Source organism: Amblyomma maculatum, chromosome 4 (assembly GCF_055883805.1).
Source record: "Amblyomma maculatum isolate TAMU_Amacu chromosome 4, ASM5588380v1, whole genome shotgun sequence".
Taxonomy (NCBI): domain Eukaryota; kingdom Metazoa; phylum Arthropoda; class Arachnida; order Ixodida; family Ixodidae; genus Amblyomma; species Amblyomma maculatum.
Window position 1 is genome coordinate 127,073,584 of NC_139347.1, and position 72,089 is coordinate 127,145,672.

The following is a 72,089-nucleotide window of genomic DNA, read 5'->3' on the forward strand; positions in this document are numbered from 1 at the left end:
GATGCACGGGCTAATACCCCGGCTTTGGTGGCTGTAACCTACGTTGGAGAATGGGTACAAAAACGCCCGTGTGCCATACTGGTACTCGTAAAGCAAACATATCTGTGGCACTCCACTACGGAAAAGAAAATGCCATCGAAGTGAGCGCAGCGGCTATGGCGTTACGCGGCTGCGCTAGGCGGAAGCACGGGCTAATACCCCGGCTTCGGTGGCTGTAACCCAGGTTGAGAATGGGTACGAAAACGCCGGTTTACTATACGCGTATACGTATATTCGTATAGTAGTAGCCCTCCACTACGAAACCTCTGTGTGGGATATAATATGTGACCGCTTACTGCGGCCGCTAATGCAAAGGTGCAGATGGCAACATATGTACTTGTGCATTGGCGGCTAGCGGCCGCGGTAAGCTAGGGGGGGTTCGAGGGGTGTGGGAAACAATTTTTTTATCCATGCACGGGCATCATGTTTTGCTGCCTCTTGCCACTAGTCATAGTGACATGGTGCATTTATCTTCGCTCTGGGCTGATCTCGAACCTTTGTCTAATTCTTGAGAGGAAACAAGTGATCGAAGGGATACCGCTGGGTAGCTGACATTTCAGCTGTTCGCATCATCAAGCCGATCGCCACGCCGAGGTGTTGTTTTCTATGTGGTCTCTGCTGATAAATATTCATTACTGTACAGCTCCACCGAACACCACTTAACATATTAATTAATGTCCACAAGTCGGGGACATATATACACAAGTGCACGTAACAGTGAGTATCTAGATGTGATGTGAGTGTTATAGGAAAACTATAATAGACGACGTGCAACCTTCTTTTTACAAAACCGGTTTCCGCGCTAATAAACAATGTTCGGAAGTTAAGTATGGTGGAATCCTTTTCTGCTTGAGGGAAGCGGACAACACACTCCTCACCGTACTTTACTCTGACACAAAGCACACGTGGAACGCTAGCGGAGATGTTGCGAGCGGCTTAATTGGTTTCTTTTCAGGCTTGTGGTCACGCGCGGCTTGATAGGGCGAACTCCAAAACGAAATAAAATACTTGAAGACTGCTTCTCTGAAGAGCATATTAGTGTTTTGAGCAACTCTTCATGATTGATGGTGTGGGAGCGCTTTGCGGCTAGGCTTTCCGCCACCTCGTAGCCGATGACACCTGTGTGAGGGTATCCATTGAAAACGCATTGAAAGCCTTTTGCTATGCAGATTATGCACGAAGTGCAGATAGTATTGGACCACTCATGAATAGGTAACCCACACTGTAATCTTTGAAGGAAGGGCAGATTTAGAAACCGCCAGGATCACAACAGTTTGAGCCACATGTGTCCGTAGCTTCTTTAAAGCAGCCTTAATGGCAACGCTTTCGGTCGTTGTTTCGGTACGTTTCGGCATTTAGCAGTAGTCGCCCACAAGCTTCCTTTTGCTGCACTATCCTCAACTTGTGCATTTTTCCAACATCATTTTAACAGCCTCCAGGCTAGCCATCATCCAGAATCTTTCCGCGGCCGCGTCATTCCGGTAGCACATTTTTTTAACGCGATAGCGATATAGGCCCCGTTCACCAGAAATCCGGCGTCGACTCGGGCATTTGCGTTGTAAGCAAAACATTACGAGCATGGCGCTGGCAACTGAAATTGCCGCGCGCTTATACGGGGCAAAGGGTTAACTGATTTTACGTTGGGCAGGAGCTACCAATTCGGGCCTTTCCTTGCATATGGGAGGGTGATATATCCAAATATATACAGAAGGCCCCACAACTGCGTTTTAAGACACAAATAAACTAGTACAGACACACAATTCGGGCTAGTTTTGAGCGGAAGGCTGTACATTTGATGTTTTCTGAGCGGCCGCCGGGTCAGAAGCAGCGCTCCCCCGACTGTGAGCCGGCTGGTGTGACGTCACATTTACCCTCAGCAACGTAATGGTACCGCAGCCCCGCCGCCGCCGCCGCCCCCGCACATGAAGTTGATTGAACGGCTACGCTCAGTGTCGGCGCGCATGTCGGTTACCGCGCGTCGCACCGTGCACAATGATGCGGAGTGTGGAATGCTACAGACGAAGGAGGTCGACGGGGACGCGTACGGAGGGCTCGTATTGCGAACGATTGTTTGCGCGCTGGCAAAGAAGGATGAATTTTGTGCAGCGTGGTTTAAGGTTTCGGGCCGAGTCCGATGTTCCGTAGCAACACGAGCAGCAGGTCCAGGGCGCTTTGCACTTTATAAAAAAAAAAGAAAGAAAGAAAGAAGAGGCACGTCCGTCCGTGCGCTTCATGAGTGCCGCGGAGGAAGAGGCATCAGGGAGGAGAGTGAAAATAACGTGATATCCGGTTTTGTCAGAGCTTTCACAGGAGGCCGCTAGGTGCGGCGATTTCAGAAACATTCGTTGAAATACTTACTTTGTGCTTCTTTCTGTTCATAAAGTTTGTTATTTTGGCCAATCTCAGTGCGATTGCTACCACATGCATGCGCTAGAAATCTCGGCTGCAAATGTCCCCTATAAATTTGTTCACTCTAGCTACACATCCCAAGCTACTGTTCGACCTGTCCGCCAATACAAGGATGCCATAAAGACGAAACAAAGTAGAGGACATGAAGAACGGGAGACACGTGTATGGCATGGCAACGAAACTGCCCAATACTTAGCAGCATCTTTCGATCTCGACCACCATGCGGTCTCCTCACGTGCAGAGAGTACCTCGTCACGTCACCTGCCCACTATAGCTACCACCTTCCAGATCCATGCTCGTGATACACCTTTGGGCTGCGAGATTTCAAAGAGAAGGTCGGGGCGGGGGTGGGGAGGTGGGGGGGGGGGAGCAAGCTTCCCGCGGTGTGATAGATTTACATGTAATCCTTCCAAAAGGAGAAAAAGCATGCAAAATCTGATAATAATACAGCAGAAGAGCAAAAATATATCAGCAGCCTTCCACCTTGTGAATGACAACCACCGAGGTGGCGCAGTGGCTAAGGCGTGATGCTGCTGCGTTGGGAGGATTCACGGGCTAATTACCCGGCCTCGGTGGCTGCTATCCCGGTTGGAGGAGGGGTGGTACAAAAGCGCCCGTGTGCTATATTGGTGCACGTAAAGCGAATACATCCGTAGGACTCCACTACGGAAAATATGTCACCGAAGTGAGCGCAGCGGCTTTGGCGTTGCGCGGCTGCTCTAGGCGGATGCACGGGCTAATACCCTGGCTTTGGTGGCTGTAACCTACGTTGGAGAATGGGTACAAAAACGCCCGTGTGCCATACTGGTACTCGTAAAGCAAACATATCTGTGGCACTCCACTACGGAAAAGAAAATGCCATCGAAGTGAGCGCAGCGGCTATGGCGTTACGCGGCTGCGCTAGGCGGAAGCACGGGCTAATACCCCGGCTTCGGTGGCTGTAACCCAGGTTGGAGAATGGGTACGAAAACGCCTGTTTACTATACGCGTATACGTATATTCGTATAGTAGTAGCCCTCCACTACGAAACCTCTGTGTGGGATATAATATGTGACCGCTTACTGCGGCCGCTAATGCAAAGGTGCAGATGGCAACATATGTACTTGTGCATTGGCGGCTAGCGGCCGCGGTAAGCTAGGGGGGGTTCGAGGGGTGTGGGAAACAATTTTTTTATCCATGCACGGGCATCAAGTTTTGCTGCCTCTTGCCACTAGTCATAGTGACATGGTGCATTTATCTTCGCTCTGGGCTGATCTCGAACCTTTGCCTAATTCTTGAGAGGAAACAAGTGATCGAAGGGATACCGCTGGGTAGCTGACATTTCAGCTGTTCGCATCATCAAGCCGATCGCCACGCCGAGGTGTTGTTTTCTATGTGGTCTCTGCTGATAAATATTCATTACTGTACAGCTCCACCGAACACCACTTAACATATTAATTAATGTCCACAAGTCGGGCACATATATACACACAAGTGCACGTAACAGTGAGTATCTAGATGTGATGTGAGTGTTGTAGGAAAACTATAATAGACGACGTGCAACCTCCTTTTTACAAAACCGGTTTCCGCGCTAATAAACAATGTTCGAAAGTTAAGTATGGTGGAATCCTTTTTTGCTTGAGGGAAGCGGACAACACACTCCTCACCGTAACACAAAGCACACGTGGAACGCTAGCGGAGAGGTTGCGAGCGGCTTAATTGGTTTCTTTTCACGCTTGTGGTCACGCGCGGCTTGATAGGGCGAACTCCAAAACGAAATAAAATACTTGAAGACTGCTTCTCTGAAGAGCATATTAGTGTTTTGAGCAACTCTTCATGATTGATGGTGTGGGAGCGCTTTGCGGCTAGGCTTTCCGCCACCTCGTAGCCGATGACACCTGTGTGAGGGTATCCATTGAAAACGCATTGAAAGCCTTTTGCTATGCAGATTATGCACGAAGTGCAGATAGTATTGGACCACTCATGAATAGGTAACCCACACTGTAATCTTTGAAGGAAGGGCAGATTTAGAAACCGCCAGGATCACAACAGTTTGAGCCACATGTGTCCGTAGCTTCTTTAAAGCAGCCTTAATGGCAACGCTTTCGGTCGTTGTTTCGGTACGTTTCGGCATTTAGCAGTAGTCGCCCACAAGCTTCCTTTTGCTGCACTATCCTCAACTTGTGCACTTTTCCAACATCATTATAACAGCCTCCATGCTAGCCATCATCCAGAATCTTTACGCGGCAGCGTCATTCCGGTAGCACATTTTTTTTAACGCGATAGCGATATAGGCCCCGTTCACCAGAAATCCGGCGTCGACTCGGGCATTTGCGTTGTAAGCAAAACATTACGAGCATGGCGCTGGCAACTGAAATTGCCGCGCGCTTATACTGGGCAAAGGGTTAACTGATTTTACGTTGGGCAGGAGCTACCAATTCGGGCCTTTCCTTGCATATGGGAGGGTGATATATCCAAATATATAGAGAAGGCCCCACAACTGCGTTTTAAGACACAATTACACTAGTACAGACACACAATTCGGGCTAGTTTTGAGCGGAAGGCTGTACATTTGATGTTTTCTGAGCGGCCGCCGGTTCAGAGGCAGCGCTCCCCCGACTGTGAGCCGGCTGGTGTGACGTCACATTTACCCTCAGCAACGTAATGGTACCGCAGCCCCGCCGCCGCCCCCGCACATGAAGTTGATTGAACGGCTACGCTCAGTGTCGGCGCGCATGTCGGTTACCGCGCGTCGCACCGTGCACAATGATGCGGAGTGTGGAATGCTACAGACGAAGGAGGTCGACGGGGACGCGTAAGGAGGGCTCGTATTGCGAACGATTGTTTGCGCGCTGGCAAAGAAGGATGAATTTTGTGCAGCGTGGTTTAAGGTTTCGGGCCGAGTCCGATGTTCCGTAGCAACACGAGCAGCAGGTCCAGGGCGCTTTGCACTTTATAAAAAAAAAAAGAAAGAAAGAAAGAAGAGGCACGTCCGTCCGTGCGCTTCATGAGTGCCGCGGAGGAAGAGGCATCAGGGAGGAGAGTGAAAATAACGTGATATCCGGTTTTGTCAGAGCTTTCACAGGAGGCCGCTAGGTGCGGCGATTTCAGAAACATTCGTTGAAATACTTACTTTGTGCTTCTTTCTGTTCATAAAGTTTGTTATTTTGGCCAATCTCAGTGCGATTGCTACCACATGCATGCGCTAGAAATCTCGGCTGCAAATGTCCCCTATAAATTTGTTCACTCTAGCTACACATCCCAAGCTACTGTTCGACCTGTCCGCCAATACAAGGATGCCATAAAGACGAAACAAAGTAGAGGACATGAAGAACGGGAGACACGTGTATGGCATGGCAACGAAACTGCCCAATATTTAGCACCATCTTTCGATCTCGACCACCATGCGGTCTCCTCACGTGCAGAGAGTACCTCGTCACGTCACCTGCCCACTATAGCTACCACCTTCCAGATCCATGCTCGTGATACACCTTTGGGCTGCGAGATTTCAAAGAGAAGGTCGGGGCGGGGGTGGGGAGGTGGGGGGGGGAGCAAGCTTCCCGCGGTGTGATAGATTTACATGTAATCCTTCCAAAAGGAGAAAAAGCATGCAAAATCTGATAATAATACAGCAGAAGAGCAAAAATATATCAGCAGCCTTCCACCTTGTGAATGACAACCACCGAGGTGGCGCAGTGGCTAAGGCGTGATGCTGCTGCGTTGGGAGGATTCACGGGCTAATTACCCGGCCTCGGTGGCTGCTATCCCGGTTGGAGGAGGGGTGGTACAAAAGCGCCCGTGTGCTATATTGGTGCACGTAAAGTGAATACATCCGTAGGACTCCACTACGGAAAATATGTCACCGAAGTGAGCGCAGCGGCTTTGGCGTTGCGCGGCTGCGCTAGGCGGATGCACGGGCTAATACCCCGGCTTTGGTGGCTGTAACCTACGTTGGAGAATGGGTACAAAAACGCCCGTGTGCCATACTGGTACTCGTAAAGCAAACATATCTGTGGCACTCCACTACGGAAAAGAAAATGCCATCGAAGTGAGCGCAGCGGCTATGGCGTTACGCGGCTGCGCTAGGCGGAAGCACGGGCTAATACCCCGGCTTCGGTGGCTGTAACCCAGGTTGGAGAATGGGCACGAAAACGCCTGTTTACTACACGCGTATACGTATATTCGTATAGTAGTAGCCCTTCACTACGAAACCTCTGTGTGGGATATAATATGTGACCGCTTACTGCGGCCGCTAATGCAAAGGTGCAGATGGCAACATATGTACTTGTGCATTGGCGGCTAGCGGCCGCGGTAAGCTAGGGGGGGTTCGAGGGGTGTGGGAAACAATTTTTTTATCCATGCACGGGCATCATGTTTTGCTGCCTCTTGCCACTAGTCATAGTGACATGGTGCATTTATCTTCGCTCTGGGCTGATCTCGAACCTTTGTCTAATTCTTGAGAGGAAACAAGTGATCGAAGGGATACCGCTGGGTAGCTGACATTTCAGCTGTTCGCATCATCAAGCCGATCGCCACGCCGAGGTGTTGTTTTCTATGTGGTCTCTGCTGATAAATATTCATTACTGTACAGCTCCACCGAACACCACTTAACATATTAATTAATGTCCACAAGTCGGGCACATATATACACACAAGTGCACGTAACAGTGAGTATCTAGATGTGATGTGAGTGTTGTAGGAAAACTATAATAGACGACGTGCAACCTCCTTTTTACAAAACCGGTTTCCGCGCTAATAAACAATGTTCAGAAGTTAAGTATGGTGGAATCCTTTTTTGCTTGAGGGAAGCGGACAACACACTCCTCACCGTACTTTACTCTGACACAAAGCACGCGTGGAACGCTAGCGGAGATGTTGCGAGCGGCTTAATTGGTTTCTTTTCAGGCTTGTGGTCACGCGCGGCTTGATAGGGCGAACTCCAAAAAGAAATAAGATACTTGAAGACTGCTTCTCTGAAGAGCATATTAGTGTTTTGAGCAACTCTTCATGATTGATGGTGTGGGAGCGCTTTGCGGCTAGGCTTTCCGCCACCTCGTAGCCGATGACACCTGTGTGAGGGTATCCATTGAAAACGCATTGAAAGCCTTTTGCTATGCAGATTATGCACGAAGTGCAGATAGTATTGGACCACTCATGAATAGGTAACCCACACTGTAATCTTTGAAGGAAGGGCAGATTTAGAAACCGCCAGGATCACAACAGTTTGAGCCACATGTGTCCGTAGCTTCTTTAAAGCAGCCTTAATGGCAACGCTTTCGGTCGTTGTTTCGGTACGTTTCGGCATTTAGCAGTAGTCGCCCACAAGCTTCCTTTTGCTGCACTATCCTCAACTTGTGCACTTTTCCAACATCATTATAACAGCCTCCATGCTAGCCATCATCCAGAATCTTTACGCGGCAGCGTCATTCCGGTAGCACATTTCTTTAACGCGATAGCGATATAGGCCCCGTTCACCAGAAATCCGGCGTCGACTCGGGCATTTGCGTTGTAAGCAAAACATTACGAGCATGGCGCTGGCAACTGAAATTGCCGCGCGCTTATGCTGGGCAAAGGGTTAACTGATTTTACTTTGGGCAGGAGCTACCAATTCGGGCTTTTCCTTGCATATGGGAGGGTGATATATCCAAATATATAGAGAAGGCCCCACAACTGCGTTTTAAGACACAATTACACTAGTACAGACACACAATTCGGGCTAGTTTTGAGCGGAAGGCTGTACATTTGATGTTTTCTGAGCGGCCGCCGGGTCAGAGGCAGCGCTCCCCCGACTGTGAGCCGGCTGGTGTGACGTCACATTTACCCTCAGCAACGTAATGGTACCGCAGCCCCGCCGCCGCCGCCGCCCCCGCACATGAAGTTGATTGAACGGCTACGCTCAGTGTCGGCGCGCATGTCGGTTACCGCGCGTCGCACCGTGCACAATGATGCGGAGTGTGGAATGCTACAGACGAAGGAGGTCGACGGGGACGCGTACGGAGGGCGCGTATTGCGAACAATTGTTTGCGCGCTGGCAAAGAAGGATGAATTTTGTGCAGCGTGGTTTAAGGTTTCGGGCCGAGTCCGATGTTCCGTATCAACACGAGCAGCAGGTCCAGGGCGCTTTGCACTTTATAAAAAAAAAGAAAGAAAGAAAGAAAGAAGAGGCACGTCCGTCCGTGCGCTTCATGAGTGCCGCGGAGGAAGAGGCATGAGGGAGGAGAGTGAAAATAACGTGATATCCGGTTTTGTCAGAGCTTTCACAGGAGGCCGCTAGGTGCGGCGATTTCAGAAACATTCGTTGAAATACTTACTTTGTGCTTCTTTCTGTTCATAATGTTTGTTATTTTGGCCAATCTCAGTGCGATTGCTACCACATGCATGCGCTAGAAATCTCGGCTGCAAATGTCCCCTATAAATTTGTTCACTCTAGCTACACATCCCAAGCTACTGTTCGACCTGTCCGCCAATACAAGGATGCCATAAAGACGAAACAAAGTAGAGGACATGAAGAACGGGAGACACGTGTATGGCATGGCAACGAAACTGCCCAATATTTAGCAGCATCTTTCGATCTCGACCACCATGTGGTCTCCTCACGTGCAGAGAGGACTTCGTCACGTCACCTGCCCACTACAGCTACCACCTTCCAGATCCATGCTCGTGATACACCTTTGGGCTGCGAGATTTCAAAGAGAAGGTCGGGGCGGGGGTGGGGAGGCGGGGTGGGGGGTGCAAGCTTCCCGCGGTGTGATAGATTTACATGTAATCCTTCCAAAAGGAGAAAAAGCAGGCAAAATCTGATAATAATACAGCAGAAGAGCAAAAATATATCAGCAGCCTTCCATCTTGTGAATGACAACCACCGAGGTGGCGCAGTGGCTAAGGCGTGATGCTGCTGCGTTGGGAGGATTCACGGGCTAATTACCCGCCCTCGGTGGCTGCTATCCCGGTTGGAGGAGGGGTGGTACAAAAGCGCCCGTGTGCTATATTGGTGCACGTAAAGTGAATACATCCGTAGGACTCACTACGGAAAATATGTCACCGAAGTGAGCGCAGCGGCTTTGGCGTTGCGCGGCTGCGCTAGGCGGATGCACGGGCTAATACCCCGGCTTTGGTGGCTGTAACCTACGTTGGAGAATGGGTACAAAAACGCCCGTGTGCCATACTGGTACTCGTAAAGCAAACATATCTGTGGCACTCCACTACGGAAAAGAAAATGCCATCGAAGTGAGCGCAGCGGCTATGGCGTTACGCGGCTGCGCTAGGCGGAAGCACGGGCTAATACCCCGGCTTCGGTGGCTGTAACCCAGGTTGGAGAATGGGTACGAAAACGCCTGTTTACTATACGCGTATACATATATTCGTATAGTAGAAGCCCTCCACTACGAAACCTCTGTGTGGGATATAATATGTGACCGCTTACTGCGGCCGCTAATGCTAAGGTGCAGATGGCAACATATGTACTTGTGCATTTGCGGCTAGCGGCCGCGGTAAGCTAGGGGGGGTTCGAGGGGTGTGGGAAACAATTTTTTTATCCATGCACGGGCATCATGTTTTGCTGCCTCTTGCCATTAGTCATAGTGACATGGTGCATTTATCTTCGCTCTGGGCTGATCTCGAACCTTTGTCTAATTCTTGAGAGGAAACAAGTGATCGAAGGAATACCGCTGGGTAGCTGACATTTCAGCTGTTCGCATCATCAAGCCGATCGCCACGCCGAGGTGTTGTTTTCTATGTGGTCTCTGCTGATAAATATTCATTACTGTACAGCTCCACCGAACACCACTTAATATATTAATTAATGTCCACAAGTCGGGCACATATATACACACAAGTGCGCGTAACAGTGAGTATCTAGATGTGATGTGAGTGTTGTAGGAAAACTATAATAGACGACGTGCAACCTCCTTTTTACAAAACCCGTTTCCGAGCTAATAAACAATGTTCGGGAGTTAAGTATGGTGGAATCCTTTTTTGCTTGAGGGAAGCGGACAACACACTCCTCACCGTACTTTACTCTGACACAAAGCACACGTGGAACGCTAGCGGAGATGTTGCGAGCGGCTTAATTGGTTTCTTTTCAGGCTTGTGGTCACGCGCGGCTTGATAGGGCGAACTCCAAAACGAAATAAAATTCTTGAAGACTGCATCTCTGAAGAGCATATTAGTGTTTTGAGCAACTCTTCATGATTGATGGTGTGGGAGCGCTTTGCGGCTAGGCTTTCCGCCACCTCGTAGCCGATGACACCTGTGTGAGGGTATCCATTGAAAACGCATTGAAAGCCTTTTGCTATGCAGATTATGCACGAAGTGCAGATAGTATTGGACCACTCATGAATAGGTAACCCATACTGTAATCTTTGAAGGAAGGGCAGATTTAGAAACCGCCAGGATCACAACAGTTTGAGCCACATGTGTCCGTAGCTTCTTTAAAGCAGCCTTAATGGCAACGCTTTCGGTCGTTGTTTCGGTACGTTTCGGCATTTAGCAGTAGTCGCCCACAAGCTTCCTTTTGCTGCACTATCCTCAACTTGTGCATTTTTCCAACATCATTATAACAGCCTCCATGCTAGCCATCATCCAGAATCTTTCCGCGGCCGCGTCATTCCGGTAGCACATTTTTTTTAACGCGATAGCGATATAGGCCCCGTTCACTAGAAATCCGGCGTCGACTCGGGCATTTGCGTTGTAAGCAAAACATTACGAGCATGGCGCTGGCAACTGAAATTGCCGCGCGCTTATACTGGGCAAAGGGTTAACTGATTTTACGTTGGGCAGGAGCTACCAATTCGGGCCTTTCCTTGCATATGGGAGGGTGATATATCCAAATATATAGAGAAGGCCCCACAACTGCGTTTTAAGACACAAATAAACTAGTACAGACACACAATTCGGGCTAGTTTTGAGCGGAAGGCTGTACATTTGATGTTTTCCGAGCGGCCGCCGGGTCAGAGGCAGCGCTCCCCCGACTGTGAGCCGGCTGGTGTGACGTCACATTTACCCTCAGCAACGTAATGGTACCGCAGCCCCGCCGCCGCCGCCGCCGCCCCCGCACATGAAGTTGATTGAACGGCTACGCTCAGTGTCGGCGCGCATGTCGGTTACCGCGCGTCGCACCGTGCACAATGATGCGGAGTGTGGAATGCTACAGACGAAGGAGGTCGACGGGGACGCGTACGGAGGGCGCGTATTGCGAACAATTGTTTGCGCGCTGGCAAAGAAGGATGAATTTTGTGCAGCGTGGTTTAAGGTTTCGGGCCGAGTCCGATGTTCCGTAGCAACACGAGCAGCAGGTCCAGGGCGCTTTGCAGTTTATAAAAAAAAAGAAAGAAAGAAGAGGCACGTCCGTCCGTGCGCTTCATGAGTGCCGCGGAGGAAGAGGCATGAGGGAGGAGAGTGAAAATAACGTGATATCCGGTTTTGTCAGAGCTTTCACAGGAGGCCGCTAGGTGCGGCGATTTCAGAAACATTCGTTGAAATACATACTTTGTGCTTCTTTCTGTTCATAAAGTTTGTTATTTTGGCCAATCTCAGTGCGATTGCTACCACATGCATGCGCTAGAAATCTCGGCTGCAAATGTCCCCTATAAATTTGTTCACTCTAGCTACACATCCCAAGCTACTGTTCGACCTGTCCGCCAATACAAGGATGCCATAAAGACGAAACAAAGTAGAGGACATGAAGAACGGGTGACACGTGTATGGCATGGCAACGAAACTGCCCAATATTTAGCAGCATCTTTCGATCTCGACCACCATGCGGTCTCCTCACGTGCAGAGAGTACTTCGTCACGTCACCTGCCCACTATAGCTACCACCTTCCAGATCCATGCTCGTGATACACCTTTGGGCTGCGAGATTTCAAAGAGAAGGTCGGGGCGGGGGTGGGGAGGTGGGGGGGGGGTGCAAGCTTCCCGCGGTGTGATAGATTTACATGTAATCCTTCCAAAAGGAGAAAAAGCAGGCAAAATCTGATAATAATACAGCAGAAGAGCAAAAATATATCAGCAGCCTTCCATCTTGTGAATGACAACCACCGAGGTGGCGCAGTGGCTAAGGCGTGATGCTGCTGCGTTGGGAGGATTCACGGGCTAATTACCCGGCCTCGGTGGCTGCTATCCCGGTTGGAGGAGGGGTGGTACAAAAGCGCCCGTGTGCTATATTGGTGCACGTAAAGTGAATACATCCGTAGGACTCCACTACGGAAAATATGTCACCGAAGTGAGCGAAGCGGCTTTGGCGTTGCGCGGCTGCGCTAGGCGGATGCACGGGCTAATACCCCGGCTTTGGTGGCTGTAACCTACGTTGGAGAATGGGTACAAAAACGCCCGTGTGCCATACTGGTACTCGTAAAGCAAACATATCTGTGGCACTCCACTACGGAAAAGAAAATGCCATCGAAGTGAGCGCAGCGGCTATGGCGTTACGCAGCTGCGCTAGGCGGAAGCACGGGCTAATACCCCGGCTTCGGTGGCTGTAACCCAGGTTGGAGAATGGGTACGAAAACGCCTGTTTACTATACGCGTATACGTATATTCGTATAGTAGTAGCCCTCCACTACGAAACCTCTGTGTGGGATATAATATGTGACCGCTTACTGCGGCCGCTAATGCAAAGGTGCAGATGGCAACATATGTACTTGTGCATTGGCGGCTAGCGGCCGCGGTAAGCTAGGGGGGGGTTCGAGGGGTGTGGGAAACAATTTTTTTATCCATGCACGGGCATCATGTTTTGCTGCCTCTTGCCATTAGTCATAGTGACATGGTGCATTTATCTTCGCTCTGGGCTGATCTCGAACCTTTGTCTGATTCTTGAGAGGAAGCAAGTGATCGAAGCGATACCGCTGGGTAGCTGACATTTCAGCTGTTCGCATCATCAGGCCGATCGCCAAGCCGAGGTGTTGTTTTCTATGTGGTCTCTGCTGATAAATATTCATTACTGTACAGCTCCACCGAACACCACTTAATATATTAATTAATGTCCACAAGTTGGGAAGCGGACAACACACTCCTCACCGTACTTTACTCTGACACAAAGCACACGTGGAACGCTAGCGGAGATGTTGCGAGCGGCTTAATTGGTTTCTTTTCAGGCTTGTGGTCACGCGCGGCTTGATAGGGCGAACTCCAAAACGAAATAAAATACTTGAAGACTGCTCCTCTGAAGAGCATATTAGTGTTTTGAGCAACACACAAGTGCACGTAACAGTGAGTATCTAGATGTGATGTGAGTGTTGTAGGAAAACTATAATAGACGACGTGCAACCTCCTTTTTACAAAACCGGTTTCCGCGCTAATAAACAATGTTCGGAAGTTAAGTATGGTGGAATCCTTTTTTGCTTGAGGGAAGCGGACAACACACTCCTCACCGTACTTTACTCTGACACAAAGCACACGTGGAACGCTAGCGGAGAGGTTGCGAGCGGCTTAATTGGTTTCTTTTCAGGCTTGTGGTCACGCGCGGCTTGATAGGGCGAACTCCAAAACGAAATAAAATACTTGAAGACTGCTTCTCTGAAGAGCATATTAGTGTTTTGAGCAACTCTTCATGATTGATGGTGTGGGAGCGCTTTGCGGCTAGGCTTTCCGCCACCTCGTAGCCGATGACACCTGTGTGAGGGTATCCATTGAAAACGCATTGAAAGCCCTTTGCTATGCAGATTATGCACGAAGTGCAGATAGTATTGGACCACTCATGAATAGGTAACCCACACTGTAATCTTTGAAGGAAGGGCAGATTTAGAAACCGCCAGGATCACAACAGTTTGAGTCACATGTGTCCGTAGCTTCTTTAAAGCAGCCTTAATGGCAACGCTTTCGGTCGTTGTTTCGGTACGTTTCGGCATTTAGCAGTAGTCGCCCACAAGCTTCCTTTTGCTGCAATATCCTCAACTTGTGCACTTTTCCAACATCATTATAACAGCCTCCATGCTAGCCATCATCCAGAATCTTTACGCGGCAGCGTCATTCCGGTAGCACATTTTTTTAACGCGATAGCGATATAGGCCCCGTTCACCAGAAATCCGGCGTCGACTCGGGCATTTGCGTTGTAAGCAAAACATTACGAGCATGGCGCTGGCAACTGAAATTGCCGCGCGCTTATACTGGGCAAAGGGTTAACTGATTTTACGTTGGGCAGGAGCTACCAATTCGGGCCTTTCCTTGCATATGGGAGGGTGATATATCCAAATATATAGAGAAGGCCCCACAACTCCTTTTTAAGACACAATTACACAAGTACAGACACACAATTCGGGCTAGTTTTGAGCGGAAGGCTGTACATTTGATGTTTTCTGAGCGGCCGCCGGGTCAGAGGCAGCGCTCCCCAGACTGTGAGCCGGCTGGTGTGACGTCACATTTACCCTCAGCAACGTAATGGTACCGCAGCCCCGCCGCCGCCGCCGCCGCCCCCGCACATGAAGTTGATTGAACGGCTACGCTCAGTGTCGGCGCGCATGTCGGTTACCGCGCGTCGCACCGTGCACAATGATGCGGAGTGTGGAATGCTACAGACGAAGGAGGTCGACGGGGACGCGTACGGAGGGCGCGTATTGCGAACAATCGTTTGCGCGCTGGCAAAGAAGGATGAATTTTGTGCAGCGTGGTTTAAGGTTTCGGGCCGAGTCCGATGTTCCGTAGCAACACGAGCAGCAGGTCCAATGCGCTTTGCACTTTATAAAAAAAAAGACAGAAAGAAAGAAGAGGCACGTCCGTCCGTGCGCTTCATGAGTGCCGCGGAGGAAGAGGCATAAGGGAGGAGAGTGAAAATAACGTGATATCCGGTTTTGTCAGAGCTTTCACAGGAGGCCGCTGGGTGCGGCGATTTCAGAAACATTCGTTGAAATACTTAGTTTGTGCTTCTTTCTGTTCATAAAGTTTGTTATTTTGGCCAATCTCAGTGCGATTGCTACCACATGCATGCGCTAGAAATCTCGGCTGCAAATGTCCCCTATAAATTTGTTCACTCTAGCTATACATCCCAAGCTACTGTTCGACCTGTCCGCCAATACAAGGATGCCATAAAGACGAAACAAAGTAGAGGACATGAAGAACGGGAGACACGTGTATGGCATGGACAGGAACTGCCCAATATTTAGCAGCATCTTTCGATCTCGACCACCATGCGGTCTCCTCACGTGCAGAGAGTACCTCGTCACGTCACCTGCCCACTATAGCTACCACCTTCCAGATCCATTGCTTGTGATACACCTTTGGGCTGCGAGATTTCAAAGAGAAGGTCGGGGCGGGGGTGGGGAGGTGGGGGGGGGGTGCAAGCTTCCCGCGGTGTGATGGATTTACATGTAATCCTTCCAAAAGGAGAAAAAGCAGGCAAAATCTGATAATAATACAGCAGAAGAGCAAAAATATATCAGCAGCCTTCCATCTTGTGAATGACAACCACCGAGGTGGCGCAGTGGCTAAGGCGTGATGCTGCTGCGTTGGGAGGATTCACGGGCTAATTACCCGGCCTCGGTGGCTGCTATCCCGGTTGGAGGAGGGGTGGTACAAAAGCGCCCGTGTGCTATATTGGTGCACGTAAAGTGAATCACATCCGTAGGACTCCACTACGGAAAATATGTCACCGAAGTGAGCGCAGCGGCTTTGGCGTTGCGCGGCTGCGCTAAGCGGATGCACGGGCTAATACCCCGGCTTTGGTGGCTGTAACCTACGTTGGAGAATGGGTACAAAAACGCCCGTGTGCCATACTGGTACTCGTAAAGCAAACATATCTGTGGCACTCCACTACGGAAAAGAAAATTCCATCGAAGTGAGCGCAGCGGCTATGGCGTTACGCGGCTGTGCTAGGCGGAAGCACGGGCTAATACCCCGGCTTCGGTGGCTGTAACCCAGGTTGGAGAATGGGTACGAAAACGCCTGTTTACTATACGCGTATACGTATATTCGTAAAGTAGTAGCCCTCCACTACGAAACCTCTGTGTGGGATATAATATGTGACCGCTTACTGCGGCCGCTAATGCAAAGGTGCAGATGGCAACATATGTACTTGTGCATTGGCGGCTAGCGGCCGCGGTAAGCTAGGGGGGGTTCGAGGGGTGTGGGAAACCATTTTTTTTCCATGCACGGGCATCATGTTTTGCTGTCTCTTGCCACTAGTCATAGTGACATGGTGCATTTATCTTCGCTCTGGGCTGATCTCGAACCTTTGTCTAATTCTTGAGAGGAAACAAGTGATCGAAGGGATACCGCTGGGTAGCTGACATTTCAGCTGTTCGCATCAAGCCGATCGCCACGCCGAGGTGTTGTTTTCTATGTGGTCTCTGCTGATAAATATTCATTACTGTACAGCTCCACCGAACACCACTTAATATATTAATTAATGTCCACAAGTCGGGCACATATATACACACAAGTGCACGTAACGGTGAGTATCTAGATGTGATGTGAGTGTTGTAGGAAAACTATAATAGACGACGTGCAACCTCCATTTTACAAAACCGGTTTCCCCGCTAATAAACAATGTTCGGAAGTTAAGTATGGTGGAATCCTTTTTTGCTTGACGCAAGCGGACAACACACTCCTCACCGTACTTTACTCTGACACAAAGCACACGTGGAACGCTAGCGGAGATGTTGCAAGCGGCTTAATTGGTTTCTTTTCAGGCTTGTGGTCACGCGCGGCTTGATAGGGCGAACTCCAAAACGAAATAAAATACTTGAAGACTGCTTCTCTGAAGAGCATATTAGTGTTTTGGGCAACTCTTCATGATTGATGGTGTGGGAGCGCTTTGCGGCTAGGCTTTCCGCCACCTCGTAGCCGATGACACCACTGTGAGGGTATCCATTGAAAACGCATTGAAAGCCTTTTGCTATGCAGATTATACACGAAGGGCAGATAGTATTGGACCACTCATGAATAGGTAACCCACACTGTAATCTTTGAAGGAAGGGCAGATCTAGAAACCGCCAGGATCACAACAGTTTGAGCCACATGTGTCCGTAGCTTCTTTAAAGCAGCCTTAATGGCAACGCTTTCGGTCGTTGTTTCGGTACGTTTCGGCATTTAGCAGTAGTCGCCCACAAGCTTCCTTTTGCTGCACTATCCTCAACTTGTGCATTTTTCCAACATCATTATAACAGCCTCCATGCTAGCCATCATCCAGAATCTTTCCGCGGCAGCGTCATTCCGGTAGCACATTTTTTTAACGCGATAGCGATATAGGCCCCGTTCACCAGAAATCCGGCGTCCACTCGGGCATTTGCGTTGTAAGCAAAACATTACGAGCATGGCGCTGGCAACTGAAATTGCCGCGCGCTTATACTGGGCAAAGGGTTAACTGATTTTACGTTGGGCAGGAGCTACCAATTCAGGCCTTTCCTTGCATATGGGAGGGTGATATATCCAAATATATAGAGAAGGCCCCACAACTGCGTTTTAAGACACAATTACACTAGTACAGACACACAATTCGGGCTAGTTTTGAGCGGAAGGCTGTACATTTGATGTTTTCTGAGCGGCCGCCGGGTCAGAGGCAGCGCTCCCCCGACTGTGAGCCGGCTGGTGTGACGTCACATTTACCCTCAGCAACGTAATGGTACCGCAGCCCCGCCCCCGCCGCCGCCCCCGCACATGAAGTTGATTGAACGGCTACGCTCAGTGTCGGCGCGCATGTCGGTTACCGCGCGTCGCACCGTGCACAATGATGCGGAGTGTGGTATGCTACAGACGAAGGAGGTCGACGGGGACGCGTACGGAGGGCGCGTATTGCGAACAATCGTTTGCGCGCTGGCAAAGAAGGATGAATTTTGTGCAGCGTGGTTTAAGGTTTCGGGCCGAGTCCGATGTTCCGTAGCAACACGAGCAGCAGGTCCAATGCGCTTTGAACTTTATAAAAAAAAAAGAAAGAAAGAAAGAAGAGGCACGTCCGTCCGTGCGCTTCATGAGTGCCGCGGAGGAAGAGGCATGAGGGAGGAGAGTGAAAATGACGTGATATCCGGTTTTGTCAGAGCTTTCACAGGAGGCCGCTAGGTTCGGCGATTTCAGAAACATTCGTTGAAATACTTACTTTGTGCTTCTTTCTGCTCATAAAGTTTTTTATTTTGGCCAATCTCAGTGCGATTGCTACCACATGCATGCGCTAGAAATCTCGGCTGCAAATGTCCCCTATAAATTTGTTCACTCTAGCTACACATCCCAAGCTACTGTTCGACCTGTCCGCCAATACAAGGATGCCATAAAGACGAAACAAAGTAGAGGACATGAAGAACGGGAGACACGTGTATGGCATGGCAACGAAACTGCCCAGTATTTAGCAGCATCTTTCGATCTCGACTACCATGCGCTCTCTTCACGTGCAGAGAGTACCTCGTCACGTCACCTGCCCACTATAGCTACCACCTTCCAGATCCATGCTCGTGATACACCTTTGGGCTGCGAGACTTCAAAGAGAAGGCCGGGGCGGGGGTGGGGAGGTGGGGGGGTGCAAGCTTCCCGCGGTGTGATAGATTTACATGTAATCCTTCCAAAAGGAGAAAAAGCAGGCAAAATCTGATAATAATACAGCAGAAGAGCAAAAATATATCAGCAGCCTTCCATCTTGTGAATGACAACCACCGAGGTGGCGCAGTGGCTAAGGCGTGATGCTGATGCGTTGGGAGGATTCACGGGCTAATTACCCGGCCTCGGTGGCTGCTATCCCGGTTGGAGGAGGGGTGGTACAAAAGCGCCCGTGTGCTATATTGGTGCACGTAAAGTGAATACATCCGTAGGACTCCACTACGGAAAATATGTCACCGAAGTGAGCGCAGCGGCTTTGGCGTTGCGGGGCTGCGCTAGGCGGATGCATGGGCTAATACCCCGGCTTTGGTGGCTGTAACCTACGTTGGAGAATGGGTACAAAAACGCCCGTGTGCCATACTGGTACTCGTAAAGCAAACATATCTGTGGCACTCCAACACGGAAAAGAAAATGCCATCGAAGTGAGCGCAGCGGCTATGGCGTTACGCGGCTGCGCTAGGCGGAAGCACGGGCTAATACCCCGGCTTCGGTGGCTGTAACCCAGGTTGGAGAATGGGTACGAAAACGCCTGTTTACTATACGCGTATACGTATATTCGTATAGTAGTAGCCCTCCACTACGAAACCTCTGTGTGGGATATAATATGTGACCGCTTACTGCGGCCGCTAATGCAAAGTTGCAGATGGCAACATATGTACTTGTGCATTGGCGGCTAGCGGCCGCGGTAAGCTAGGGGGGGTTCGAGGGGTGTGGGAAACAATTTTTTATCCATGCACGGGCATCATGTTTTGCTGCCTCTTGCCACTAGTCATAGTGACATGGTGCTTTTATTCTAATTCTTGAGAGGAAACAAGTGATCGAAGGGATACCGCTGGGTAGCTGACATTTCAGCTGTTCGCATCACCAAGCCGACCGCCACGCCGAGGTGCTGTTTTCTATGTGGTCTCTGCTGATAAATATTCATTACTGTACAGCTCCACCGAGCACCACTTAATATATTAATTAATGTCCACAAGTCGGGCACATATATACACACAAGTGCACGTAACAGTGAGTATCTAGATGTGATGTGAGTGTTGTAGGAAAACTATAATAGACGACGTGCAACCTCCTTTTTACAAAACCGGTTTCCGCGCTAATAAACAATGTTCGGAAGTTAAGTATGGTGGAATCCTTTTTTGCTTGAGGGAAGCGGACAACACACTCCTCACCGTACTTTACTCTGACACAATAGATAGATAGATGGATTTATTGATAGGAAAAGGCAGAGAGGTTGGCCCGAATAATTCAAATCTGGCCTGCTACTCTGCACTGGGGAAGGGGAAGGAGAGAAGAAGGTCATGATGGGTGACGATGTGGGAGAAGGCATATGAAATATATATACAGACACAGCAGCTTGCTTTGCAAACGTGAATTAAGTCCACTGGCGCTCAAATAACGGCAAAGAGCGCGCACTGCCTGGATGCCCTTCCCCTTGTCCTGCCAAGCGCCCAGCAGCAGTTCCTCCGACAGAGGCCTATTGTCTAAACGCTTCAAGGAAGCAGCTAGCACATTTCTTTCGTTCGCATACTCTGGGCACACCAATAATACATGGTCCACACAAAGCACACGTGGAACGCTAGCGGAGATGTTGCGAGCGGCTTAATTGGTTTCTTTTCAGGCTTGTGGTCATGCGCGGCTTGATAGGGCGAACTCCAAAACGAAATAAAATACTTGAAGACTGCTTCTCTGAAGAGCATATTAGTGTTTTGAGCAACTCTTCATGGTTGATGGTTTGGGAGCGCTTTGCGGCTAGGCTTTCCGCCACCTCGTAGCCGACGACACCTGTGTGAGGGTATCCATTGAAAACGCATTGAAAGCCTTTTGCTATGCAGATTATGCACGAAGTGCAGATAGTATTGGACCACTCATGAATAGGTAACCCGCACTGTAATCTTTGAACGAAGGGCAGATTTAGAAACCGCCAGGATCACAACAGTTTGAGCCACATGTGAAAGTAGCTTCTTTAAAGCAGCCTTAATGGCAACGCTTTCGGTCGTTGTTTCGGTACGTTTCGGCATTTAGCAGTAGTCGCCCACAAACTTCCTTTTGCTGCACTATCCTCAACTCGTGCATTTTTCCAACATCATTATAACAGCCTCCATGCTAGCCATCATCCAGAATCTTTCCGCGGCAGTGTCATTCCGGTAGCACATTTTTTTAACGCGATAGCGATATAGGCCCCGTTCACCAGAAATCCGGCGTCGACTCGGGCATTTGCGTTGTAAGCAAAACATTACGAGCATGGCGCTGGCAACTGAAATTGCCGCGCGCTTATACTGGGCAAAGGGTTAACTGATTTTACGTTGGGCAGGAGCTACTAATTCGGGCCTTTCCTTGCATATGGGAGGGTGATATATCCAAATATATAGAGAAGGCCCCACAACTGTGTTTTAAGACACAATTACACTAGTACAGACACACAATTCGGGATAGTTTTGAGCGGAAGGCTGTACCTTTGATGTTTTCTGAGCGGCCGCCAGGTCAGAGGCAGCGCTCCCCCGACTGTGAGCCGGCTGGTGTGACGTCACATTTACCCTCAGCAACGTAATGGTACCGCAGCCCCGCCGCCGCCGCCGCCGCCCCCGCACATGAAGTTGATTGAACGGCTACGTTCAGTGTCGGCGCGCATGTCGGTTACCGCGCGTCGCACCGTGCACAATGATGCGGAGTGTAGAATGCTACAGACGAAGGAGGTCGACGGGGACGCGTACGGAGGGCGCGTATTGCGAACAATTGTTTGCGCGCTGGCAAAGAAGGATGAATTTTGTGCAGGGTGGTTTAAGGTTTCGGGCCGAGTCCGATGTTCCGTAGCAACACGAGCAGCAGGTCCAGGGCGCTTTGCACTTTATAAAAAAAAAGAAAGAAAGAAAGAAGAGGCACGTCCGTCCGTGCGCTTCATGAGTGCCGCGGAGGAAGAGGCATGAGGGAGGAGAGTGAAAATAACGTGATATCCGGATTTGTCAGAGCTTTCACAGGAGGCCGCTAGGTGCGGCGATTTCAGAAACATTCCTTGAAATACTTACTTTGTGCTTCTTTCTGTTCATAAAGTTTGTTATTTTGGCCAATCTCAGTGCGATTGCTACCACATGCATGCGCTAGAAATCTCGGCTGCAAATGTCCCCTATAAATTTGTTCACTCTAGCTACACATCCCAAGCTACTGTTCGACCTGTCCGCCAATACAAGGATGCCATAAAGACGAAACAAAGTAGAGGACATGAAGAACGGGAGACACGTGTATGGCATGGCAACGAAACTGCCCAATATTTAGCACCATCTTTCGATCTCGACCACCATGCGGTCTCCTCACGTGCAGAGAGTACCTCGTCACGTCACCTGCCCACTATAGCTACCACCTTCCAGATCCATGCTCGTGATACACCTTTGGGCTGCGAGATTTCAAAGAGAAGGTCGGGGCGGGGGTGGGGAGGTGGGGGGGGGGGGTGCAAGCTTCCCGCGGTGTGATAGATTTACATGTAATCCTTCCAAAAGGAGAAAAAGCAGGCAAAATCTGATAATAATACAGCAGAAGAGCAAAAATATATCAGCAGCCTTCCATCTTGTGAATGACAACCGCCGATGTGGCGCAGTGGCTAAGGCGTGATGCTGCTGCGTTGGGAGGATTCACGGGCTAATTACCCGGCCTCGGTGGCTGCTATCCCGGTTGGAGGAGGGGTTGTACAAAAGCGCCCGTGTGCTATGTTGGTGCACGTAAAGTGAATACATCCGTAGGACTCCACTACGGAAAATATGTCACCGAAGTGAGCGCAGCGGCTTTGGCGTTGCGCGGCTGCGCTAGGCGGATGCACGAGCTAATACCCCGGCTTTGGTGGCTGTAACCTACGTTGGAGAATGGGTACAAAAACGCCCGTGTGCCATACTGGTACTCGTAAAGCAAACATATCTGTGGCACTCCACTACGGAAAAGAAAATGCCATCGAAGTGAGCGCAGCGGCTATGGCGTTACGCGGCTGCGCTAGGCGGAAGCACGGGCTAATACCCCGGCTTCGGTGGCTGTAACCCAGGTTGGAGAATGGGTACGAAAACGCCTGTTTACTATACGCGTATACGTATATTCGTATAGTAGTAGCCCTCCACTACGAAACCTCTTTGTGGGATATAATATGTGACCGCTTACTGCGGCCGCTAATGCAAAGGTGCAGATGGCAACATATGTACTTGTGCATTGGCGGCTAGCGGCCGCGGTAAGCTAGGGGGGGTTCGAGGGGTGTGGGAAACAATTTTTTTATCCATGCACGGGCATCATGTTTTGCTGCCTCTTGCCACTAGTCATAGTGACATGGTGCATTTATCTTCGCTCTGGGCTGATCTCGAACCTTTGTCTAATTCTTGAGAGGAAACAAGTGATCGAAGGGATACCGCTGGGTAGCTGACATTTCAGCTGTTCGCATCATCAAGCCGATCGCCACGCCGAGGTGTTGTTTTCTATGTGGTCTCTGCTGATAAATATTCATTACTGTACAGCTCCACCGAACACCACTTAATATAATAATTAATGTCCACAAGTCGGGCACATATATACACACAAGTGCACGTAACAGTGAGTATCTAGATTGATGTGAGTGTTGTAGGAAAACTATAATAGACGACGTGCCACCTCCTTTTTACAAAACCGGTATCCGCGCTAATAAACAATGTTCGGAAGTTAAGTACCCAGACGGCCATAGACGTCCGACGGTCGACCGACGGACGTCCGTTTTCGGACCTTCGGACATCCGACGGAAGTCCGGTTATGTTCGATATACGTACAGCGGACGTCCGTCGGACTATCGTTCGTGGATCCGGATCGCGTCCCACGGACGTCCGACGGGCAGCCGGAGGCGGACATTCGGACGTTTCCCGGAACTTGCCTGCAGGGCCCACTATTGGTGTAAAAACTTACCAATAACATTCGTGTAAAGCTCAGCAAGCATGTGCCATGGAAATTTCAGTCACATACTAGTGCTCAATGCCTTTGTCGTGAGAATAAAGCAGACAATAGAATATGCAACAGGTTCAAGTTTCCTGTTGTCTGCTTTACTTTCACACACAAAGCACTGAACAGCAGTGTGCAATTAAAACTTCCATCAGAGGCACATATGCTAGCTGAGCTTTACACAAATGCACCATTCCTGAAAACATGCGAAGTGCATAGGCATACCAGAATGCGAGGTTGTAAAAAAGCATTTTTTTTGGCTTTATTGCAAAAACTGCATGCATAAATAGTCTACACTAAAAAAATATCGATGTTAAGGAATGGCACGGTAAAATGCAGGCCAACTGGAGAATTAAGAATCTACTTGAATAATTTTTTTTAATTATCCTTGGCCGTGACAGCTCTTCCCTTGGGGAGGTGGTGGAGGAAAAGGTATTCATTGAAACCTAATATTTCGGAATTAGCGAGGAGATGATCGAGTTCTCTGTGGGCGGCCTCCGCAGGCCGGGATTCCAGGAGCAGTTACTATCCTGTGCATTTGCTCGATCAGCTGTTGCTGGCCTTTCAGGCTTAAGATGGAAAGAGCAGGTTGGGCTCCTCCTGCAATAGAAGGGAAAATGAAATTCAAGTTATCTGTGCTGAACTTTGATTACACATCTCCAAGGGCAACTGCCAGTTTCTCTGAATTGCTTTTTCCAGATGGCACTGTACGCATGCATCTCCATTCAGAACTGTCACATACTATATAGAAAGGTCATATAACTGCAGCAAAACCCATGCAGAATAACAAAAGATACAAATGTAGTTTGACCAGAACCTGGCATTCAGTATTTTAATGTTTTTATGTCGTCTCTTTGAACATGCCACTCTGACCAAACATAGCATGTTATGCTTGCTGCTATGCGCCCTCAGCAATGCCCAAGACATGGAGTGCACATGCAGAGAAACTAAGCATAAAGGATGCTGTATATGAACATAAAGCACAGCCAGAGCATTGCAGTATTACACAGGTACGCATTGGCGGCAGAAACCTGCATTTTGAGCGGTTTAACAGGTGGATTTCTAAAGTCATTGTTCCTGCTTTGAAAAGAAGTGATCAATAATAACATCATTTAAAATTGTTGCCTTTTTGTTCTGTAAACTGCACATTTCGCTGGTTTCCATGTACCCTCTACCGAAGACATTCCCTGGGCGTGTCAGGGGTATATCGACATCAACATCTAGGCTACAAGCGTCTAGAAAGCGTCTCCTTAGAGCAGCTGCGACGAAGTAACTTATCTGATAACATGCAAGCTGCTGCAGCAGAATAAAGACAGACATTTGACATGTGGCTAAAGCCCAATGTGGAAGCATAGCCCTCTGCAGTGATTGCGCAGTGTTCATGCTTCTACAAGAGTTAAAAGTAAAAGTAAAGTTATTTGTTTACCCACATCGCAATATGTGACATTACAATAGCAACGCTTATAGTTACACAAAACACAAAAAGCTGACAACCACAAGCTCCTGATGTATTACCGGCAGCATGCAGCATGGATGTTAGTTACTGAAATATGGTTGCATAATTCTGGCAACCAGCTGTGCATGTATGTCATGGATTTCTCAACTACGCACAACAAATTACAAAAAAAAATAATGGTCTTTATATATGCAGCCAGCTGTTCACAAGAAACACTAGCTTTTTTATGGGGAAGGTAGTGGGCGCCAAAGAAACTGCCCCTGTAAAGGCGCCTAATTTGCCCCTATGTAATATCGGGGACAAAAGTGCGTGGACTACACAAACTGATATCAAAGCACATAACTTTCACATCGACCAGGAAACTCGGACCACACTTGTCAATGTGAAAGTTGAACGTTAGTTCTTTCATGTGTGCAAGAGAAATAAGGTCACAATTCGTTTACATCACGATTCTAGTCCAAAATCTCCAGACATACTGTCCAGACTTTCGCCCCCGCAGTATAAGCCACCACTTGGTAAGAGATTAGTAAAAGAAGTGTATAAAAGACATTAGTGCTGCTGGACAGCCTAGCTATAAAAATGGTATTGACATTGGAGTACTGCCTTAAAGGGAAGCTGCACCGGTTTTAGAATTTGATGCGTTTCAGAGGGTCGAATCTCCAGGGTTTGTATGTTAAGTATACGAAATATTTTGGCTTTAGCTTTTGAAATAATGACGTAATCATCGATTAAAGTTGCTACCGCGTTCAGGCTTCTCCGCAGTGCACAGCGCTGGAGGGGGGGATGTCAGTAGCAGACGACAGGAGTACGACAGGCGGTAGTGACGTCAAGGACGGCGTCTACCTCTCTTCCGCTTCTATTGCCCGAGCAGGCCGTGCATCACCTGTCGCTTGTAGGCTACGCAGTGCAACCGTTTTCTTGTCTCGCGCTTGTTTTCTTCTTGCGAACGTTACCGCAAGCTTTTTCAGTGCATCTTGCACCATTCTTCACGAAAAGAACGACCATGCCGTGGTTCTGCGCAGCCTATGGTTGCACGAACACTGGCGGCCGAGAGGATGTGAGGATGTCGCGTTTCATAAATTCCCAAAGGAACGCAAGCTATCGGCGCAGTGGGTTGCCGCGATCAAAAGGAAGGATTTCAAGCTTACAAAATCGTCGGTGATCTGCTCAGATCATTTTCGCGACAGTGACTATCACCAAAGCTTGTCGTTGATGCGATCTTTTGGGATACCGATCAAATCTGCGCGATTGAAAATCGGTGCTGTGCCTTCTGTCTTCGCACACAAGAGCACCTCTCCGCCGCCAAGAGCTGCTTTCGCAAAAAGAAGAAAACTCGAAGTAAGAGGCCCAATACATCATATTGCTCTTCTGTTCTGTTTACGTTTTTGTTCTGTGGGGCAGAGGGGTGTCTGGGCAGATGAAGGCACAGGTGAAAGTAAAACGATTCAGCATTGGCGCACGCTGACGCGGCTGCAAAACTGTGAGAAGTAATGTCAGAGAGTAGAACGTTTTTTTTTTTTTCTTTTTTTTTTTAAAGAGGAGGGAGTGGGCAATTAGTGGAATGTGAGGAGTGCCATACCTTCTCCACGCGCTCATGCATAGCCAGGAACCTCAACGCCGCACCCAGTGCACGAAGTGCACGCCGTGCTTCGTAACTTGAACCGGGAGAACGCGAACGACCGCGCTAGCCGCGCGCGTCGGACTGGGGCGCGTTATATATCTCTGTCAGTAGAACAAGGACACACGCTAGACTTGCAACTGAATTTTACTCCGAAGAGGATGCGTTTATGCATTTTTTTATCTTCCTTGGTTGCACCTGGATAAAGATAAAAAAAATGCGTATAAACTCGTTCTTTCAGGAGTAAAATTCAGTCGCAAGTCTAGTGTGTGTCTCGTCCCCCTGCCTTCTGTGTTCATCTTTCTTTTGAGCTACCCACTGTCAGACTCATTTCAACAACTATCCCAATTAAGAAAAGAAATCGGGGCAGCTTGATGTCTGTGGTCGAAGTCGCGATGTTAAGCGCAGCTAAATGAAGTGCGCTAAACTCGCGACATGGCAGCGCGTGACTGCCGATAGCTGTCCTAGCGTTTCGGTATTTTTACCGGAGCTCTAAATGGGATTACGCGCGCGCAGCAAGGCAAGGCAGCGGCCTGGCTTCTCGTCGATACCGCGCTCCCGCGTTAATTTGCTAAATCCCGCCAGAATAAAATGTATGCGTACTCGAGGTTGCGGGAGCTGAGAGCATGACTTTGGCTGCTCTTGCTGACATATAAATGACTAAATTCACGCAACAAAACTGGGGTGACGGCTCGTCTGGATGAGTTCATTTGTTTACAATCGGCACATCAAGCGCATTGATGTGACACTGCTTCGTTCGAGTCAGGCAGGAGATTTAGGGCACGAGTAACGCAGATATGTTCAATTGAGAGCGGATCACAGTCGCATACAGCAGTGCAGCGCAGCGATGCGTACCAGTGTGAATTTCCCATGCGGGAAATGGTTAGCGCCGTCTCCTCGCTCATCATGTCGCCGCTGCCGCCAGTGTCACCTTGTTCCGAAGCCGCCGCTGGTTCGAACAAGTATGGCTCAATATCATATTCCCCTGAGCAGCGTGATCGTTGCATGTTTAGTGGCATACATCCACAGAAAAGCATGTGCGTGCATGTACAATCGCTCGGACCGCCGCTACCACTCAATGGCACGCCGTCATTGACGTCACGGCGCGCTTGACCAATCAGAGGCAAGAGCGCCACTTTCAAAACGCTCCACGGCGTTGGTGCACGTTTTTCTGATTAAAAAGTAGTTTGCGGTCACTTATGGCTAAATTTAACGTTGTATTCGTGTTCAGGGGGTCGTAAACAATATATCTGTATTCCGAACTCTTTTTTTCTAAAAAGTGATGCAGCTGCCCTTTAAGGCGGGGCCTAGGGCATTACAAAAGCAAGAGTTAGTGTCCGCTGGTCCTCATTTGAACGAACAAAAAGAGGGGGGGTGGGGAAGAAATCTACCTCAACTACATGTTTTGAGTGACACCAAGCCGCAGTTAGCATTAAAGATATCACACAGTTTTGTGAAAGATTTGGGAGTGCTTTGCTGCTTTCTTACAGGATTGGACAAAAGAGCTCACCATCTTCAGAAAGGCATGTTATATAGAAATGAAAATAGTGAATTTACTGCATCTGGCCACAACAACTTGCACACGGAGAGGAAGATGAACTGAAAATTTTATACATGAATGTACGTATTTACAACAGGTGAAACAATGACCATGATCTATGCTGAAGAGGAATGAGATCCAAATCAAGCTCAGAACGAGTTCTACAGGCCGCGGGGCCGTTTCATTAACTTCGGGACTCCGCCCAGACTTCTCATCCCCAATGACAACGAACTCACACATGACTGGCTAACAAACATTTTGGCATGTCTTTCCACTTACATAAGGTTCTTCACCCTCTCCCTAATACAAGCAATGCAAAAAGGACAACAAATTCGTTTGACAACAAACGGAATTTAGAGAATGGACCTCGAAATGATTGGCTCACTAGGTCACATGCCAAACTCTCTCCCCTAGGAAAAAAAAAAGAAAAAAAAAATTAGAACCCATTAAAACGGTGTTCCACGTGCGCAACCATTGCCCAAAGCTTGCATCCTTGGCGGCTCTTTTTACAGGGCAATTATTGCAATTATTGGCGTCCGAGTCAGCACCATTGCGGACCACATCAGAAGAGCCAACCCACATCCTCCCGCTCCGCATCATACCGTCACTGTTACACACTTGCCCTTTCTCAACGCCGCCATCTCCCACCATTGTTGACATCCAGGGTTGGAATCCTCAACGAGACCCCCCTCAGCGCGCCTGCACTGAATAATTGTCACTTTTGTGGGCTCCCCAACAAGGAAGAGGGCCTTACACCCTTCAAATTGAGTGTTTTTTCTTTGAACGATAAGCAGTTCTTCCAAAAGAGGTGCGCGTTTCAAAGTTGTGCTGCCTCCGGGTGATGGGTCCAGTCAGCGTACTAAGGACCCCTTAGTTGGTGTATACTGTTCGTAAAGCTCCTTAAATAAAAATGAGCCCCCTACATGACGCAGCAACGAGAACTGCCTGTCCCCGCGTCTTCGAGTGCGACAGCAAAGTCCTCAGAAGAAGGGACTTCTTTCCATCTCTGCCTACGTTTCCATTAAGCACTGTAGCTACTGTAGCTGCCTCTCTGTGCGCATCTCCCCGCCTCCTGCCCGAGGGCAAGTGGGAGACGGCCGCAGCTGGGCATTGACCAAGTGACCCAAAAAGAGTAGACTGTAATAATGATGCCTAGCATACCCACCGATCCCTTACAGAAATCATTAAAAGAATGAAAGCAACACATCAGATAACGCTACAATGTTTCTAAGTGCAAAGTCGACAACTACAAGTATTATATAAATATATTGTACATCTCTGCACATTAACTAGACAGAAACAGTGCAGAGTAAACTAATAACTCAGTGTCTGGCAACACTATTAAAAGGGGATAAAGGCCACGGGGGGCTACGATTATTAGTACCGTTTTGCCTTTAAACTACAATAACATACTTGTTGCAAGCTTAAAATCAGATTCACACCTGCCCCACCCACAGCAATGGAACACACATCTGACTCAAGTCTGCAGAGAAAGAGCAATCTAGACTATTACAGACGCACCCTTGGTTGTTTTTCTGGCATTTCTGATGGTGAAGAATCTGACTTGTCAGTAGCATGTATATGAATAACAATCCTATGGCAGTAAATGCACCAGATTATCTGGAGTGGCTTTTCTTTGCTGACCACATATGAGGTGAGCTATAATTTATCCAACTTGGCCTAGCTTTATTCTATGAATAACAAAGCTATAGCAGGTACACAGTCGCCCACTCTTAGGCTGAACATGCGAGTGCGTGGCATGCACTTTTCGAGATGCCACTGCATCCATCGCAGCCGCACACCGTAGCGAAGAGGCAGACAGCGTGAAGTACCAGCCTCTAGTCCCTCTACCGCCACTGGGGTTCCAAACTAGGGACCCCTTGTTTTTGTCAGGACAGGCCCCCCCAGGGTCAGCTAGTGCGTAACCTCCTGTATTTGTATCTGATGGAAATGTTTTCCACCACCACCCACAATACGCAGCTGCGCATCATAGCAGATGTGAAGCAACAGCTCCTGGTCCTTCTACGCATAAGCCACTTTGCCTTGATGCATGCCTGCGCACCATAGTAAAGAGGCAGACGACATGACGCAGCAGCTCATGGTACCTTTACACATGAGCCCCCCCCACTGTACTTCGATACGCACTATAGCAAATATACAGACTACGCCACACAGCAGCTCCTGGTCCCTCTATGCATAAGCCATTTTGCCTCAATACGCACCTGCGTACCTGAGCGAAGAGGCTGACGTGAAGCTGCAGCTCCTGTGCCCTCCATGCACAAGCCACTTAGCATCAATGCACGGTTGTGCACTGTAGTAAAGAGGCGAAGGACGTTAAGCAGCAGCTCCTTGTCCCTCTACACATCAGCCATTTTGCCTCGATGCGCATCTGCACACCGTAACAAACAGCCAGATGTGACAAAGAAGCTCCTGGTTTTTCTACACATAAACCACTTTGCCTCAATGCACGTCTGCACACCGGAGCAAAGAGGCAGATGACGTGAAGCTGGAGCGACTGGTCCCTCTACGCACAAGCCACTTATCCTTGATGCATGGCTGTGACGGATGCATTGCTATTTTGCAAACTGCATGCCACACCTTCCCATTCAAGCTAGGAGTGGACGACTGTGTAAACGTAAAATAATGGTTATTTACTTCAATGGACAATGACAAAAAGTAACATGGTGGACAATGTAAAAAGAATTTGCTGCATAAAGTTTGTTGAAACCAGTTCTACATCCTACATGTAAACAAGCTAAAACCTGTCGAAGGGATGTCCTGTGTGTTTAAAATCATCACGCTCAAACAACTTCAACACTGACAATCATGATTCAATATTAATAATATAGATAATGATACAATACTCACTTTTAGCCATACCAAAGAAATGAGAATGCAAAGGGATGTTGCTGTTTTTCCCCCGTGGATGACAGTTTTCCATGCTCAAAGTGCTGCTTCCTGTTGGCCTATGAAATCGGCTACAGCAAATGGCATCTGAAAAATTTTTGGAAGCCTTATGCTAGTCTTCAACGAGAAAAGCATTGCCATACAGAAGCAGAACACAAATATTTTTACAACACACTAAAAGCACCAACTGCGGTGCTGTTTTTAGGATGACTAGGTACAGGTTTTGCTGTAGCAAGCCAAATGTTAGCCTTCAATAAGGAAAGAATTCCCATACAGAAACAGAACACAAAAACTTTTACAACACATTAAAAGCATCAATTGCACAAATGTTTGTAAGATGACCAGGTACAGGTTTCTGCTATAGCCCACATCATGTGACCGGCGGTTATCAGAAGCCTTGTATGTGAGCATGATGCCCTAGATTCAATTTATGGCTATCACTGCATTAACAAGCATGGGTTTAAAGCTACTTTAATATGATAATCTAAGAACATGGTAAGAGCTTTCAGTGCAAGACATAAGCTCAGTATCATGCACTATAAGGTGCTGCATGGCTCTAGTGTAGCTGTGGCATTATCTCGCTGTCAATAATGCAGTGAAGTTCTTAGGAGCCTTTGAATATCTATAAGGACAAAGCAACAGCAATTTTGTTTTCATCTCACTTTTGCTCAGCTCGTTTTTTTTTCTTTTTCTTTTTCTTTTTTTTTTTTTTTGAGCCCGCGGCTTGCATGGCCTCCCAGTATACCTGTTTTGCGTAAAAGAAGGCGTTGCAGGCACCAGAGCTCACAGCCCAACTGTATCGCGGCGGCGGTATGTCAAATTCGTGCCAGAACAGCGCAGAACAACGGGTCAAGAAAAAGGCAAGTGCTGACTTTTTTTTTTTTTCTCTCATCTCCTTGTCCGGTTGTTCTGCGCGGTTCGGTCCCACAAGCATAACCAACATGCGCAAGGTGCCAAAATAGAAGCCTGGGCGAGTTGGTATGTATACATTCTAAAACAGCGCAAAAGAACAGGGACGAGAGAACGAAACGTGTTGTACGTTTTGAGAAAGCGCTCGTGTTGTAGTACGTTTCGTTCTCTCGTCCCTGTTCTTTTGCGCTGTTTTAGAATGCGCAAGGTGCTGTCCTGGTTTGTCAAAGCTGAAGGAGAGTATTAAACCTTTAGTTATTTAGTAGCTACAGCCGTTCCTTCTAGAAACTGTAGTTGCCGTAAAGCTCAAGAGAGAAAGATCAGCGGCTGTCCATTAAAAAATGAAATAAAAACCTCGCGACGTTTTCACAAGTGTAGGCATGTCGCACGATAGGCTCGAGTGCATAAGTTTTCTCGTATAGTTTTTACAACTCAGCACGTTGCGCATGGTTAACAAATTAACTCCTTTAAAGCTCGGGCAGGCACTCCTTTATCAGAGACAGAGAAGTTGCGCGGCTTACTGGCGCAGCGTCCAGTAATGCCGAGAAAGATCGCCCTCAGACTTGAGGCTGCACTTTAGTTAGTCGGCGCGGAGCCATCCTGTCAGTCTCGCCTAAAACACTCGACCGTTCGGCTGCTGTACAGAGCTGTTTCCTTACCCAAAAGCTCAGCACCATCGGTGCATCGAAAAGTTCCACTAAAGAAACAAAAGTTCGTTGAAATACTTACTTTGGAATCGGCGGGTGAACAAAGTGTGCCAGCCGCACCAAGCCACAGCAAAAACAATGCTAGCAGTGCATTACAGCCGTAGGTATTTGTAACTCGGCAGAAAATGCAGAACACGGAAACGTGAAGCCATCTTCCATGACTAACTTGTCAGGTGGATTGGATTGGCTCATTTCAGATTTTTTTGAAGATAGGTTCGGTTTCGTTCTTTTTGAGCTTGCTGCTTGCTGCGTCTATTCAGCCACTGATTAAAATTTCACCGAAGCATCACGATAGAAAAATGTTTAATGGTCATTTAACTTTTCATCAAAAATTTTTGATGGAAGAATTCAACGGTGAAACATGCGGAAAATAAAAAAAATCTGTTTAATGGAAACGCTTTCTATCGCATCGATTCGCTCTGGTATCATATAATGCAGACTTGACGGCATTACTGATTTATACGCAGTTCAGACGAGCTCGACGACTACAAACTATATCATAGCTGTGTAAAAGCAAATCCAGTGGCGGACGTACGGCGGCTGTCCGCTGGGCGAACGGATTCGACCATCCGCTTTCGTACGTACGCCGGAATTCCGGCGGACGTCCGAAATCGGCCGCCGAGTTGCGGCCGAGTTCGGTTGTCCGTCGGACGTCAGTGGCCGTCTGGGTATGGTGGAATCCTTTTTCGCTTGAGGGAAGCGGACAACACACTCCTCACCGTAACACAAAGCACACGTGGAACGCTAGCGGAGATGTTGCGAGCGGCTTAATTGGTTTCTTTTCAGGCTTGTGGTCACGCGCGGCTTGATAGGGCGAACTCCAAAACGAAATAAAATACTTGAAGACTGCTTCTCTGAAGAGCATATTAGTGTTTTGAGCAACCCTTCATGATTGATGGTGTGGGAGCGATTTGCGGCTAGGCTTCCGCCACCTCGTAGCCGACGACACCTGTGCGAGGGTATCCATTGAAAACGCATTGAAAGCCTTTTGCTATGCAGATTATGCACGAAGTGCAGATAGTATTGGACCACTCATGAATAGGTAACCCACACTGTAATCTTTGAAGGAAGGGCAGATTTAGAAACCGCCAGGATCACAACAGTTTGAGCCACATGTGTCCGTAGCTTCTTTAAAGCAGCCTTAATGGCAACGCTTTCGGTCGTTGTTTCGGTACGTTTCGGCATTTAGCAGTAGTCGCCCACAAGCTTCCTTTTGCTGCACTATCCTCAACTTGTGCACTTTTCCAACATCATTATAACAGCCTCCATGCTAGCCATCATCCAGAATCTTTACGCGGCAGCGTCATTCCGGTAGCACATTTCTTTAACGCGATAGCGATATAGGCCCCGTTCACCAGAAATCCGGCGTCGACTCGGGCATTTGCGTTGTAAGCAAAACATTACGAGCATGGCGCTGGCAACTGAAATTGCCGCGCGCTTATACTGGGCAAAGGGTTAACTGATTTTACATTGGGCAGGAGCTACCAATTCGGGCCTTTCCTTGCATATGGAAGGGTGATATATCCATATATATAGAGAAGGCCCCACAACTGCGTTTTAAGACACAATTACACTAGTACAGACACACGATTCGGGCTAGTTTTTCTGCGGAAGGCTGTACATTTGATGTTTTCTGAGCGGCCGCCGGGTCAGAGGCAGCGCTCCCCCGACTGTGAGCCGGCTGGTGTGACGTCACATTTACCCTCAGCAACGCAATGGTACCGCAGCCCCGCCGCCGCCGCCGCCCCCGCACATGAAGTTGATTGAACGGCTACGCTCAGTGTCGGCGCGCATGTCGGTTACCGCGCGTCGCACCGTGCACAATGATGCGGAGTGTGGAATGCTACAGACGAAGGAGGTCGACGGGGACGCGTACGGAGGGCGGGTATTGCGAACAATTGTTTGCGCGCTGGCAAAGAAGGATGAATTTTGTGCAGCGTGGTTTAAGCTTTCGGGCCGAGTCCGATGTTCCGTAGCAACACGAGCAGCAGGTCCAGGGCGCTTTGCACTTTATAAAAAAAAAGAAAGAAAGAAAGAAGAGGCACGTCCGTCCGTGCGCTTCATGAGTGCCGCGGAGGAAGAGGCATGAGGGAGGAGAGTGAAAATAACGTGATATCCGGTTTTGTCAGAGCTTTCACAGGAGGCCGCTAGGTGCGGCGATTTCAGAAACATTCGTTGAAATACTTACTTTGTGCTTCTTTCTGTTCATAAAGTTTGTTATTTTGGCCAATCTCAGTGCAATTGCTACCACATGCATGCGCTAGAAATCTCGGCTGCAAATGTCCCCTATAAATTTGTTCACTCTAGCTACACATCCCAAGCTACTGTTCGACCTGTCCGCCAATACAAGGATGCCATAAAGACGAAACAAAGTAGAGGACATGAAGAACGGGAGACACGTGTATGGCATGGCAACGAAACTGCCCAATATTTAGCAGCATCTTTCGATCTCGACCACCATACGGTCTCCTCACGTGCAGAGAGTACCTCGTCACGTCACCTGCCCACTATAGCTACCACCTTCCAGATCCATGCTCGTGATACACATTTGGGCTGCGAGATTTCAAAGAGAAGGTCGGGGCGGGGGTGGGGAGGTGGGGGGGAGGGGTGCAAGCTTCCCGCGGTGTGATAGATTTACATGTAATCCTTCCAAAAGGAGAAAAAGCAGGCAAAATCTGATAATAATACAGCAGAAGAGCAAAAATATATCAGCAGCCTTCCATCTTGTGAATGACAACCACCGAGGTGGCGCAGTGGCTAAGGCGTGATGCTGCTGCGTTGGGAGGATTCACGGGCTTATACCCCGGCTTTGGTGGCTGTAACCTACGTTAGAGAATGGGTACAAAAACGCCCGTGTGCCATACTGGTACTCGTAAAGCAAACATATCTGTGGCACTCCACTACGCAAAAGAAAATGCCATCGAAGTGAGCGCAGCGGCTATAGCGTTAAGCATCTGCGCTAGGCGGAAGCACGGGCTAATACCCCGGCTTCGGTGGCTGTAACCCAGGTTGGAGAATGGGTACGAAAACGCCTGTTTACTATACGCGTATACGTATATTCGTAGTAGCCCTCCACTACGAAACCTCTGTGTGGGATATATGTGACCGCTTACTGCGGCCGCTAATGCAAAGTCTGCAGATGGCAACATATGTACTTGTGCATTGGCGGCTAGCGGCCGCGGTAAGCTAGGGGGGGGGGGTTCGAGGGGTGTGGGAAACAATTTTTTTATCCATGCACGGGCATCATGTTTTGCTGCCTCTTGCCACTAGTCATAGTGACATGGTGCATTTATCTTCGCTCTGGGCTGATCTCGAACCTTTGTCTAATTCTTGAGAGGAAACAAGTGATCGAAGGGATACCGCTGGGTAGCTGACATTTCAGCTCTTCGCATCATCAAGCCGATCGCCACACCGAGGTGTTGTTTTCTATGTGGTCTCTGCTGATAAATATTCATTACTGTACAGCTCCACCGAACACCACTTAATATAATAATTAATGTCCACAAGTCGGGCACATATATACACACAAGTGCACGTAACAGTGAGTATCTAGATGTGATGTGAGTGTTGTAGGAAAACTATAATAGACGACGTGCAACCTCCTTTTTACAAAACCGGTTTCCGCGCTAATAAACAATGTTCGGAAGTTAAGTATGGTGGAATCCTTTTCTGCTTGAGGGAAGATGACAACACACTCCTCACCGTAACACAAAGCACACGTGGAACGCTAGCGGAGAGGTTGCGAGCGGCTTAATTGGTTTCTTTTCAGGCTTGTGGTCACGCGCGGCTTGATAGGGCGAACTCCAAAACGAAATAAAATACTTGAAGACGGCTTCTCTGAAGAGCATATTAGTGTTTTGAGCAACTCTTCATGATTGATGGTGTGGGAGCGCTTTGCGGCTAGGCTTTCCGCCACCTCGTAGCCGACGACACCTGTGTGAGGGTATCCATTGAAAACGCATTGAAAGCCTTTTGCTATGCAGATTATGCACGAAGTGCAGATAGTATTGGACCACTCATGAATAGGTAACCCGCACTGTAATCTTTGAACGAAGGGCAGATTTAGAAACCGCCAGGATCACAACAGTTTGAGCCACATGTGAAAGCAGCTTCTTTAAAGCAGCCTTAATGGCAACGCTTTCGGTCGTTGTTTCGGTACGTTTCGGCATGTAGCAGTAGTCGCCCACAAGCTTCCTTTTGCTGCACTATCCTCAACTTGTGCATTTTTCCAACATCATTATAACAGCCTCCATGCTAGCCATCATCCAGAATCTTCCCGCGGCAGCGTCATTCCGGTAGCACATTTTTTTAACGCGATAGCGATATAGGCCCCGTTCACCAGAAATCCGGTGTCGACTCGGGCATTTGCGTTGTAAGCAAAACATTACGAGCATGGCGCTGGCAACTGAAATTGCCGCGCGCTTATACTGGGCAAAGGGTTAACTGATTTTACGTTGGGCAGGAGCTACTAATTCGGGCCTTTCCTTGCATATGGGAGGGTGATATATCCAAATATATAGAGAAGGCCCCACAACTGTGTTTTAAGACACAATTACACTAGTACAGACACACAATTCGGGATAGTTTTGAGCGGAAGGCTGTACCTTTGATGTTTTCTGAGCGGCCGCCGGTTCAGAGGCAGCGCTCCCCCGACTGTGAGCCGGCTGGTGTGACGTCACATTTACCCTCAGCAACGTAATGGTACCGCAGCCCCGCCGCCGCCGCCGCCCCCGCACATGAAGTTGATTGAACGGCTACGCTCAGTGTCGGCGCGCATGTCGGTTACCGCGCGTCGCACCGTGCACAGTGATGCGGAGTGTAGAATGCTACAGACGAAGGAGGTCGACGGGGACGCGTACGGAGGGCGCGTATTGCGAACAATTGTTTGCGCGCTGGCAAAGAAGGATGAATTTTGTGCAGCGTGGTTTAAGGTTTCGGGCCGAGTCCGATGTTCCGTACCAACACGAGCAGCAGGTCCAGGGTGCTTTGCACTTTATAAAAAAAAAGAAAGAAAGAAAGAAGAGGCACGTCCGTCCGTGCGCTTCATGAGTGCCGCGGAGGAAGAGGCATGAGGGAGGAGAGTGAAAATAACGTGATATCCGGATTTGTCAGAGCTTTCACAGGAGGCCGCTAGGTGCGGCGATTTCAGAAACATTCGTTGAAATACTTACTTTGTGCTTCTTTCTGTTCATAAAGTTTGTTATTTTGGCCAATCTCAGTGCGATTGCTACCACATGCATGCGCTAGAAATCTCGGCTGCAAATGTCCCCTATAAATTTGTTCACTCTAGCTACACATCCCAAGCTACTGTTCGACCTGTCCGCCAATACAAGGATGCCATAAAGACGAAACAAAGTAGAGGACATGAAGAACGGGAGACACGTGTATGGCATGGCAACGAAACTGCCCAATATTTAGCAGCATCTTTCGATCTCGACCACCATGCGGTCTCCTCACGTGCAGAGAGTACCTCGTCACGTCACCTGCCCACTATAGCTACCACCTTCCAGATCCATGCTCGTGATACACCTTTGGGCTGCGAGCTTTCAAAGAGAAGGTCGGGGCGGGGGTGGGGAGGTGGGGGGGGGTGCAAGCTTCCCGCGGTGTGATAGATTTACATGTAATCCTTCCAAAAGGAGAAAAAGCAGGCAAAATCTGATAATAATACAGCAGAAGAGCAAAAATATATCAGCAGCCTTCCATCTTGTGAATGACAACCGCCGATGTGGCGCAGTGGTTAAGGCGTGATGCTGCTGCGTTGGGAGGATTCACGGGCTAATTACCCGGCCTCGGTGGCTGCTATCCCGGTTGGAGGAGGGGTTGTACAAAAGCGCCCGTGTGCTATGTTGGTGCACGTAAAGTGAATACATCCGTAGGACTCCACTACGGAAAATATGTCACCGAAGTGAGCGCAGCGGCTTTGGCGTTGCGCGGCTGCGCTAGGCGGATGCACGAGCTAATACCCCGGCTTTGGTGGCTGTAACCTACGTTGGAGAATGGGTACAAAAACGCCCGTGTGCCATACTGGTACTCGTAAAGCAAACATATCTGTGGCACTCCACTACGGAAAAGAAAATGCCATCGAAGTGAGCGCAGCGGCTATGGCGTTACGCGGCTGCGCTAGGCGGAAGCACGGGCTAATACCCCGGCTTCGGTGGCTGTAACCCAGGTTGGAGAATGGGTACGAAAACGCCTGTTTGCTATACGCGTATACGTATATTCGTATAGTTGTAGCCCTCCACTACGAAACCTCTGTGTGGGATATATTATGTGACCGCTTACTGCGGCCGCTAATGCAAAGGTGCAGATGGCAACATATGTACTTGTGCATTGGCGGCTAGCGGCCGCGGTAAGCTAGGGGGGGTTCGAGGGGTGTGGGAAACAATTTTTTTATCCATGCACGGGCATCATGTTTTGCTGCCTCTTGCCACTAGTCATAGTGACATGGTGCATTTATCTTCGCTCTGGGCTGATCTCGAACCTTTGTCTAATTCTTGAGAGGAAACAAGTGATCGAAGGGATACCGCTGGGTAGCTGACATTTCAGCTGTTCGCATCATCAAGCCGATCGCCACGCCGAGGTGTTGTTTTCTATGTGGTCTCTGCTGATAAATATTCATTACTGTACAGCTCCACCGAACACCATTTAATATATTAATTAATGTCCACAAGTCGGGCACATATATACACACAAGTGCACGTAACAGTGAGTATCTAGATGTGATGTGAGTGTTGTAGGAAAACTATAATAGACGACGTGCCACCTCCTTTTTACAAAACCGGTATCCGCGCTAATAAACAATGTTCGGAAGTTAAGTATGGTGGAATCCTTTTTCGCTTGAGGGAAGCGGACAACACACTCCTCACCGTACTTTACTCTGACACAAAGCACACGTGGAACGCTAGCGGAGATGTTGCGAGCGGCTTAATTGGTTTCTTTTCAGGCTCGTGGTCACGCGCGGCTTGATAGGGCGAACTCCAAAACGAAATAAAATACTTGAAGACTGCTTCTCTGAAGAGCATATTAGTGTTTTGAGCAACTCTTCATGATTGATGGTGTGGGAGCGCTTTGCGGCTAGGCTTTCCGCCACCTCGTAGCCGATGACACCTGTGTGAGGGTATCCATTGAAAACGCATTGAAAGCCTTTTGCTATGCAGATTATGCACGAAGTGCAGATAGTATTGGACCACTCATGAATAGGTAACCCACACTGTAATCTTTGAAGGAAGGGCAGATTTAGAAACCGCGAGGATCACTACAGTTTGAGCCACATGTGTCCGTAGCTTCTTTAAAGCAGCCTTAATGGCAACGCTTTCGGTGGTTGTTTCGGTACGTTTCGGCATTTAGCAGTAGTCGCCCACAAGCTTCCTTTTGCTGCACTAACCTCAACTTGTGCATTTTTCCAACATCATTATAACAGCCTCCATGCTAGCCATCATCCAGAATCTTTCCGCGGCAGTGTCATTCCGGTAGCACATTTTTTTAACGCGATAGCGATATAGGCCCCGTTCACCAGAAATCCGGCGTCGACTCGGGCATTTGCGTTGTAAGCAAAACATTACGAGCATGGCGCTGGCAACTGAAATTGCCGCGCGCTTATACTGGGCAAAGGGTTAACTGATTTTACGTTGGGCAGGAGCTACCAATTCGGGCCTTTCCTTGCATATGGGAGGGTGATATATCCAAATATATAGAGAAGGCCCCACAACTGCGTTTTAAGACACAATTACACTAGTACAGACACACAATTCGGGCTAGTTTTGAGCGGAAGGCTGTACATTTGATGTTTTCTGAGCGGCCGCCGGGTCAGAGGCAGCGCTCCCCCGACTGTGAGCCGGCTGGTGTGACGTCACATTTACCCTCAGCAACGCAATGGTACCGCAGCCCCGCCGCCGCCGCCGCCCCCGCACATGAAGTTGATTGAACGGCTACGCTCAGTGTCGGCGCGCATGTCGGTTACCGCGCGTCGCACCGTACACAATGATGCGGAGTGTGGAATGCTACAGACGAAGGAGGTCGACGGGGACGCGTACGGAGGGCGGGTATTGCGAACAATTGTTTGCGCGTTGGCAAAGAAGGATGAATTTTGTGCAGCGTGGTTTAAGGTTTCGGGCCGAGTCCGATGTTCCGTAGCAACACGAGCAGCAGGTCCAGGGCGCTTTGCACTTTATAAAAAAAAGAAAGAAAGAAAGAAGAGGCACGTCCGTCCGTGCGCTTCATGAGTGCCGCGGAGGAAGAGGCATGAGGGAGGAGAGTGAAAATAACGTGATATCCGGTTTTGTCAGAGCTTTCACAGGAGGCCGCTAGGTGCGGCGATTTCAGAAACATTCGTTGAAATACTTACTTTGTGCTTCTTTCTGTTCATAAAGTTTGTTATTTTGGCCAATCTCAGTGCGATTGCTACCACATGCATGCGCTAGAAATCTCGGCTGCAAATGTCCCCTATAAATTTGTTCACTCTAGCTACACATCCCAAGCTACTGTTCGACCTGTCCGCCAATACAAGGATGCCATAAAGACGAAACAAAGTAGAGGACATGAAGAACGGGAGACACGTGTATGGCATGGCAACGAAACTGCCCAATATTTAGCAGCATCTTTCGATCTCGACCACCATACGGTCTCCTCACGTGCAGAGAGTACCTCGTCACGTCACCTGCCCACTATAGCTACCACCTTCCAGATCCATGCTCGTGATACACATTTGGGCTGCGAGATTTCAAAGAGAAGGTCGGGGCGGGGGTGGGGAGGTGGGGGGGGGGGTGCAAGCTTCCCGCGGTGTGATAGATTTACATGTAATCCTTCCAAAAGGAGAAAAAGCAGGCAAAATCTGATAATAATACAGCAGAAGAGCAAAAATATATCAGCAGCCTTCCATCTTGTGAATGACAACCACCGAGGTGGCGCAGTGGCTAAGGCGTGATGCTGCTGCGTTGGGAGGATTCACGGGCTAATTACCCGGCCTCGGTGGCTGCTATCCCGGTTGGAGGAGGGGTGGTACAAAAGCGCCCGTGTGCTATATTGGTGCACGTAAAGTGAATACATCCGTAGGACTCCACTACGGAAAATGTGTCACCGAAGTGAGCGCAGCGGCTTTGGCGTTGCGCGGCTGCGCTAGGCGGATGCACGGGCTAATACCCCGGCTTTGGTGGCTGTAACCTACGTTGGAGAATATGTACAAAAACGCCCGTGTGCCATACTGGTACTCGTAAAGCAAACATATCTGTGGCACTCCACTACGGAAAAGAAAATGCCATCGAAGTGAGAGCAGCGGCTATGGCGTTACGCGGCTGCGCTAGGCGGAAGCACGGGCTAATACCCCGGCTTCGGTGGCTGTAACCCAGGTTGGAGAATGGGTACGAAAACGCCTGTTTACTATACGCGTATACGTATATTCGTATAGTAGTAGCCCTCCACTACGAAACCTCTGTGTGGGATATAATATGTGACCGCTTACTGCGGCCGCTAATGCAAAGGTGCAGATGGCAACATATGTATTTGTGCATTGGCGGCTAGCGGCCGCGGTAAGCTAGGGGGGGTTCGAGGGGTGTGGGAAACAATTTTTTTATCCATGCACGGGCATCATGTTTTGCTGCCTCTTGCCACTAGTCATAGTGACATGGTGCATTTATCTTCGCTCTGGGCTGATCTCGAACCTTTGTCTAATTCTTGAGAGGAAACAAGTGATCGAAGGGATACCGCTGGGTAGCTGACATTTCAGCTGTTCGCATTATCAAGCCGATCGCCACGCCGAGGTGTTGTTTTCAATGTGGTCTCTGCTGATAAATATTCATTACTGTACAGCTCCACCGAACACCACTTAACATATTAATTAATGTCCACAAGTCGGGCACATATATACACACAAGTGCACGTAACAGTGAGTATCTAGATGTGATGTGAGTGTTGTAGGAAAACTATAATAGACGACGTGCAACCTCCTTTTTACAAAACCGGTTTCCGCGCTAATAAACAATGTTCGGAAGTTAAGTATGGTGGAATCCTTTTTTGCTTGAGGGAAGCGGACAACACACTCCTCACCGTACTTTACTCTGACACAAAGCACACGTGGAACGCTAGCGGAGATGTTGCGAGCGGCTTAATTGGTTTCTTTTCAGGCTTGTGGTCACGCGCGGCTTGATAGGGCGAACTCCAAAACGAAATAAAATACTTGAAGACTGCTTCTCTGAAGAGCATATTAGTGTTTTGAGCAACTCTTCATGATTGATGGTGTGGGAGCGCTTTGCGGCTAGGCTTTCCGCCACCTCGTAGCCGATGACACCTGTGTGAGGGTATCCATTGAAAACGCATTGAAAGCCTTTTGCTATGCAGATTATGCACGAAGTGCAGATAGTATTGGACCACTCATGAATAGGTAACCCACACTGTAATCTTTGAAGGAAGGGCAGATTTAGAAACCGCGAGGATCACTACAGTTTGAGCCACATGTGTCCGTAGCTTCTTTAAAGCAGCCTTAATGGCAACGCTTTCGGTGGTTGTTTCGGTACGTTTCGGCATTTAGCAGTAGTCGCCCACAAGCTTCCTTTTGCTGCACTAACCTCAACTTGTGCATTTTTCCAACATCATTATAACAGCCTCCATGCTAGCCATCATCCAGAATCTTTCCGCGGCAGTGTCATTCCGGTAGCACATTTTTTTAACGCGATAGCGATATAGGCCCCGTTCACCAGAAATCCGGCGTCGACTCGGGCATTTGCGTTGTAAGCAAAACATTACGAGCATGGCGCTGGCAACTGAAATTGCCGCGCGCTTATACTGGGCAAAGGGTTAACTGATTTTACGTTGGGCAGGAGCTACCAATTCGGGCCTTTCCTTGCATATGGGAGGGTGATATATCCAAATATATAGAGAAGGCCCCACAACTGCGTTTTAAGACACAATTACACTAGTACAGACACACAATTCGGGCTAGTTTTGAGCGGAAGGCTGTACATTTGATGTTTTCTGAGCGGCCGCCGGGTCAGAGGCAGCGCTCCCCCGACTGTGAGCCGGCTGGTGTGACGTCACATTTACCCTCAGCAACGCAATGGTACCGCAGCCCCGCCGCCGCCGCCGCCCCCGCACATGAAGTTCATTGAACGGCTACGCTCAGTGTCGGCGCGCATGTCGGTTACCGCGCGTCGCACCGTACACAATGATGCGGAGTGTGGAATGCTACAGACGAAGGAGGTCGACGGGGACGCGTACGGAGGGCGGGTATTGCGAACAATTGTTTGCGCGTTGGCAAAGAAGGATGAATTTTGTGCAGCGTGGTTTAAGGTTTCGGGCCGAGTCCGATGTTCCGTAGCAACACGAGCAGCAGGTCCAGGGCGCTTTGCACTTTATAAAAAAAAAGAAAGAAAGAAAGAAGAGGCACGTCCGTCCGTGCGCTTCATGAGTGCCGCGGAGGAAGAGGCATGAGGGAGGAGAGCGAAAATAACGTGATATCCGGTTTTGTCAGAGCTTTCACAGGAGGCCGCTAGGTGCGGCGATTTCAGAAACATTCGTTGAAATACTTACTTTGTGCTTCTTTCTGTTCATAAAGTTTGTTATTTTGGCCAATCTCAGTGCGATTGCTACCACATGCATGCGCTAGAAATCTCGGCTGCAAATGTCCCCTATAAATTTGTTCACTCTAGCTACACATCCCAAGCTACTGTTCGACCTGTCCGCCAATACAAGGATGCCATAAAGACGAAACAAAGTAGAGGACATGAAGAACGGGAGACACGTGTATGGCATGGCAACGAAACTGCCCAATATTTAGCAGCATCTTTCGATCTCGACCACCATACGGTCTCCTCACGTGCAGAGAGTACCTCGTCACGTCACCTGCCCACTATAGCTACCACCTTCCAGATCCATGCTCGTGATACACATTTGGGCTGCGAGATTTCAAAGAGAAGGTCGGGGCGGGGGTGGGGAGGTGGGGGGGGGGGGGGGGTGCAAGCTTCCCGCGGTGTGATAGATTTACATGTAATCCTTCCAAAAGGAGAAAAAGCAGGCAAAATCTGATAATAATACAGCAGAAGAGCAAAAATATATCAGCAGCCTTCCATCTTGTGAATGACAACCACCAAGGTGGCGCAGTGGCTAAGGCGTGATGCTGCTGCGTTGGGAGGATTCACGGGCTAATTACCCGGCCTCGGTGGCTGCTATCCCGGTTGGAGGAGGGGTGGTACAAAAGCGCCCGTGTGCTATATTGGTGCACGTAAAGTGAATACATCCGTAGGACTCCACTACGGAAAATGTGTCACCGAAGTGAGCGCAGCGGCTTTGGCGTTGCGCGGCTGCGCTAGGCGGATGCACGGGCTAATACCCCGGCTTTGGTGGCTGTAACCTACGTTGGAGAATATGTACAAAAACGCCCGTGTGCCATACTGGTACTCGTAAAGCAAACATATCTGTGGCACTCCACTACGGAAAAGAAAATGCCATCGAAGTGAGAGCAGCGGCTATGGCGTTACGCGGCTGCGCTAGGCGGAAGCACGGGCTAATACCCCGGCTTCGGTGGCTGTAACCCAGGTTGGAGAATGGGTACGAAAACGCCTGTTTACTATACGCGTATACGTATATTCGTATAGTAGTAGCCCTCCACTACGAAACCTCTGTGTGGGATATAATATGTGACCGCTTACTGCGGCCGCTAATGCAAAGGTGCAGATGGCAACATATGTATTTGTGCATTGGCGGCTAGCGGCCGCGGTAAGCTAGGGGGGGTTCGAGGGGTGTGGGAAACAATTTTTTTATCCATGCACGGGCATCATGTTTTGCTGCCTCTTGCCACTAGTCATAGTGACATGGTGCATTTATCTTCGCTCTGGGCTGATCTCGAACCTTTGTCTAATTCTTGAGATTAAACAAGTGATCGAAGGGATACCGCTGGGTAGCTGACATTTCAGCTGTTCGCATTATCAAGCCGATCGCCACGCCGAGGTGTTGTTTTCAATGTGGTCTCTGCTGATAAATATTCATTACTGTACAGCTCCACCGAACACCACTTAACATATTAATTAATGTCCACAAGTCGGGCACATATATACACACAAGTGCACGTAACAGTGAGTATCTAGATGTGATGTGAGTGTTGTAGGAAAACTATAATAGACGACGTGCAACCTCCTTTTTACAAAACCGGTTTCCGCGCTAATAAACAATGTTCGGAAGTTAAGTATGGTGGAATCCTTTTTTGCTTGAGGGAAGCGGACAACACACTCCTCACCGTACTTTACTCTGACACAAAGTACACGTGGAACGCTAGCGGAGATGTTGCGAGCGGCTTAATTGGTTTCTTTTCAGGCTTGTGGTCACGCGCGGCTTGATAGGGCGAACTCCAAAACGAAATAAAATACTTGAAGACTGCTTCTCTGAAGAGCATATTAGTGTTTTGAGCAACTCTTCATGATTGATGGTGTGGGAGCGCTTTGCGGCTAGGCTTTCCGCCACCTCGTAGCCGATGACACCTGTGTGAGGGTATCCATTGAAAACGCATTGAAAGCCTTTTGCTATGCAGATTATGCACGAAGTGCAGATAGTATTGGACCACTCATGAATAGGTAACCCACACTGTAATCTTTGAAGGAAGGGCAGGTTTAGAAACCGCTAGGATCACTACAGTTTGAGCCACATGTGTCCGTAGCTTCTTTAAAGCAGCCTTAATGGCAACGCTTTCGGTCGTTGTTTCGGTACGTTTCGGCATTTAGCAGTAGTCGCCCACAAGCTTCCTTTTGCTGCACTATCCTCAACTTGTGCATTTTTCCAACATCATTATAACAGCCTCCATGCTAGCCATCATCCAGAATCTTTCCGCGGCAGCGTCATTCCGGTAGCACATTTTTTAACGCGATAGCGATATAGGCCCCGTTCACCAGAAATCCGGCGTCGACTCGGGCATTTGCGTTGTAAGCAAAACATTACGAGCATGGCGCTGGCAACTGAAATTGCCGCGCGCTTATACTGGGCAAAGGGTTAACTGATTTTACGTTGGGCAGGAGCTACCAATTCGGGCCTTTCCTTGCATATGGGAGGGTGATATATCCAAATATATAGAGAAGGCCCCACAACTGCTTTTTAAGACACAATTACACTAGTACAGACAGACAATTTGGGCTAGTTTTGAGCGGAAGGCTGTACATTTGATGTTTTCTGAGCGGCCGCCGGGTCAGAGGCAGCGCTCCCCCGACTGTGAGCCGGCTGGTGTGACGTCACATTTACCCTCAGCAACGCAATGGTACCGCAGCCCCGCCGCCGCCGCCGCCGCCCCCGCACATGAAGTTGATTGAACGGCTACGCTCAGTGTCGGCGCGCATGTCGGTTACCGCGCCTCGCACCGTGCACAATGATGCGGAGTGTGGAATGCTACAGACGAAGAAGGTCGACGGGGACGCGTACGGAGGGCGCGTATTGCGAACAATTGTTTGCGCGCTGGCAAAGAAGGATGAATTTTGTGCAGCGTGGTTTGAGGTTTCGGGCCGAGTCCGATGTTCCGTAGCAACACGAGCAGCAGGTCCAGGGCGCTTTGCACTTTATAAAAAAAAAGAAAGAAAGAAAGAAGAGGCACGTCCGTCCGTGCGCTTCATGAGTGCCGCGGAGGAAGAGGCATGAGGGAGGAGAGTGAAAATAACGTGATATCCGGTTTTGTCAGAGCTTTCACAGGAGGCCGCTAGGTGCGGCGATTTCAGAAACATTCGTTGAAATACTTACTTTGTGCTTCTTTCTGTTCATAAAGTTTGTTATTTTGGCCAATCTCAGTGCGATTGCTACCACATGCATGCGCTAGAAATCTCGGCTGCAAATGTCCCCTATAAATTTGTTCACTCTAGCTACACATCCCAAGCTACTGTTCGACCTGTCCGCCAATACAAGGATGCCATAAAGACGAAACAAAGTAGAGGACATGAAGAACGGGAGACACGTGTATGGCATGGCAACGAAACTGCCCAATATTTAGCAGCATCTTTCGATCTCGACCACCATGCGGTCTCCTCACGTGCAGAGAGTACCTCGTCACGTCACCTGCCCACTATAGCTACCACCTTCCAGATCCATGCTCGTGATACACCTTTGGGCTGCGAGATTTCAAAGAGAAGGTCGGGGCGGGGGTGGGGAGGTGGGGGGGTGCAAGCTTCCCGCGGTGTGATAGATTTACATGTAATCCTTCCAAAAGGAGAAAAAGCAGGCAAAATCTGATAATAATACAGCAGAAGAGCAAAAATATATCAGCAGCCTTCCATCTTGTGAATGACAACCACCGAGGTGGCGCAGTGGCTAAGGCGTGATGCTGCTGCGTTGGGAGGATTCACGGGCTAATTACCCGGCCTCGATGGCTGCTATCCCGGTTGGAGGAGGGGTGGTACAAAAGCGCCCGTGTGCTATATTGGTGCACGTAAAGTGAATACATCCGTAGGACTCCACTACGGAAAATATGTCACCGAGGTGAGCGCAGCGGCTTTGGCGTTGCGCGGCTGCGCTAGGCGGATGCACGGGCTAATACCCCGGCTTTGGTGGCTGTAACCTACGTTGGAGAATGGGTACAAAAACGCCCGTGTGCCATACTGATACTCGTAAAGCAAACATATCTGTGGCACTCCACTACGGAAAAGAAAATGCCATCGAAGTGAGCGCAGCGGCTATGGCGTTACGCGGCTGCGCTAGGCGGAAGCACGGGCTAATACCCCGGCTTCGGTGGCTGTAACCCAGGTTGGAGAATGGGTACGAAAACGCCTGTTTACTATACGCGTATACGTATATTCGTATAGTAGTAGCCCTCCACTACGAAACCTCTGTGTGGGATATAATATGTGACCGCTTACTGCGGCCGCTAATGCAAAGGTGCAGATGGCAACATATGTACTTGTGCATTGGCGGCTAGCGGCCGCGGTAAGCTAGGGGGGGGGGGGGGTTCGAGGGGTGTGGGAAACAATTTTTTTATCCATGCACGGGCATCATGTTTTGCTGCCTCTTGCCACTAGTCATAGTGACATGGTGCATTTATCTTCGCTCTGGGCTGATCTCGAACCTTTGTCTAATTCTTGAGAGGAAACAAGTGATCGAAGGGATACCGCTGGGTAGCTGACATTTCAGCTGTTCGCATTATCAAGCCGATCGCCACGCCGAGGTGTTGTTTTCTATGTTGTCTCTGCTGATAAATATTCATTACTGTACAGCTCCACCGAACACCACTTAACATATTAATTAATGTCCACAAGTCGGGCACATATATACACACAAGTGCACGTAACAGTGAGTATCTAGATGTGATGTGAGTGTTGTAGGAAAACTATAATAGACGACGTGCAACCTCCTTTTTACAAAACCGGTTTCCGCGCTAATAAACAATGTTCGGAAGTTAAGTATGGTGGAATCCTTTTTTGCTTGAGGGAAGCGGACAACACACTCCTCACCGTAACACAAAGCACACGTGGAACGCTAGCGGAGAGGTTGCGAGCGGCTTAATTGGTTTCTTTTCAGGCTTGTGGTCACGCGCGGCTTGATAGGGCGAACTCCAAAACGAAATAAAATACTTGAAGACTGCTTCTCTGAAGAGCATATTAGTGTTTTGAGCAACTCTTCATGATTGATGGTGTGGGAGCGCTTTGCGGCTAGGCTTTCCACCACCTCGTAGCCGATGACACCTGTGTGAGGGTATCCATTGAAAACGCATTGAAAGCCTTTTGCTATGCAGATTATGCACGAAGTGCAGATAGTATTGGACCACTCATGAATAGGTAACCCGCACTGTAATCTTTGAACGAAGGGCAGATTTAGAAACCGCCAGGATCACAACAGTTTGAGCCACATGTGAAAGTAGCTTCTTTAAAGCAGCCTTAATGGCAACGCTTTCGGTCGTTGTTTCGGTACGTTTCGGCATTTAGCAGTAGTCGCCCACAAGCTTCCTTTTGCTGCACTATCCTCAACTTGTGCACTTTTCCAACATCATTATAACAGCCTCCATGCTAGCCATCATCCAGAATCTTTACGCGGCAGCGTCATTCCGGTAGCACATTTTTTTAACGCGATAGCGATATAGGCCCCGTTCACCAGAAATCCGGCGTCGACTCGGGCATTTGCGTTGTAAGCAAAACATTACGAGCATGGCGCTGGCAACTGAAATTGCCGCGCGCTTATACTGGGCAAAGGGTTAACTGATTTTACGTTGGGCAGGAGCTACCAATTCGGGCCTTTCCTTGCATATGGGAGGGTGATATATCCAAATATATAGAGAAGGCCCCACAACTGCGTTTTAGACACAATTACACTAGTACAGACACACAATTCGGGCTAGTTTTGAGCGGAAGGCTGTACATTTGATGTTTTCTGAGCGGCCGCCGGGTCAGAGGCAGCGCTCCCCCGACTGTGAGCCGGCTGGTGTGACGTCACATTTACCCTCAGCAACGCAATGGTACCGCAGCCCCGCCGCCGCCGCCGCCCCCGCACATGAAGTTGATTGAACGGCTACGCTCAGTGTCGGCGCACATGTCGGTTACCGCGCGTCGCACCGTGCACAATGATGCGGAGTGTGGAATGCTACAGACGAAGGAGGTCGACGGGGACGCGTACGGAGGGCGGGTATTGCGAACAATTGTTTGCGCGCTGGCAAAGAAGGATGAATTTTGTGCAGCGTGGTTTAAGGTTTCGGGCCGAGTCCGATGTTCCGTAGCAACACGAGCAGCAGGTCCAGGGCGCTTTGCACTTTATAAAAAAAAAAGAAAGAAAGAAAGAAGAGGCACGTCCGTCCGTGCGCTTCATGAGTGCCGCGGAGGAAGAGGCATGAGGGAGGAGAGTGAAAATAACGTGATATCCGGTTTTGTCAGAGCTTTCACAGGAGGCCGCTAGGTGCGGCGATTTCAGAAACATTCGTTGAAATACTTACTTTGTGCTTCTTTCTGTTCATAAAGTTTGTTATTTTGGCCAATCTCAGTGCGATTGCTACCACATGCATGCGCTAGAAATCTCGGCTGCAAATGTCCCCTATAAATTTGTTCACTCTAGCTACACATCCCGAGCTACTGTCCGACCTGTCCGCCAATACAAGGATGCCATAAAGACGAAACAAAGTAGAGGACATGAAGAACGGGAGACACGTGTATGGCATGGCAACGAAACTGCCCAATATTTAGCAGCATTTTTCGATCTCGACCACCACGCGGTCTCCTCACGTGCAGAGAGTACCTCGTCACGTCACCTGTTCACTATAGCTACCACCTTCCAGATCCATGCTCGTGATACACCTTTGGGCTGCGAGATTTCAAAGAGAAGGTCGGGGCGGGGGTGGGGAGGTGGGGGGGGGTGCAAGCTTCCCGCGGTGTGATAGATTTACATGTAATCCTTCCAAAAGGAGAAAAAGCAGGAAAAATCTGATAATAATACAGCAGAAGAGCAAAAATATATCAGCAGCCTTCCATCTTGTGAATGACAACCACCGAGGTGGCGCAGTGGCTAAGGCGTGATGCTGCTGCGTTGGGAGGATTCACGGGCTAATTACCCGGCCTCGGTGGCTGCTATCCCGGTTGGAGGAGGGGTGGTACAAAAGCGCCCGTGTGCTATATTGGTGCACGTAAAGTGAATACATCCGTAGGACTCCACTACGGAAAATATGTCACCGAAGTGAGCGCAGAGGCTTTGGCGTTGCGCGGCTGCGCTAGGCGGATGCACGGGCTAATACCCCGGCTTTGGTAGCTGTAACCTACGTTGGAGAATGGGTACAAAAACGCCCGTGTGCCATTCTGGTACTCGTAAAGCAAACATATCTGTGGCACTCCACTACGGAAAAGAAAATGCCATTGAAGTGAGCGCAGCGGCTATGGCGTTACGCGGCTGCGCTAGGCGGAAGCACGGGCGAATACCCCGGCTTCGTTGGCTGTAACCCAGGTTGGAGAATGGGCACGAAAACGCCTGTTTACTATACGCGTATACGTATATTCGTATAGTAGTAGCCCTCCACTACGAAACCTCTGTGTGGGATATAATATGTGACCGCTTACTGCGGCCGCTAATGCAAAGGTGCAGATGGCAACATATGTACTTGTGCATTGGCGGCTAGCGGCCGCGGTAAGCTAGGGGGGGTTCGAGGGGTGTGGGAAACAATATTTTTATCCATGCACGGGCATCATGTTTTGCTGCCTCTTGCCACTTGTCATAGTGACATGGTGCATTTATCTTCGCTCTGGGCTGATCTCGAACCTTTGTCTAATTCTTGAGAGGAAAGAAGTGATCGAAGGGATACCGCTGGGTAGCTGACATTTCAGCTGTTCGCATCATCAAGCCGATAGCCACGCCGAGGTGTTGTTTTCTATGTGGTCTCTGCTGATAAATATTCATTACTGTACAGCTCCAACGAACACCACTTAATATATTAATTAATGTCCACAAGTCGGGCACATATATACACACAAGTGCACGTAACAGTGAGTATCTAGATGTGATGTGAGTGTTGTAGGAAAACTATAATAGACGACGTGCAACCTCCTTTTTTCAAAACCGGTTTCCGCGCTAATAAACAATGTTCGGAAGTTAAGTATGGTGGAATCCTTTTTTGCTTGAGGGAAGCGGACAACACACTCCTCACTGTACTTTACTCTGACACAAAGCACACGTGGAACGCTAGCGGAGATGTTGCGAGCGGCTTAATTGGTTTCTTTTCAGGCTTGTGGTCACGCGCGGCTTGATAGGGCGAACTCCAAAAAGAAATAAGATACTTGAAGACTGCTTCTCTGAAGAGCATATTAGTGTTTTGAGCAACTCTTCATGATTGATGGTGTGGGAGCGCTTTGCGGCTAGGCTTTCCGCCACCTCGTAGCCGATGACACCTGTGTGAGGGTATCCATTGAACACGCATTGAAAGCCTTTTGCTATGCAGATTATGCACGAAGTGCAGATAGTATTGGACCACTCATGAATAGGTAACCCACACTGTAATCTTTGAAGGAAGGGCAGATTTAGAAACCGCCAGGATCACAACAGTTTGAGCCACATGTGTCCGTAGCTTCTTTAAAGCAGCCTTAATGGCAACGCTTTCGGTCGTTGTTTCGGTACGTTTCGGCATTTAGCAAGAGTCGCCCACAAGCTTCCTTTTGCTGCACTATCCTCAACTTGTGCATTTTTCCAACATCATTATAACAGCCTCCATGCTAGCCATCATCCAGAATCTTTCCGCGGCAGCGTCATTCCGGTAGCACATTTTTTTAACGCGATAGCGATATAGGCCCCGTTCACCAGAAATCCGGCGTCGACTCGGGCATTTGCGTTGTAAGCAAAACATTACGAGCATGGCGCTGGCAGCTGAAATTGCCGCGCGCTTATACTGGGTAAAGGGTTAACTGATTTTACGTTGGGCAGGAGCTACCAATTCGGGCCTTTCCTTGCATATGGGAGGGTGATATATCCAAATATATAGAGAAGGCCCCACAACTGCGTTTTAAGACACAATTACACTAGTACAGACACACAATTCGGGCTAGTTTTGAGCGGAAGGCTGTACATTTGATGTTTTCTGAGCGGCCGCCGGGTCAGAGGCAGCGCTCCCCCGACTGTGAGCCGGCTGGTGTGACGTCACATTTACCCTCAGCAACGTAATTGTACCGCAGCCCCGCCGCCGCCGCCGCCCCCGCACATGAAGTTGATTGAACGGCTACGCTCAGTGTCGGCGCGCATGTCGGTTACCGCGCGTCGCACCGTGCACAATGATGCGCTGTGTGGAATGCTACAGACGAAGGAGGTCGACGGGGACGCGTACGGAGGGCGCGTATTGCGAACAATTGTTTGCGCGCTGGCAAAGAAGGATGAATTTTGTGCAGCGTGGTTTAAGGTTTCGGGCCGAGTCCGATGTTCCGTAGCAACACGAGCAGCAGGTCCAGGGCGCTTTGCACTTTATAAAAAAAGAGAAAGAAAGAAAGAAAGAAAGAAGAGGCACGTCCGTCCGTGCGCTTCATGAGTGCCGCGGAGGAAGAGGCATGAGGGAGGAGAGTGAAACTAACGTGATATCCGGTTTTGTCAGAGCTTTCACAGGAGGCCGCTAGGTGCGGCGATTTCAGAAACATTCGTTGAAATACTTACTTTGTGCTTCTTTCTGTTCATAAAGTTTGTTATTTTGGCCAATCTCAGTGCGATTGCTACCACATGCATGCGCTAGAAATCTCGGCTGCAAATGTCCCCTATAAATTTGTTCACTCTAGCTACACATTCCAAGCTACTGTTCGACCTGTCCGCCAATACAAGGATGCCATAAAGACGAAACAAAGTAGAGGACATGAAAAACGGGAGACACGTGTATGGCATTTCAACGAAACTGCCCAATATTTAGCAGCATCTTTCGATCTCGACCACCATGCGGTCTCCTCACGTGCAGAGAGTACCTCGTCACGTCACCTGCTCACTATAGCTACCACCTTCCAGATCCATGCTCGTGATACACCTTTGGGCTGCGAGATTTCAAAGAGAAGGTCGCGGGGGTGGGGAGGTGGGGGGGTGCAAGCTTCCCGCGGTGTGATAGATTTACATGTAATTCTTCCAAAAGGAGAAAAAGCAGGCAAAATCTGATAATATTACAGCAGAAGAGCAAAAATATATCAGCAGCCTTCTATCTTGTGAATGACAACCACCGAGGTGGCGCAGTGGCTAAGGCGTGATGCTGCTGCGTTGGGAGGATTCACGGGCTAATTACCCGGCCTCGGTGGCTGCTATCCCGCTTGGAGGAGGGGTGGTACAAAAGCGCCCGTGTGCTATATTGGTGCACGCGAAGTGAATACATCCGTAGGACTCCACTACGGAAAATATGCACCGAAGTGAGCGCAGCGGCTTTGGCGTTGCGCGGCTGCGCTAGGCGGAAGCACGGGCTAATACCCCGGCTTCGGTGGCTGTAACCCAGGTTGGAGAATGGGTACGAAAACGCCTGTTTACTATACGCGTATACGTATATTCGTATAGTAGTAGCCCTCCACTACGAAACCTCTGTGTGGGATATAATATGTGACCGCTTACTGCGGCCGCTAATGCAAAGGTGCAGATGGCAACATATGTACTTGTGCATTGGAGGCTAGCGGCCGCGGTAAGCTAGGGGGGGTTCGAGGGGTGTGGGAAACAATTTTTTTATCCATGCACGGGCATCATGTTTTGCTGCCTCTTGCCACTAGTCATAGTGACAAGGTGCATTTATCTTCGCTCTGGGCTGATCTCGAACCTTTGTCTAATTCTTGAGAGGAAACAAGTGATCGAAGGGATACCGCTGGGTAGCTGATATTTCAGCTGTTCGCATCATCAAGCCGATCGCCACGCCGAGGTGTTGTTTTCTATGTGGTCTCTGCTGATAAATATTCATTACTGTACAGCTCCACCGAACACCACTTAATATATTAATTAATGTCCACAAGTCGGGCACATATATACACACAAGTGCACATAACAGTGAGTATCTAGATGTGATGTGAGTGTTGTAGGAAAACTATAATAGACGACGTGCAACCTCCTTTTTTCAAAACCGGTTTCCGCGCTAATAAACAATGTTCGGAAGTTAAGTATGGTGGAATCCTTTTTTGCTTGAGGGAAGCGGACAACACACTCCTCACCGTAACACAAAGCACACGTGGAACGCTAGCGGAGATGTTGCGAGCGGCTTAATTGGTTTCTTTTCAGGCTCGTGGTCACGCGCGGCTTGATAGGGCGAACTCCAAAACGAAATAAAATACTTGAATACTGCTTCTCTGAAGAGCATATTAGTGTTTTGAGCAACTCTTCGTGATTGATGGTGTGGGAGCGCTTTGCGGCTAGTCTTTCCGCCACCTCGTAGCCGATGACACCTGTGTGAGGGTATCCATTGAAAACGCATTGAAAGCCTTTTGCTATGCAGATTATGCACGAAGTGCAGATAGTATTGGACCACTCATGAATAGGTAACCCACACTGTAATCTTTGAAGGAAGGGCAGATTTAGAAACCGCCAGGATCACAACAGTTTGAGCCACATGTGTCCGTAGCTTCTTTAAAGCAGCCTTAATGGCAACGCTTTCGGTCGTTGTTTCGGTACGTTTCGGCATTTAGCAGTAGTCGCCCACAAGCTTCCTTTTGCTGCACTATCCTCAACTTGTGCATTTTTCAAACATCATTATAACAGCCTCCATGCTAGCCATCATCCAGAATCTTTCCGCGGCAGCGTCATTCCGGTAGCATATTTTTTTAACGCGATAGCGATATAGGCCCCGTTCACCAGAAATCCGGCGTCGACTCGGGCATTTGCGTTGTAAGCAAAACATTACGAGCATGGCGCTGGCAACTGAAATTGCCGCGCGCTTATACTGGGCAAAGGGTTAACTGTTTTTGCGTTGGGCAGGAGCTACCAATTCGGGCCTTTCCTTGCATATGGGAGGGTGATATATCCAAATATATAGAGAAGGCCCCACAACTGCGTTTTAAGACACAATTACACTAGTACAGACACACAATTCGGGCTAGTTTTGAGCGGAAGGCTGTACATTTGATGTTTTCTGAGCGGCCGCCGGGTCAGAGGCAGCGCTCCCCCGACTGTGAGCCGGCTGGTGTGACGTCACATTTACCCTCAGCAACGTAATGGTACCGCAGCCCCGCCGCCGCCGCCGCCCCCGCACATGAAGTTGATTGAACGGCTACGCTCAGTGTCGGCGCGCATGTCGGTTACCGCGCGTCGCATCGTGCACAATGATGCGGAGTGTGGAATGCTACAGACGAAGAAGCTCGACGGGGACGCGTGCGGAGGGCGCGTATTGCGAACAATTGTTTGCGCGCTGGCAAAGAAGGGTGAATTTTGTGCAGCGTGGTTTAAGGTTTCGGGCCGAGTCCGATGTTCCGTAGCAACACGAGCAGCAGGTTGAGGGCGCTTTGCACTTTATAACAAAAAAGAAAGAAAGAAAGAAGAGGCACGTCCGTCCGTGCGCTTCATGAGTGCCGCGGAGGAAGAGGCATGAGGGAGGAGAGTGAAAATAATGTGATATCCGGTTTTGTCAGAGCTTTCACAGGAGGCCGCTAGGTGCGGCAATTTCAGAAACATTCGTTGAAATACTTACTTTGTGCTTCTTTCTGTTCATAAAGTTTGTTATTTTGGCCAATCTCAGTGCGATTGCCACCACATGCATGCGCTAGAAATCTCGGCTGCAAATGTCCCCTATAAATTTGTTCACTCTAGCTACACATCCCAAGCTACTGTTCGACCTGTCCGCCAATACAAGGATGCCATAAAGACGAAACAAAGTAGAGGACATGAAGAACGGGAGACACGTGTATGACATGGCAACGAAACTGCCCAATCTTTAGCAGCATTTTCGATCTCGACCACCATGCGGTCTCCTCACGTGCAGAGAGTACCTAGTCACGTCACCTGCCCACTATAGCTACCACCTTCCAGATCCATGCTCGTGATACACCTTTGGGCTGCGAGATTTCAAAGAGAAGGTCGCGGGGGTGGGGAGGTGGGGGGGTGCAATCTTCCCGCGGTGTGATAGATTTACATGTAATCCTTCCAAAAGGAGAAAAAGACGGCAAAATCTGATAATAATACAGCAGAAGAGCAAAAATATATCAGCAGCATTCCATCTTGTGAATGACAACCACCGAGGTGGCGCAGTGGCTAAGGCGTGATGCTGCTGCGTTGGGAGGATTCACGGGCTAATTACCCGGCCTCGGTGGCTGCTATCCCGGTTGGAGGAGGGGTGGTACAGAAGCGCCCGTGTGCTATATTGGTACACGTAAAGTGATTACATCCGTAGGACTCACTACGGAAAATATGTCACCGAAGTGAGCGCAGCGGCTTTGGCGTTGCGCGGCAGCGCTAGGCGGATGCACGGGCTAATACCCCGGCTTTGGTGGCTGTAACCTACGTTGGAGAATGGGTACAAAAACGCCCGTGTGCCATACTGGTACTCGTAAAGCAAACATATCTGTGGCACTCCACTACGGAAAAGAAAATGCCATCGAAGTGAGCGCAGCGGCTAGGGCGTTACGCGGCTGCGCTAGGCGGAAGCACGGGCTAATACCCCGGCTTCGGTGGCTGTAACCCAGGTTGGAGAATGGGTACGAAAACGCCTGTTTACTATACGCGTATACGTATATTCGTATAGTAGTAGCCCTCCACTACGAAACCTCTGTGTGGGATATAATATGTGACCGCTTACTGCGGCCGCTAATGCAAAGGTGCAGATGGCAACATATGTACTTGTGCATTGGCGGCTAGCGGCCGCGGTAAGCTAGGGGGGGTTCGAGGGGTGTGGGAAACAATTTTTTTATCCATGCACGGGCATCATGTTTTGCTGCCTCTTGCCACTAGTCATAGTGACATGGTGCATTTATCTTCGCTCTGGGCTGATCTCGAACCTTTGTCTAATTCTTGAGAGGAAACAAGTGATCGAAGGGATACCGCTGGGTAGCTGACATTTCAGCTGTTCGCATCATCAAGCCGATCGCCACGCCGAGGTGTTGTTTTCTATGTGGTCTCTGCTGATAAATATTCATTACTGTACAGCTCCACCGAACACCACTTAATATATTAATTAATGTCCACAAGTCGGGCACATATATACACACAAGTGCACGTAACAGTGAGTATCTAGATGTGATGTGAGTGTTGTAGGAAAACTATAATAGACGACGTGCAACCTCCTTTTTACAAAACCGGTTTCCGCGCTAATAAACAATGTTCGGAAGTTAAGTATGGTGGAATCCTTTTTTGCTTGAGGGAAGCGGACAACACACTCCTCACTGTACTTTACTCTGGCACAAAGCACACGTGGAACGCTAGCGGAGATGTTGCGAGCGGCTTAATTGGTTTCTTTTCAGGCTTGTGGTCACGCGCGGCTTGATAGGGCGAACTCCAAAACGAAATAAAATACTTAAAGACTGCTTCTCTGAAGAGCATATTAGTGTTTTGAGCAACTCTTCATGATTGATGGTGTGGGAGCGCTTTGCGGCTAGGCTTTCCGCCACCTCGTAGCCGGTGACACCTGTGTGAGGGTATCCATTGAAAACGCATTGAAAGCCTTTTGCTATGCAGATTATGCACGAAGTGCAGATAGTATTGGACCACTCATGAATAGGTAACCCACACTGTAATCTTTGAAGGAAGGGCAGATTTAGAAACCGCCAGGATCACAACAGTTTGAGCCACATGTGTCCGTAGCTTCTTTAAAGCAGCCTTAATGGCAACGCTTTCGGTCGTTGTTTCGGTACGTTTCGGCATTTAGCAGTAGTCGCCCACAAGCTTCCTTTTGCTGCACTATCCTCAACTTGTGCACTTTTCCAACATCATTATAACAGCCTCCATGCTAGCCATCATCCAGAATCTTTACGCGGCAGCGTCATTCCGGTAGCACATTTTTTTAACGCGATAGCGATATAGGCGCCGTTCACCAGAAATCCGACGTCGACTCGGGCATTTGCGTTGTAAGCAAAACATTACGAGCATGGCGCTGGCAACTGAAATTGCCGCGCGCTTATACTGGGCAAAGGGTTAACTGTTTTTGCGTTGGGCAGGAGCTACCAATTCGGGCCTTTCCTTGCATATGGGAGGGTGATATATCCAAATATATAGAGAAGGCCCCACAACTGCGTTTTAAGACACAATTACACTAGTACAGACACAATTCGGGCTAGTTTTGAGCGGAAGGCTGTACATTTGATGTTTTCTGAGCGGCCGCCGGGTCAGAGGCAGCGCTCCCCCGACTGTGAGCCGGCTGGTGTGACGTCACATTTACCCTCAGCAACGTGATGGTACCGCAGCCCCACCGCCGCCGCCGCCCCCGCACATGAAGTTGATTGAACGGCTACGCTCAGTGTCGGCGCGCATGTCGGTTACCGCGCGTCGCACCGTGCACAATGATGCGGAGAGTGGAATGCTACAGAGGAAGGAGGTCGACGGGGACGCGTACGGAGGGCGCGTATTGCGAACAATTGTTTGCGCGCTGGCAAAGAAGGGTGAATTTTGTGCAGCGTGGTTTAAGGTTTCGGGCCGAGTCCGATGCTCCGTAGCAACACGAGCAGCAGGTCCAGGGCGCGTTGCACTTTATAAAAAAAAAGAAAGAAAGAAAGAAGAGGCACGTCTGTCCGTGCGCTTCATGAGTGCCGCGGAGGAAGAGGCATGAGGGAGGAGAGTGAAAATAACGTGATATCCGATTTGTCAGAGCTTTCACAGGAGGCCGCTAGGTGCGGCGATTTCAGAAACATTCGTTGAAATACTTACTTTGTGCTTCTTTCTGTTCATAAAGTTTGTTATTTTGGCCAATCTCAGTGCAATTGCTACCACATGCATGCGCTAGAAATCTCGGCTGCAAATGTCCCCTATAAATTTGTTCACTCTAGCTACACATCCCAAGCTACTGTTCGACCGGTCCGCCAATACAAGGATGCCATAAAGACGAAACAAAGTAGATGACATGAAGAACGGGAGACACGTGTATGGCATGGCAACGAAACTGCCCAATATTTAGCAGCATCTTTCGATCTCGACCACCATGCGGTCTCCTCACGTGCAGAGAGTACCTCGTCACGTCACCTGCCCACTATAGCTACCACCTTCCAGATCCATGCTCGTGATACACATTTGGGCTGCGAGATTTCAAAGAGAAGGTCGGGGCGGTGGTGGGGAGGTGGGGGGGGGGTGCAATCTTCCCGCGGTGTGATAGATTTACATGTAATCCTTCCAAAAGGAGAAAAAGCAGGCAAAATCTGATAATAATACAGCAGAAGAGCAAAAATATATCAGCAGCCTTCCATCTTGTGAATGACAACCACCGAGGTGGCGCAGTGGCTAAGGCGTGATGCTGCTGCGTTGGGAGGATTCACGGGCTAATTACCCGTCCTCGGTGGCTGCTATCCCGGTTGGAGGAGGGGTGGTACAAAAGCGCCCGTGTGCTATATTGGTGCACGTAAAGTGATTACATCCGTAGGACTCCACTACGGAAAATATGTCACCGAAGTGAGCGCAGCGGCTTTGGCGTTCGCGGCTGCGCTAGGCGGATGCACGGGCTAATACCCCGGCTTTGGTGGCTGTAACCTACGTTGGAGAATGGGTACGAAAACGCCTGTTTACTATACGCGTATACGTATATTCGTATAGTAGTAGCCCTCCACTACGAAACCTCTGTGTGGGATATAATATGTGACCGCTTACTGCGGCCGCTAATGCAAAGGTGCAGATGGCAACATATGTACCCTTGCATTGGCGGCTAGCGGCCGCGGTAAGCTAGGGGGGGTTCGAGGGGTGTTGGAAACAATTTTTTTATCCATGCACGGGCATCATGTTTTGCTGCCTCTTGCCACTAGTCATAGTGACATGGTGCATTTATCTTCGCTCTGGGCTGATCTCGAACCTTTGTCTAATTCTTGAGAGGAAACAAGTGATCGAAGGGATACCGCTGGGTAGCTGACATTTCAGCTGTTCGCAACATCAAGCCGATCGCCACGCCGAGGTGTTGTTTTCTATGTGGTCTCTGCTGATAAATATTCATTACTGTACAGCTCCACCGAACACCACTTAATATATTAATTAATGTCCACAAGTCGGGCACATATATACACACAAGTGCACGTAACAGTGAGTATCTAGATGTGATGTAAGTGTTGTAGGAAAACTATAATTGATGACGCGCAACCTCCTTTTTACAAAACCGGTTTCCGCGCTAATAAACAATGTTCGGAAGTTAAGTATGGTGGAATCCTTTTTTGCTTGAGGGAAGCGGACAACACACTCCTCACCGTAACACAAAGCACACGTTTAACGCTAGCCGACATGTTGCGAGCGGCTTAATTGGTTTCTTTTCAGGCTTGTGGTCACGCTCGGCTTGATAGGGCGAACTCCAAAACGAAATATAATACTTGAAGACTGCTTCTCTGAAGAGCATATTAGTGTTTTGAGCAACTCTTCATGATTGATGGTGTGGGAGCGCTTTGCGGCTAGGCTTTCCGCCACCTCGTAGCCGATGACACCTTTGTGAGGGTATCCATTGAAAACGCATTGAAAGCCTTTTGCTATGCAGATTATGCACGAAGTGCAGATAGTATTGGACCACTCATGAATAGGTAACCCACACTGTAATCTTGGAAGGAAGGGCAGATTTAGAAACCGCCAGGATCACAACAGTTTGAGCCACATGTGTCCGTAGCTTCTTTAAAGCAGCCTTAATGGCAACGGTTTCGGTCGCTGTTTCGGTACGTTTCGGCATTTAGCAGTAGTCGCCAACAAGCTTCCTTTTGCTGCACTATCCTCAACTTGTGCATTTTTCCAACATCATTATAACAGCCTCCATGCTAGCCATCATCCAGAATCTTTCCGCGGCAGCGTCATTCCGGTAGCACATTTTTTTAACGCGATAGCGACATAGGCCCCGTTCACCAGAAATTCGGCGTCGACTCGGGCATTTGCGTTGTAAGCAAAACATTACGAGCATGGCGCTGGCAACTGAAATTGCCGCGCGCTTATACTGGGCAAAGGGTTAACTGATTTTACGTTGGGCAGGAGCTACCAATTCGGGCCTTTCCTTGCATATGGGAGGGTGATATATCCAAATATATAGAGAAGGCCCCACAACTGCGTTTTAAGACACAATTACACTAGTACAGACACACAATTCGGGCTAGTTTTGAGCGGAAGGCTGTACATTTGATGTTTTCTGAGCGGCCGCCGGGTCAGAGGCAGCGCTCCTCCGACTGTGAGCCGGCTGGTGTGACGTCACATTTACCCTCAGCAACGTAATGGTACCGCAGCCCCGCCGCCGCCGCCACCCCCGCACATGAAGTTGATTGAACGGCTACGCTCAGTGTCGGCGCGCATGTCGGTTACCGCGCGTCGCACCGTGCACAATGATGCGGAGTGTGGAATGCTACAGACGAAGGAGGTCGACGGGGACGCGTACGGAGGGCGCGTATTGCGAACAATTGTTTGCGCGCTGGCAAAGAAGGATGAATTTTGTGCAGCGTGGTTTAAGGTTTCGGGCCGAGTCCGATGTTCCGTAGCAACACGAGCAGCAGGTCCAGGGCGCTTTGCACTTTATAAAAAAAAAAGAAAGAAAGAAAGAAAGAAGAGGCACGTCCGTCCGTGCGCTTCATGAGTGCCGCGGAGGAAGAGGCATGAGGGAGGAGAGGGAAAATAACGTGATATCCGGTTTTGTCCGAGCTTTCACAGGAGGCCGCTAGGTGCGGCGATTTCAGAAACATTCGTTGAAATACTTACTTTGTGCTCCTTTCTGTTCATAAAGTTTGTTATTTTGGCCAATCTCAGTGCGATTGCTACCACATGCATGCGCTAGAAATCTCGGCTGCAAATGTCCCCTATGAATTTGTTTACTCTAGCTACACATCCCAAGCTACTGTTCGACCTGTCCGCCAATACAAGGATGCCATAAAGACGAAACAAAGTAGAGGACATGAAGAACGGGAGACACGTGTATGGCATGGCAACGAAACTGCCCACTATTTAGCAGCATCTTTCGATCTCGACCACCATGCGGTCTCCTCACTTGCAGAGAGTACCTCGTCACGTCACCTGCCCACTATAGCTACCACCTTCCAGATCCATGCTCGTGATACACCTTTGGGCTGCGAGATTTCAAAGAGAAGGTCGGGGCGGGGTGGAGAGGTGGGGGGGGGTGCAAGCTTCCCGCGGTGTGATAGATTTACATGTAATCCTTCCAAAAGGAGAAAAAGCAGGCAAAATCTGATAATAATACAGCAGAAGAGCAAAAATATATCAGCAGCCTTCCATCTTGTGAATGACAACCACCGAGGTGGCGCAGTGGCTAAGGCGTGATGCTGCTGCGTTGGGAGGATTCACGGGCTAATTACCCGGCCTCGGTGGCTGCTATCCCGGTTGGAGGAGGGGTGGTACAAAAGCGCCCGTGTGCTATATTGGTGCACGTAAAGTGAATACATCCGTAGGACTCCACTACGGAAAATATGTCACCGAAGTGAGCGCAGCGGCTTTGGCGTTGCGCGGCTGCGCTAGGTGAATGCACGGGCTAATACCCCGGCTTTGGGGGCTGTAACCTACGTTGGAGAATGGGTACAAAAACGCCCGTGTGCCATACTGGTACTCTTAAAGCAAACATATCTGTGGCACTCCACTACGGACAAGAAAATGCCATCGAAGTGAGCGCAGCGGCTATGGCGTTACACGGCTGCGCTAGGCGGAAGCACGGGCTAATACCCCGGCTTCGGTGGCTGTAACCCAGGTTGGAGAATGGGTACGAAAACGCCTGTTTACTATACGCGTATACGTATATTCGTATAGTAGTAGCCTCCCCTACGAAACCTCTGTGTGGGATATAATATGTGACCGCTTACTGCGGCCGCTAATGCAAAGGTGCAGATGGCAACATATGTACTTGTGCATTGGCGGCTAGCGGCCGCGGTAAGCTAGGAGGGGTTCGAGGGGTGTGGGAAACAATATTTTTATCCATGCACGGGCATCATGTTTTGCTGCCTCTTGCCACTTGTCATAGTGACATGGTGCATTTATCTTCGCTCTGGTCTGATCTCGAACCTTTGTCTAATTCTTGAGAGGAAAGAAGTGATCGAAGGGATACCGCTGGGTAGCTGACATTTCAGCTGTTCGCATCGTCAAGCCGATCGCCACGCCGAGGTGTTGTTTTCTATGTGGTCTCTGCTGATAAATTTTCATTACTGTACAGCTCCACCGAACACCATTTAATATAATAATTAATGTCCACAAGTCGGGCACATATATACACACAAGTGCACGTAACAGTGAGTATCTAGATGTGATGTGAGTGTTGTAGGAAAAATATAATAGACGACGTGCAACCTCCTTTTTACAAAACCGGTTTCCGCGCTAATAAACAATGTTCGGAAGTTAAGTATGGTGGAATCCTTTTTTGCTTGAGGGAAGCGGACAACACACTCCTCACCGTACTTTACTCTGACACAAAGCACACGTGGAACGCTAGCGGAGATGTTGCGAGCGGCTTAATTGGTTTCTTTTCAGGCTTGTGGTCACGCGCGGCTTGATAGGGCGAGCTCCAAAACGAAATAAAATACTTGAAGAGTGCTTCTCTGAAGAGCATATTAGTGTTTTGAGCAACTCTTCATGATTGATGGTGTAGGAGCGCTTTGCGGCTAGGCTTTCCGCCACCTCGTAGCCGATGACACCTGTGTGAGGGTATCCATTGAAAACGCATTGAAAGCCTTTTGCTATGCAGATTATGCACGAAGTGCAGATAGTATTGGACCACTCATGAATAGGTAACCCACACTGTAATCTTTGAAGGAAGGGCAGATTTAGAAACCGCCAGGATCACAACAGTTTGAGCCACATGTGTCCGTAGCTTCTTTAAAGCAGCCTTAATGGCAACGCTTTCGGTCGTTGTTTCGGTACGTTTCGGCATTTAGCAGTAATCGCCCACAAGCTTCCTTTTGCTGCACTATCCTCAACTTGTGCATTTTTCCAACATCATTATAACAGCCTCCATGCTAGCCATCATCCAGAATCTTTCCGCGGCAGCGTCATTCCGGTAGCACATTTTTTAACGCGATAGCGATATAGGCCCCGTTCACCAGAAATCCGGCGTCGACTCGGGCATTTGCGTTGTAAGCAAAACATTACGAGCATGGCGCTGGCAACTGAAATTGCCGCGCGCTTATACTGGGCAAAGGGTTAACTGATTTTACGTTGGGCAGGAGCTACCAATTCGGGCCTTTCCTTGCATATGGGAGGGTGATATATCCAAATATATAGAGAAGGCCCCACAACTGCTTTTTAAGACACAATTACACTAGTACAGACAGACAATTTGGGCTAGTTTTGAGCGGAAGGCTGTACATTTGATGTTTTCTGAGCGGCCGCCGGGTCAGAGGCAGCGCTCCCCCGACTGTGAGCCGGCTGGTGTGACGTCACATTTACCCTCAGCAACGTAATGGTACCGCAGCCCCGCCGCCGCCGCCGCCGCCCCCGCACATGAAGTTGATTGAACGGCTACGCTCAGTGTCGGCGCGCATGTCGGTTACCGCGCCTCGCACCGTGCACAATGATGCGGAGTGTGGAATGCTACAGACGAAGAAGGTCGACGGGGACGCGTACGGAGGGCGCGTATTGCGAACAATTGTTTGCGCGCTGGCAAAGAAGGATGAATTTTGTGCAGCGTGGTTTGAGGTTTCGGGCCGAGTCCGATGTTCCGTAGCAACACGAGCAGCAGGTCCAGGGCGCTTTGCACTTTATAAAAAAAAAGAAAGAAAGAAAGAAGAGGCACGTCCGTCCGTGCGCTTCATGAGTGCCGCGGAGGAAGAGGCATGAGGGAGGAGAGTGAAAATAACGTGATATCCGGTTTTGTCAGAGCTTTCACAGGAGGCCGCTAGGTGCGGCGATTTCAGAAACATTCGTTGAAATACTTACTTTGTGCTTCTTTCTGTTCATAAAGTTTGTTATTTTGGCCAATCTCAGTGCGATTGCTACCACATGCATGCGCTAGAAATCTCGGCTGCAAATGTCCCCTATAAATTTGTTCACTCTAGCTACACATCCCAAGCTACTGTTCGACCTGTCCGCCAATACAAGGATGCCATAAAGACGAAACAAAGTAGAGGACATGAAGAACGGGAGACACGTGTATGGCATGGCAACGAAACTGCCCAATATTTAGCAGCATCTTTCGATCTCGACCACCATGCGGTCTCCTCACGTGCAGAGAGTACCTCGTCACGTCACCTGCCCACTATAGCTACCACCTTCCAGATCCATGCTCGTGATACACCTTTGGGCTGCGAGATTTCAAAGAGAAGGTCGGGGCGGGGGTGGGGAGGTGGGGGGTGCAAGCTTCCCGCGGTGTGATAGATTTACATGTAATCCTTCCAAAAGGAGAAAAAGCAGGCAAAATCTGATAATAATACAGCAGAAGAGCAAAAATATATCAGCAGCCTTCCATCTTGTGAATGACAACCACCGAGGTGGCGCAGTGGCTAAGGCGTGATGCTGCTGCGTTGGGAGGATTCACGGGCTAATTACCCGGCCTCGATGGCTGCTATCCCGGTTGGAGGAGGGGTGGTACAAAAGCGCCCGTGTGCTATATTGGTGCACGTAAAGTGAATACATCCGTAGGACTCCACTACGGAAAATATGTCACCGAGGTGAGCGCAGCGGCTTTGGCGTTGCGCGGCTGCGCTAGGCGGATGCACGGGCTAATACCCCGGCTTTGGTGGCTGTAACCTACGTTGGAGAATGGGTACAAAAACGCCCGTGTGCCATACTGATACTCGTAAAGCAAACATATCTGTGGCACTCCACTACGGAAAAGAAAATGCCATCGAAGTGAGCGCAGCGGCTATGGCGTTACGCGGCTGCGCTAGGCGGAAGCACGGGCTAATACCCCGGCTTCGGTGGCTGTAACCCAGGTTGGAGAATGGGTACGAAAACGCCTGTTTACTATACGCGTATACGTATATTCGTATAGTAGTAGCCCTCCACTACGAAACCTCTGTGTGGGATATAATATGTGACCGCTTACTGCGGCCGCTAATGCAAAGGTGCAGATGGCAACATATGTACTTGTGCATTGGCGGCTAGCGGCCGCGGTAAGCTAGGGGGGGGGTTCGAGGGGTGTGGGAAACAATTTTTTTATCCATGCACGGGCATCATGTTTTGCTGCCTCTTGCCACTAGTCATAGTGACATGGTGCATTTATCTTCGCTCTGGGCTGATCTCGAACCTTTGTCTAATTCTTGAGAGGAAACAAGTGATCGAAGGGATACCGCTGGGTAGCTGACATTTCAGCTGTTCGCATTATCAAGCCGATCGCCACGCCGAGGTGTTGTTTTCTATGTTGTCTCTGCTGATAAATATTCATTACTGTACAGCTCCACCGAACACCACTTAACATATTAATTAATGTCCACAAGTCGGGCACATATATACACACAAGTGCACGTAACAGTGAGTATCTAGATGTGATGTGAGTGTTGTAGGAAAACTATAATAGACGACGTGCAACCTCCTTTTTACAAAACCGGTTTCCGCGCTAATAAACAATGTTCGGAAGTTAAGTATGGTGGAATCCTTTTTTGCTTGAGGGAAGCGGACAACACACTCCTCACCGTAACACAAAGCACACGTGGAACGCTAGCGGAGAGGTTGCGAGCGGCTTAATTGGTTTCTTTTCAGGCTTGTGGTCACGCGCGGCTTGATAGGGGCGAACTCCAAAACGAAATAAAATACTTGAAGACTGCTTCTCTGAAGAGCATATTAGTGTTTTGAGCAACTCTTCATGATTGATGGTGTGGGAGCGCTTTGCGGCTAGGCTTTCCACCACCTCGTAGCCGATGACACCTGTGTGAGGGTATCCATTGAAAACGCATTGAAAGCCTTTTGCTATGCAGATTATGCACGAAGTGCAGATAGTATTGGACCACTCATGAATAGGTAACCCGCACTGTAATCTTTGAACGAAGGGCAGATTTAGAAACCGCCAGGATCACAACAGTTTGAGCCACATGTGAAAGTAGCTTCTTTAAAGCAGCCTTAATGGCAACGCTTTCGGTCGTTGTTTCGGTACGTTTCGGCATTTAGCAGTAGTCGCCCACAAGCTTCCTTTTGCTGCACTATCCTCAACTTGTGCACTTTTCCAACATCATTATAACAGCCTCCATGCTAGCCATCATCCAGAATCTTTACGCGGCAGCGTCATTCCGGTAGCACATTTTTTTAACGCGATAGCGATATAGGCCCCGTTCACCAGAAATCCGGCGTCGACTCGGGCATTTGCGTTGTAAGCTAAACATTACGAGCATGGCGCTGGCAACTGAAATTGCCGCGCGCTTATACTGGGCAAAGGGTTAACTGATTTTACGTTGGGCAGGAGCTACCAATTCGGGCCTTTCCTTGCATATGGGAGGGTGATATATCCAAATATATAGAGAAGGCCCCACAACTGCGTTTTAGACACAATTACACTAGTACAGACACACAATTCGGGCTAGTTTTGAGCGGAAGGCTGTACATTTGATGTTTTCTGAGCGGCCGCCGGGTCAGAGGCAGCGCTCCCCCGACTGTGAGCCGGCTGGTGTGACGTCACATTTACCCTCAGCAACGCAATGGTACCGCAGCCCCGCCGCCGCCGCCGCCCCCGCACATGAAGTTGATTGAACGGCTACGCTCAGTGTCGGCGCACATGTCGGTTACCGCGCGTCGCACCGTGCACAATGATGCGGAGTGTGGAATGCTACAGACGAAGGAGGTCGACGGGGACGCGTACGGAGGGCGGGTATTGCGAACAATTGTTTGCGCGCTGGCAAAGAAGGATGAATTTTGTGCAGCGTGGTTTAAGGTTTCGGGCCGAGTCCGATGTTCCGTAGCAACACGAGCAGCAGGTCCAGGGCGCTTTGCACTTTATAAAAAAAAAAAGAAAGAAAGAAAGAAGAGGCACGTCCGTCCGTGCGCTTCATGAGTGCCGCGGAGGAAGAGGCATGAGGGAGGAGAGTGAAAATAACGTGATATCCGGTTTTGTCAGAGCTTTCACAGGAGGCCGCTAGGTGCGGCGATTTCAGAAACATTCGTTGAAATACTTACTTTGTGCTTCTTTCTGTTCATAAAGTTTGTTATTTTGGCCAATCTCAGTGCGATTGCTACCACATGCATGCGCTAGAAATCTCGGCTGCAAATGTCCCCTATAAATTTGTTCACTCTAGCTACACATCCCGAGCTACTGTTCGACCTGTCCGCCAATACAAGGATGCCATAAAGACGAAACAAAGTAGAGGACATGAAGAACGGGAGACACGTGTATGGCATGGCAACGAAACTGCCCAATATTTAGCAGCATTTTTCGATCTCGACCACCATGCGGTCTCCTCACGTGCAGAGAGTACCTCGTCACGTCACCTGTTCACTATAGCTACCACCTTCCAGATCCATGCTCGTGATACACCTTTGGGCTGCGAGATTTCAAAGAGAAGGTCGGGGCGGGGGTGGGGAGGTGGGGGGGGGGGGTGCAAGCTTCCCGCGGTGTGATAGATTTACATGTAATCCTTCCAAAAGGAGAAAAAGCAGGAAAAATCTGATAATAATACAGCAGAAGAGCAAAAATATATCAGCAGCCTTCCATCTTGTGAATGACAACCACCGAGGTGGCGCAGTGGCTAAGGCGTGATGCTGTTGCGTTGGGAGGATTCACGGGCTAATTACCCGGCCTCGGTGGCTGCTATCCCGGTTGGAGGAGGGGTGGTACAAAAGCGCCCGTGTGCTATATTGGTGCACGTAAAGTGAATACATCCGTAGGACTCCACTACGGAAAATATGTCACCGAAGTGAGCGCAGAGGCTTTGGCGTTGCGCGGCTGCGCTAGGCGGATGCACGGGCTAATACCCCGGCTTTGGTGGCTGTAACCTACGTTGGAGAATGGGTACAAAAACGCCCGTGTGCCATTCTGGTACTCGTAAAGCAAACATATCTGTGGCACTCCACTACGGAAAAGAAAATGCCATTGAAGTGAGCGCAGCGGCTATGGCGTTACGCGGCTGCGCTAGGCGGAAGCACGGGCTAATACCCCGGCTTCGTTGGCTGTAACCCAGGTTGGAGAATGGGCACGAAAACGCCTGTTTACTATACGCGTATACGTATATTCGTATAGTAGTAGCCCTCCACTACGAAACCTCTGTGTGGGATATAATATGTGACCGCTTACTGCGGCCGCTAATGCAAAGGTGCAGATGGCAACATATGTACTTGTGCATTGGCGGCTAGCGGCCGCGGTAAGCTAGGGGGGGTTCGAGGGGTGTGGGAAACAATATTTTTATCCATGCACGGGCATCATGTTTTGCTGCCTCTTGCCACTTGTCATAGTGACATGGTGCATTTATCTTCGCTCTGGGCTGATCTCGAACCTTTGTCTAATTCTTGAGAGGAAAGAAGTGATCGAAGGGATACCGCTGGGTAGCTGACATTTCAGCTGTTCGCATCATCAAGCCGATAGCCACGCCGAGGTGTTGTTTTCTATGTGGTCTCTGCTGATAAATATTCATTACTGTACAGCTCCAACGAACACCACTTAATATATTAATTAATGTCCACAAGTCGGGCACATATATACACACAAGTGCACGTAACAGTGAGTATCTAGATGTGATGTGAGTGTTGTAGGAAAACTATAATAGACGACGTGCAACCTCCTTTTTTCAAATCCGGTTTCCGCGCTAATAAACAATGTTCGGAAGTTAAGTATGGTGGAATCCTTTTTTGCTTGAGGGAAGCGGACAACACACTCCTCACTGTACTTTACTCTGACACAAAGCACACGTGGAACGCTAGCGGAGATGTTGCGAGCGGCTTAATTGGTTTCTTTTCAGGCTTGTGGTCACGCGCGGCTTGATAGGGCGAACTCCAAAAAGAAATAAGATACTTGAAGACTGCTTCTCTGAAGAGCATATTAGTGTTTTGAGCAACTCTTCATGATTGATGGTGTGGGAGCGCTTTGCGGCTAGGCTTTCCGCCACCTCGTAGCCGATGACACCTGTGTGAGGGTATCCATTGAAAACGCATTGAAAGCCTTTTGCTATGCAGATTATGCACGAAGTGCAGATAGTATTGGACCACTCATGAATAGGTAACCCACACTGTAATCTTTGAAGGAAGGGCAGATTTAGAAACCGCCAGGATCACAACAGTTTGAGCCACATGTGTCCGTAGCTTCTTTAAAGCAGCCTTAATGGCAACGCTTTCGGTCGTTGTTTCGGTACGTTTCGGCATTTAGCAAGAGTCGCCCACAAGCTTCCTTTTGCTGCACTATCCTCAACTTGTGCATTTTTCCAACATCATTATAACAGCCTCCATGCTAGCCATCATCCAGAATCTTTCCGCGGCAGCGTCATTCCGGTAGCACATTTTTTTAACGCGATAGCGATATAGGCCCCGTTCACCAGAAATCCGGCGTCGACTCGGGCATTTGCGTTGTAAGCAAAACATTACGAGCATGGCGCTGGCAGCTGAAATTGCCGCGCGCTTATACTGGGCAAAGGGTTAACTGATTTTACGTTGGGCAGGAGCTACCAATTCGGGCCTTTCCTTGCATATGGGAGGGTGATATATCCAAATATATAGAGAAGGCCCCACAACTGCGTTTTAA

At 49.2% G+C, this 72,089-nt stretch overlaps 1 long non-coding RNA gene across 1 annotated transcript; it reads right to left on the minus strand.

Moving 5' to 3' along the window:
* Window positions 1-24,214: 24,214 nt before the first annotated feature.
* Window positions 24,215-33,194, minus strand: LOC146192344 (uncharacterized). Its single transcript, XR_014706758.1, has 3 exons — window positions 33,039-33,194; window positions 31,362-31,487; window positions 24,215-24,479 (listed from the first exon to the last, which is right to left on the minus strand). It is a non-coding gene; the product is annotated as an uncharacterized LOC146192344 (long non-coding RNA).
* Between the last annotated feature and the right edge of the window lie 38,895 nt (window positions 33,195-72,089).